At 40.4% G+C, this 67,787-nt stretch overlaps 1 protein-coding gene across 1 annotated transcript; it reads left to right on the forward strand.

Moving 5' to 3' along the window:
• Nucleotides 1-42,094: 42,094 nt before the first annotated feature.
• Nucleotides 42,095-60,564, forward strand: LOC122689788 (heat shock transcription factor, Y-linked-like). The gene is made up of 2 exons (XM_043896520.1): nt 42,095-42,607; nt 59,878-60,564. Exons 1-2 carry the CDS (start codon nt 42,095-42,097, stop codon nt 60,562-60,564), a joined length of 1,200 nt encoding a protein of 399 aa, XP_043752455.1.
• The last annotated feature ends 7,223 nt before the right edge of the window (nt 60,565-67,787 follow it).

A 67,787-nucleotide genomic window follows, 5' to 3' on the forward strand; every position in this document is an offset into this window, starting at 1 on the left:
CCCACTTGGACATGGTGTATGATTTTTTAAATATGTTGTTGGATTATGTTTGCTAGTATTTTGTTAAGGATTTTTGCATCTAAATTCATCAGTGATATTGGCCTGTAGTTTTCTTTTTTTGTGGCATCTTTGTCTGGTTTTGGAATTAGGGTGATAATGGCCTCATAGAATGAGTTTGGAAGTTTACCTTCTTCTGCAATTTTCTGGAAGAGTTTGAGTAAGATAGGTGTTAGCTCTTCTCTCAATTTTTGGTAGAATTCAGGTGTGAAGCCATCTGGTCCTGGGGTTTTGTTTGCTGGAAGATTTCTGATTACAGTTTTGATTTCCTTGCTTGTGATGGGTCTGTTAAGATCTTCTATTTCTTCCTGGTTCAGTTTTGGAAAGTTATACTTTTCTAAGAATTTGTCCATTTCTTCCAAGTTGTCCATTTTATTGGCATAGAGCTGCTGGTGGTAGTCTCTTGTGATCCTTTGTATTTCAGTGTTGTCTGTTGTGATCTCTCCATTTTCATTTCTAATTTTGTTAATTTGGTTCTTCTCCATTTGTTTCTTAATGAGTCTTGCTAATGGTTTGTCAATTTTGTTTATTTTGTAAAAAAAACAGCTTTTAGCTTTGTTGATTTTTGCTATGGTCTCTTTAGTTTCTTTTGCATAGGGCTGTAGTTCTTACTTCCTATCTGTACCCCAAGTGGATAAGTTTGGTTGAGTGGGTTGTGTGGCCTTCGAATGAGAGGGAATGGAAGCTATGTTATTGTGGCCATAGCTGAGGCTTCTTTCTGTAATGGCAGAACCATGTCAGTTGGTTTCTTTTGCAGGTGTGTACGGGTTTAGTCTGACTTTGGGCAGCCTGTCTGCTAATGATTCAGTTTGTGTTTCTGTCTTGCTTGTTGTGTGGCGTGAGGCATCCACTCTGGGTAGTGCAGGCAATTGGGAAAAATTGGGTCTTAGATTCAGGTTCAGACCTTCATGGGGACTCACATCAAATAATATTCACTGGAGCCAGGTATTCTCTCGTGGTCCATGATCCTGGACTCAGTGCTGACACCCTAGAAGATCAGGCCCAACTTCTGGTCAAAGAAACAAGATCCCAGAGTAAGAGATTGAGAAGGGGGAGAAACACAATTGGTAAGAAAACAAAATCAAGAAAAATAACACAACCATTAGTTAGAATAGTGAAAAAGACAGAAACAAGAGAACTAATCAAATAAATCAAATTCCAAATAACATCAACAGAACAGACCACCACCTGAAAGATAAAGAAGACCAATCTGACAAAAATGATAAGAGCCTCCTCACAGAACAACATCAAATCACAGTTAATAGAGAAATATATATCTATTAAAGAAAGAGAAAAGCATCAACAAAAAGGCACAGAAAGTAGGAAAACAAGGTAAATTCAAAATGTATATATACAAAAGTAAAAATATGATTTAAACAGTCTTAAAAGACCAAATAAATAGGAATGATAACAAGAAAGACTACAACTGAGAAAAAGAGTGATTCGACAACAGAACACATCAAAACATTTTAATTATAATAAATGCTACCTAGGGACTCAGCTCTCAGTGTACTACTGGTCCTCAAGATAAACCACAACAAAGCTTGTGTCTCCAGGAAGCTCTCCTATGTTGAGGAGATCTAGACACTGGATATGCTATAGGGATGGCTCAGACTCTAATCTGGTTTAACTACTATGTGTTTTTAGAGCAGCCAGAGCCTGGGCATTTTCTCTTGTGGGAACTCCAACTGTCCTTATAGGTATTCCATAGATAAAGAGTCTGTGTAGTTGATCATGTGGATTTAATCTGTAGCTTGTTCAGCTGGTGCGAAAAGTTTCAATCCTCTTTCTTAGTGACGCTGCCCCTGGGTCTCAGATGCAATTTTATCACTACCTCTATATGTGGTCACTAAAGGAGTCTTCCCAAGACTCTTATGGAACACTTGTATCTGCCTTGGTGAGCACAGGCAGAGGTGGTACATCTACTTGGACAGCAGGATTCCTGGTGCTACCAGTTGTACAGAGGAGCCAGCAGCCATGGGCAAAATGGGATCCTTTTCTAGCCTCTGGAGGCATGAGTGTGAGTTGTAGTTCTGGCTAGTCTTTCTCTATCCCTGCTAGTAAGTCTGAGAATGTGGGAACAAGGGGGATACAATGGTGTCTTCACATGCTGTGTCTGACTCAGCACTAAGGTCCTGCTCACAAAACTTAACTGCTCATTTCTGCTCACAAAACTTAACTGTTTTCTCTGGGAAGTCAAATGTCAAAGACTGGCATGGGCATAATTTAACTGTTGTAGAAATAAATGGCAATTGCTCAGGAAACCACCGTTTAGTAGTTGATTACTTGAAAAAGATAGAGAAACAAACAACCAACCAAAACAAAACAAAACAAAACAAGGCTTGTATACTTGATAAAACTTAGTTGGTATTTCAACTATAGAAAAAGCATGGGAAATCAATAAAATCATGTACATCTGCTTCTTTGTCACTGATAATGGTTTGGAAAGTGTGGTTCACTACAAAATTTGGAAAATTCTAAAAGACACAGGAATACCAGTGCACCATACCTGTCTCCTGTGAAACGAGTATTCAGGTCAAGACATAACAATTACATTCGAACAAGGAAAAATGAACTGGTTCAAAATTAGAAAAGACATGCATCAATGCTATATTGTCACCCAGCTTATTTAACTTCTGTGCAGTGTACATCATGGAAACTAACATGCTGAATGAGTCTCAAGCTGGAAACAAATTTCTGTAAGAAATTTGAAGTAACCTTAGTTCTACAGATGACACAACCCAAATGGCAGAAAGGCAATAGGAACTAAAGAGTTTTGTGATGAAGGTGAAAGAAGAGTGAAAAAGCTATATTAAAACTCAATATTCAAGAAATAAAGTCATCCCATTTGGTCCCACATTTCAAGTCATATCGATGGAGATACAACAGAATCCGGGACAGCTTTAATTTTCTTGACTTCCAACATCACTGTGGGCAATGATTGAAGCCATGAACGTGAAAGACACTTGGCCTTTGGATGAAAAACTATGACCAATGTGGACACAAGTTAAAAAGCAGAGTCATTACTGGTAAAGATCCAAATAGTCAAAGCTATGGCTTTTTGAGGAGTCATTTATGGAGCTGAGAGATGGAAAACACAAGAACTGAGTGCCAAATCACTGAGGCTTTGTAACTGTGATGCTGGAGAAGACTCTTGAGAGTCCTGTGGGCAGGAGAGGTATCAAACAACTGAATCATGAAAGAAATCAACTGGGACTGTTCATGGAGGGACTGATGCTGAACGTGAAGAGTCAATAGTTTGGCCATCTGAGGCCAAGAGCCAAATCACTGGGAAAGACCCTGAAGCTGGGAAAATTTAGTGCAGAAGGAGAAGGGAACCAAAAAGGACAGTTCAGCTCAGTTCTGTTCAGTTGCTCAGTCATGTCCGACTCTTTATGACCCCATGGACTGCAACACACCAGGTCTCTCTGCCCTTCACCAACTTGCAGGATTTATTCAAACTCATGCCCACTGAGTCAGTGATGACATTAAACCATCTCATCCTCTGTCATCTCCCTCTCCTCCCACTTTGAATCTTTCCCAGCATCAGGGACTTTTCATATGAGTCAGTTCTTTGCATCAGGTGGCCAAAGTATTGGAGTTTCAGCTCCTACATCAGTGCTTCCAATGAATATTCAGGACTGATTTCCTTTAGGATGGACTGGTTGGATCTCCTTGCACTCCAAGGGACTCTCAGGAGTCTTCTCCAGCACCAGAGTTCAAAAGCACCAATTCTTCAGCACTCAGCTTTCTTTATAGTCCAACTCTCATGTCCATACATGACTACTGGAAAAACCATAGCCTTGACTAGATGAACATTTGTCGACAGGCGTCTTGAGGAAGAAGTTTGCTGTGAGAAAAACCAGAGCATTTCAAACAAAGGAAAGAGTCTAATCAAGAATCAGAAGCATGAAAGAGACTCACAGTTTCATTCAAATACAATTTTGGGAGACAGCATATAAGATGGGGGTGTCACCAGGCAGGACAGAGAAGGGCCAGGTTTATGGAACCTCACATGCCCTGCTCAGGCATTTAGATTTCAGCCTGTAGGTTAATGTTTGCACTGACCTTCATTGCTCATATAACTCACTTAATGGGTTTCCCTGGTGGCTCAGTAGTAAAAAATCGCCTGCATGCAGGAGTCACAGGAGACCCGCATTGATCCCTGGGCCAAAAAGTTCCCCTGGAGGAGGAAATGGAAACCCACTCCAGTATTCTTGCCTGTAGAATCCCATGCGAAGAGGAGCCTGGTGGGCTACAATCTATGGGGTCACAAAGAGTTTGACACAACTGAAGCGAGTTAGCATGCATGCACACATAACTCACTTAACAGAACATGTAATGGTGTCATAGACATTTTAAGATAGATACCAAGCAGGTTTCTGGTGTGTAACCACGTGTATCTAGTGAGAAAGCTTCATGTGAACGGAGCGAGGTCTGAGGTGGCCAAGCCACTGTGAAACCTTGATCCAGCTGCAGTGATGTGACTGTGGGTGATGTTTACACCATCTTCAGCTGTGCAAATGAAAATAGAGAAATGGTGTTGAGACTGAGATAAAACTCCTTTAACTCTACTCTCTCATTCATTTAGAGTCTAGATTTTTATAGACTGACTTTATATTGGGAAGTTATAAACTACACTTTAAATTTAGAAAGTGAGCTTATACTAACAAATAATTCCAGAAAAATAAATGACCCAATCAAAATATGGGTCAAAGAACTAAACAGACATTTCTCCAAAGAAGACATACAGATGGCTAACAAACACATGAAAAGATGCTCAACATCACTCATTATCAGAGAAATGCAAATCAAAACCACAATGAGGTACCATTGCACACCAGTCAGGATGGCTGCTATCCAAAAGCCTACAAGCAATGAATGCTGGAGAGGGTGTGGAACCTCTTACACTGTTGGTGGGAATGCAAACTAGCACAGCCGCTATGGAGAACAGTGTGGAGATTTCTTCAAAAAAATCTGGAAATAGAACTGCCATATGACCCAGCAATACCACTTCCAGGAATACATACCGAGGAAACCAAATCTGAAAGAGACACGTGCACCCCAATGTTCATCACAGCACTGTTTATAATAGCCAGGACATGGAAGCAACCTAGATACCCATCAGCAGACGAATGGATAAGGAAGCTGTGGTACATATACACCACGGAATATTACTCAGCCATTAAAAAGAATTCATTTGAATCAGTTCTAATGAGATGGATGAAACTGGAGCCCATTATACAGAGTGAAGTAAGCCACAAAGATAAAGACCAATACAGTATACTAACGCATATATATGGAATTTAGAAAGATGGTAACGATAACCCTATATGCAAGACAGAAAAAGAGACACAGATGTACAGAACAGACTTTTGGACTCTATGCGAGAAGGCGGGGGTGCGACTTTTTGAGAAAACAGCTTCGCAACATGCATATTATCTATGGTGAAACAGATCACCAGCCCAGGCTGGATGCATGAGACAAGTGCTCGGGACTGGTGCACTGGGAAGACCCAGAGGGATCGGGTAGAGAGGGAGGTGGGAGGGGGGATCGGGACAGGGAACAAATGTAAATCCATGGCTGATTCATGTCAATGTATGACAAAAACCACTACAATATTGTGAAGTAATTAGCCTCCAACTAATAAAAATAAATGAAAAAAAAGAAAACAAAAAACAAAAAAACAAAATACAGCTATTGGCTATTTGACTCATGGGAGTTCAGTTTTGCCTTCTATTTTAAACAGGGTTCCACTGCTGAGAAATTGAAAGCCCACTCTTAGTGTAACAGGGAGCCAGTTACGAGGTGGCCTCAGCAGGTGCATGACTCTGGGAAGGAACAGCCAGGGGTGAGTGTGTGACGGTGAACTTGGACATGCCCCCTTTCCCCTGGGCTGTTCTTGTGGTCACAGCTTAAGAACAGCACCACATGCGTGAGGACAGCTCCAGCACCATGCCTCACAGCTCGGGGATCCAGCCTTTCTGAGCCTCTGTCTCCACATCTGTGAAATGGCTTGTTTTCTGGGTTGTATTTATATTTAAGCAGCATCTCCTGCAGCCCATGAAGTGCAGTTTCACCACCATTAGTTCTTGGACAAGTGACCACAGTCATGCCAACCTCCAAAGCCCTCAGGGAGCACCTTCATGCTTGTCTAACCCATTAGTTAAGCCAACATCCAGCTTCATAGTCCCAGCAGAAGCTTTGAGATGCTCCACACAGTTAAAAGTAATCTTTTGTTTCACCTCAAGCCAGTCATTTCTTAGACAAAAATAGAGAGACAGAGAGAGAAATTCTTGATCTAGATGGGTTCTATTTCTCATCAACTCCAAACTTCTCTGTGCCAGTTTGGAAAGCCAGTCATGTGATTTTTTATTGAAATATAGTTGATTTACAATGTTGTGTTACTTTCTGCTATTGAGTGAACAGTGATTCAGTTACACTCATATATATTAGTTTTCATATTCTTTATGGTTTATTGCAGGATGTTGCATATAGTTCCCTGTGCTATAACAGTGGGACCTTGTTGTTTATCCATTCTGTATATAATAGTTTGCATCTGCTCATCTCGACCTCCCAACCCTTTCCTTCCCCACCCTCTCTCCCTTGGTAACTGCAAGTCTGTTCTCTGAGTCTGTCTCTGTTTTGTACATAGGTTCATTTGGGTTGTATTTTAGGTTCCACATATGTGATATCATGTGATGTTTACTTCTATCTTTCTGACTTACTTCACTTAGTAGGACAATCCCTGGGACCATCCATGCTGCTGCAAATGGCATTATTTCATTACCTTTATGGGTCAGTAATATATATATATGTATATGTAAAACATCTTAAGCATTCATCTGTGGATGGACACTTAGGTTGTTTCCATGTCTAGATTGTTGTAAATAGTGCTGCTGTGTACACGGGGGTGTATCTTTTCTAAGTAAAGTGTTTTCTGGGTACACACCAGGAGTGGGGTTGCTGGATCCATGTGGTAACTCTGTTTTCAGTTTGCTGAGGAACCTCCAGAGTGTTCTCCACTGGGGCTGCACCAACTTCCATTCCCACCCACAGGGCAGGAGGGGCCCCTCTCTCCGCCCCCTCACCAGCACTCATTCACGTGGTTGTGCACTCACACATAGTCACGTGTTGCTCTCCTTGGTGCCCAGGCGAGGCCTCTGCCCTTGTGTGTCTGCACGATGCACGTTTCAGACGCATGTGCAAACCACACGGCACCGGTTCCTGGCTTGGGCAGGAGGCCCTGCGTTTGTGAGCAGCCTCACTGGCCCTGGGGCACTCGCTATGGGCGCTGTAAGAGGGTGGATGGTGGGAGGACTTTCCCTCCATGCCTCCCACCCTGGACCCGCTGGGGACTCCCGGCTGTCAGTGCTCCTGCACTGCCCTCACTGCTCAGAAGCTGCTGATCCCCTCACCCTCACCGTACAGCAGGGACCATGGAACTCTCCATCCAGAAAGGAAAGGACACAGCGAGAATGAGAGGAAGACATGCTATGCACTGAGGAGAACGTTCCTGAAGATTCCAGATCACATGCTGTCACATCACAGCCCAGAGTGCGTCCTTAGACTCAGAGTGGTTTCTGTCGACAACTTTGAAGCATTCTTCAATCACTGGTTGACATACAGGCCTTGATGGTCTGGAATAAAACCTCTGAAATCCAGATGACCCTGATTTAGTCACTGAGAACACAGGCAGAGTTGAGTAGATGTTGTAAAAGGAAAAAAAAAAAGAAAAAACTCTCTTGAAGGAACAAAGCAAGAATAAAAGCCTGTTGGTTCTGTTTAAGAAAACTCCTTCTGAATGTTATCTTTGCATTTCGCTGTTAATCTGCTGAGTGTCTTTCCTCATTTCAGCAGGTTGTGGTCGCTTAGAAAGTTGCAAAACATGTCTCTTTCTAAACAGTCTCTTGAAATACGGCTTCTCACAGGTTCAGTTGAGACTATCCCACTTGGTGCAAGTGGGCGCTTTCTATCAGTTTTCCTTTTCACGGCAAGAAAGCTTGTAGAGACAGGGAGCCTGCTGTCACTGCAGCTCATTTCCCTGCAGGTTCGAACCCACAGCTAGGTTCCATCACCCTCTGCAGCTGCCTTCAGGGAGCTGACCCCTGCCTTCCAGCTCCATAGCATTAGCTATGCAAAATAAGTTGCTGGCAGATTTTGGCATTTCTGTACAAAAAAATATGAACACATTTTGTCTGTCCTTTATCACAAATTAAACTCTTGTGGGATAATTGAGGGCTTGCAAGATAGAATGCAATCCATCTGACTAGAAAACTGAGACCTGGCTGGGCTACCTCCCAGGAGAGTCACAGCACCCTCACACCCCACACTGAGCCCCTGCAGATATGGTTTGACCTTGCCCTCACAGGTCCACACAGCTCAGTTAACAGCAGCCATGAGGGACACTCAGAGCATGAGAGGGTTCCTGCCTACAGAGCTTGTGTCTGCAGGAAGACACTTTGAACAGAAAGGTCCCTCCTGGAGTCAGAGCTATACCACCCTGTGTGCAGGGCCGGGAGAAGCCTGAGGGATTCTCCAACTCTGTGCCCGGGATGTCGGTGGAACTGTCACTGGAATGAGATGCTGCCCCTGAACTCGAGGAAGCTAGAGACTCTGGAGGCTCCCCCTGGCCAAAATGCATGTATAAGAAGTAAAAGGAATCCAGATAGGAAAAGAAGAAGTGAAACTCTCACTGTTTGCAGATGACATGATCCTCTATATAGAAAACCCTAAAGACTCTACCAGAAAATTACTAGAGCTAATCAATGAATATAGTAAAGTTGCAGGATATAAAATTAACACACAGAAATCCCTTGCATTCCTATATACTAACAATGAAAAAACAGAAAGAGAACTTAAGGAAACAATACCATTCACCATTGCAACAAAAAGAATAAAATACTTAGGAGTATATCTACCTAAAGAAACAAAAGACCTATACATAGAAAACTATAAAACACTGATGAAAGAAATCAAAGAGGACACAAACAGATGGAGAAACATACCGTGTTCATGGATTGGAAGAATCAATATTGTCAAAATGGCTATTCTACCCAAAGCAGTCTATAGATTCAATGCAATCCCTATCAAGCTACCAACGGTATTTTTCACAGAACTAGACCAAAGAATTTCACAATTTGTATGGAAATAGAAAAAACCTCGAATAGCCAAAGTAATCTTGAAAAAGAAGAATGGAACTGGAGGAATCAACCTGCCTGACTTCAGACTCTACTACAAAGCCACAGTCATCAAGACAGTATGGTACTGGCACAAAGACAGAAATATAGATCAATGGAACAGAATAGAAAGCCCAGAGATAAATCCACGAACCTATGTACACCTTATCTTTGACAAAGGAGGCAAGGATATACAATGGAAAAAAGACAACCTCTTTAACAATTGGTGCTGGGAAAACTGGTCAACCACTTGTAAAAGAATGAAACTAGAACACTTTCTAACACCATACACAAAAATAAACTCAAAATGGATTAAAGATCTAAATGTAAGACCAGAAACTATAAAACTCCTAGAGGAGAACATAGGCAAAACACTCTCCGACATAAATCACAGCAAGATCCTCTATGACCCACCTCCCAGAATATTGGAAATAAAAGCAAAACTAAAGAAATGGGACCTAATGAAACTTAAAAGCTTTTGCACTACAAAGGAAACTATAAGTAAGGTGAAAAGACAGCCCTCAGATTGGGAGAAAATAATAGCAAATGAAGAAACAGACAAAGGATTAATCTCAAAAATATACAAGCAACTCCTGCAGCTCAATTCCAGAAAAATAAATGACCCAATCAAAAAATGGGCCAAAGAACTAAACAGACATTTCTCCAAAGAAGACATACAGATGGCTAACAAACACATGAAAAGATGCTCAACATCACTCATAATTAGAGAAATGCAAATCAAAACCACAATGAGGTACCATTACACGCCAGTCAGGATGGCTGCTATCCAAAAGTCTACAAGCAATAAATGCTGGAGAGGGTGTGGAGAAAAGGGAACCCTCTTACACTGTTGGTGGGAATGCAAACTAGTACAGCCGCTATGGAAAACAGTGTGGAGATTTCTTAAAAAACTGGAAATAGAACTGCCATATGACCCAGCAATCCCACTTCTGGGCATACACACTGAAGAAACCAGATCTGAAAGAGACACGTGCACCCCAATGTTCATCGCAGCACTGTTTATAATAGCCAGGACATGGAAGCAACCTCGATGCCCATCAGCAGATGAATGGATAAGGAAGCTGTGGTACATATACACCATGGAATATTACTCAGCCATTAAAAAGAATTCATTTGAATCAGTCCTAATGAGATGGATGAAACTGGAGCCCCTTATACAGAGTGAAGTAAGCCAGAAAGATAAAGAACATTACAGCATACTAACACATATATATGGAATTTAGAAAGGTGATAACGATAACCCTATATGCAAAACAGAAAAAGAGACACAGAAATACAGAACAGACTTTTCAACTCTGTGGGAGAAGGTGAGGGTGGGATATTTCAGAAGAACAGCATGTATACTATCTATGGTGAAACAGATCACCAGCCCAGGTGGGATGCATGAGACAAGTGCTCGGGCCTGGTGCACTGGGAAGACCCAGAGGAATCGGGTGGAGAGGGAGGTGGGAGGGGGGATCGGGATTGGGAATACATGAAAATCCATGGCTGATTCAAAGAATAAAAAAAATAAAATAAAATTAAATAAATAAATAAATAAATAAATAAATAAATAAATAAGGTCAGCATGACACCAAAAAAAAAAAAAACCTGCACACTACTCTAAAAGTCAGTTGGTCACCCTCTCACTTCCCACCAGCAAAGCCCCCAGCCCTGCGACAGACTAAGGCACCCAGACACCCAATCCCTTCACCCACAAGCATGTGGCCCATAGGGCAGAGCCAGGACCAGAGTCTGTCTTTCATTCACGCCCGCGAAGTCCAGGTGCCCGTGACAGTGCGTTTGTCACCTCTTGTGCACTGGGGAAACTGATCTCATTGCTCATCACTTCCCACAAAAATCTCCTTTGCAGACCTGAGTTCAATGAGCCCCAGTGAAGCCCCAGACACAAGAGGACACTGCAGCCCTGCACTTTAGCTCCTCTTCCTAGAAGCCCTGCAGGGTCAGATTTCTGGTGATTCACTGTGTGCATTCTGGTGTGTCCTCTGAAACCAGTGTCCAAACTGCCTCATCTGAATATGTCAGACCATCCAGTGGACCCTGGAGACTGACCCATCCACTGTGGGCAAGAAGTCTTTCTGTGATTCCTGCTAAGTGCCAGACATGGGCTGAATACTGGGCATGCAGATGTGAGCAAGGCAAAGGCTGCCCTCAAGTAGCCCAGCGTCTTCCAATTTACCAGTTGGCCAAGGGGGTAAAGGAGCACGGAGGGGAGCCCCTTGTCAAGCACCTCTGCTGGAGTTGGGCTGCCTGCACTCTTGGATCTGATGACTGGCAACATCAGTGTACATGGTAGTCGGTTAATGATGGCTCTTAAGTTTCCAAGCTAAGCAACAAATAGGCTCAAATGACCAAAGGTTATCACTGAGCATACCTGTGGGAAAAGGACATTTCTTTACTTTATGGGTGCAATAACAGTCCAGGTTGCCTTCAGGATTGGCTAAAGTGGGTGTGGATGATCTGGGCTGTGGTCTGGACCTTCAGACGCCACGTTCACCTGTCTGTAGGTGGGAGAGCTCCAACACGACTTGAGTCTATGCTCTTAACGACCTCCTGTCTATGCTGTGAACATGGGATCATGATGTCCAGGGCTAAGAGGTAAAATCTGATCTGTTACTGGAGAAAAGATCATCATTTGTGGAGCCTCAAACCTGGATGAAGTCAAGTGTCAGTTGTTCAGTTGTGCCTGACTTTGTGCAAGGTTATGAACTGTTGCCCACCAGGCTCCTCTGTCCATGGAATTCTCCAGGCAAGAATACTGGAGTGAGTTGCCATGCTCTCCTCCAGGGGATCTTCCAAACCCAGGGATCGAACCCATGTTTCTTAAGTCTCCTGCATTGCAGGCAGATTCTTTACCACTAGCACCACTTGGGAAGCCTCTATGTATGAGGCACATGGCATATTTTAGGGTTTTTGTTCGTATCACCATTTGGTTCCAGAACCACTCTTTAAGGGGAAGATGCCAATGACCAGCTAATAAAAGTAACCTGCAGAACTCCACTCAGCTAGCCAGTGTTGCTGCTAAGATGTCACTGCCCTTTATAACTAAGAAATATATGTACATGAGCAGCCACATAGCTGGACTGTGTCTGCTGTCAGTCCTGGCAATACCATATGCAATTCTGTACCTCAGTTACTCATCTGTGAAATGGGTATATAATACCTTCTTCACAAGGTTATTTTAAAGAGAAAAGGAGTCACCACATGTAAAACACATGGAACAATGCCTGACATGGTGATCATGGTGTAATTATGTCATTGTTGCTATTATTATTATTATTATCACACTGGTACTACCGAAGAGGGAATAGTCAGAGAAAGCATCATAGAGAAGATGCTGGAACTGAGCCTTGCAGGCAATACCGAGGTTTAAAGGAGACTAGGTAGGCAGGGCATCGATGGGGATGAGGGGTGAGCAGGCACAAAGATGTGAAACAACACAGCTCTCTTCCAAAGAACAAGGCGTTTGGGAGGTGTGTGTTGGGTGATAGGAGATTGTCTGAGCAGGTCTTTGATTTTGTGCCAAGGGTTTCAACTTTGTCATGTGGGGAATGGAGAGCGACTTGAGGGTATTAACCACAAGAAGCCAAGGTCAAAATTGTGTGGGAATCCTTGGGTGGAGGTGAGGAGGGCAGTGCTGAAAGTGTTACCATGGCGGTGGTGGCGGGAGATGCTTCAGCAGGTGCGGTTGAGGAGACCTGCTGAGGAATAAGATATGGCAGTTTGAGAGAGATGAGTGTGGAATTACTTCCCTTTAAAAGAAGTGGTCTGCTTGTGCTACATCCTTGAGTCCAAAAGGAAAAGCAGGGAGCTCTGTATCCCCCAAGTGTCAGGATCCATAGGGGATGAGCTCCTGGTCACCCCGGAACCCCACAATCAGCTGGCACCCCTACCTCAAAGATCCTGCACCAAGAATTGAAGCCTCGGTCCTCAGGATGCACACCCAACACTTGGCGAGTCACTCCTTCTTACATTCAGTGGACTGACCATGAGGTGCGAGGGGAAGTGACACAGACTGGTGGTCAGCAGGGGGTAGAAGCAGGCAGACCGAAGGGCACATTAGTTTCCCACCAGCCAGAGTCTTCCAGTCTGAGTCAAGATTTGATCAAGTTGAAAAAGACAGAAGATTTAAAGTATAGCGTGCCCTCATTGGGATTAAAATAAAAGTCTCATTTCTTTGCATTTTGTAATGTGTACATCCAAATAAATATCCTTCTCAGGAAGCTGCACAGCTTGTTCTGATGAGAGGACATTGCTCAAAAGAATTTAGGATATTCCTTGCAGTATGACTTTCTTGGACCTGGCTCCCAAGGAATCTGTAGTTCTTCCCTTAGTAATAGACTTGATTGTTGACAGCTATTGTAGTCACTAAACTTACCATAACTTTGTTACAAAATGCAGCTCTAAGTGATCTTTTGCACTTTTTAAAAATCAGAGCTAACATCTAAAAAAGGTAATTGGCAACTTTGAGGTTATTCAAGAGAACAGGCCGTAGCCTCTGAACCTCATAATTTCCCAAGGCATACATCCTGTCCATGAATATTTTGTCCTTCATTTATTCAGCAAATATCCACTGACCACTTACTGTGAATAAGACACTGTACATTTTCCTTTATGGAATACACAGTTGTATAAAATGGATTCCTAAACTTCACAAATAGTTGGAAAGATAAGACATGATTGTATCATTAGAACTCCAATCAGAACTTAATCACATTGGTTGAAATCCATCACAGAACTATCAGATCACAATAAAAGCAGATAATAAAAAGTGTTATCACAAGTGTGAGAGACAGGATAATGCATGAACTGTGGGAGTTGTCCTCATAAGAGCCATGACCCCACCCTGATCCAGATCCAGCTTGAACACCCACAGTGATGAATGCAACAGCCAGTGTGTTTCACTATTTCCTTGTAGTTTGCCTAACCTCACAAAACTGATAAAACTAAGCTCCTTCCTTCACATTCATACTTTGTATTCTGTGATTATGCTAAACAACTAAAAACTTCACCCAGGGTGATACATATGGGGCATAAACATTTTGCTATAGCTCAAAGGCAGAAGAGAAGCGAAAGGCAAAGGAGAAAAGGAAAGACATAGTCATCTGAGTGCAGAGTTCCAAAAACTAGCAAGGAGATGTAAGAAAACCTTCCTAGGAGTACAATGCAAAGAAATAGAGGAAAATAATAGAATGGGAAAGACCAGAGATCTTTGCATGAAAATTAGAGCTACCAAGGGAACAATTCATGCAAATATAGCCACAATAAAGGAAAGAAATATTATGGACATAAAAGAGGCAGAAAACATTAAGAAGAGGTGGCAAGAATACACAGAAGAACTATACAAAAAAGATCTTCATGACCCAGATAACCACGATGGTGTGATCACTCACCTATAGCCAGACATCCTGGAATGTGAAGTCCAGTGGGCCTTAGGAAGCATCACTAGGAACTACGCTAGTGGAGGTGACAGAATTCCAGCTGAGCTATGTCAAATCCTAAAAGATGATGCTATAAAAGTGCTGCACTCAATATGCCAGCAAATTTGGAAAACTCAGCAGTGGCCACAGGACTGGAAAAGGTCAGTTTTCACTCCAATCCCAAGACAATGCAGAAGAATGTTTAAAATACTACACAATTGCATGCATTTCACATGCTAGCAAGGTCATGCTCAAAATCCTCCAAGCTAGGCTTTAACAGTACCCGGACTGAGAATGTCCAGATATTCAAGCTGGATTTAGAAAAGGCAGGGGAATCAGAGATCAAATTGCCAACATCCATTGGATCATCGAAAAAGCAAGAGAATTCCAGAAAAAATATCTACTTCTGTTTTATTGACTATGCTCAAGCCTTTGACTGTGTGGATCACAACAAACTGTGGAAAATTCTTCAAGAGATGGGGATACCAGACCACCTGACCTGCCTCCTGAGAAATCTGAATGCAGGTCAAAAACCAACAGTTAGAACCAGGCACGGAACAATGGACTGGTTCCAAATTGGGAAAGGAGTACGTCAAGGCTGTATATTGTCACCTTGTTTATTTGACTTATATGTAGAGTGCATCATGAGAAATGCTGGGCTGGATGAAGCACAAGCTGGAATCAAGATTGCCAGGAGAGATACCAATAACCTCAGATATGCAGATAACAACACCCTTTTGGCAGAAAGCGAAGAGAAACTAAAGAGCCTCTTGATGACCCTAAAAGAGCAGAGTGAAAAGGCTGGCTTAAAACGCAGCTTTCAAAAAATGAAGATCATGGCATCTGGCCGCATCATTTCATGGTAAATAGATGGGGAAACAATGGAAGCAGTGACAGACTTTACTTTCTTGGGCTTCCAAATCACTGTGGATGGTGACTGCAGATATGAATTTAAAAGACGCTTGCTCCTTGGAAAGAAAGCTATGACCAACTTAGACAGCGCATTAGAAAGCAGAGACATTACTTTGCCGACAAAGTTGCACATAGTCAAAACTTTGATTTTTCCAATAGTCATATATGGATGTGAAAGTTGGACCACAAAGAAGGTTACACGCCAAAGAGCTGATGTTTTTGAACTGTGGTGTTGGAGAAGACCCTTGAGAGTCCCTTGGCCAGCATGGAGATCAAACCAGTCCATCCTAAAGGAAATCAGTCCTGAATATTCATTGGAAGGACAATGCTGAAGCTCCTAAACTTTGGCCACCTGATGTGAAGAGCCGACACATTAGAAAAGACTCCGGTGCTGTGAAAGATAGAAAGCGGGAGGAAAAGGGGTCGACACAAGGTGAGATGTTTGGATGGCATCACCGATTCAATGGACATGAGTTTGAGTAATCTCCAAGAGTTGGTGAAGGTTAGGGAACCCTGGTTTGCTGCAGTCCATGGGGTTGCAAATAGTTGGGCATGACTGAGCAACTGAACAGCACCAAAGGCAGATAGTTCCTAAAACCTAACACTTCTATGGATCAATTTCCCAAAGATCCTAGCTGACTTGGGGAACATACAGAGGCCCCTCCCACTTTATTATTGGGGTGGTTTCTCCTACTAAATATGCCTGTCATGTGCCTGAAGTGTGACATGTAATTTTTCAAGCAAGAGGTTACATGTGACTGTGAAAGTTTAATGTGACACTTTTCACCACCGTTTGTGAGCAGGTGAAACCACCACTGATTTCTCTGAAGCCCTCTTAGTGATGCTCCTTACCCGGCTGCATGGGGCATCTGGTCGCTTTCAAGTGACCCCATGAACCTGAATTGAAGTAAAACTCAGTGCTGCGAAGCATGGCAGGGGAACCCCCAAATCCCACACTCAACACCAGCTTTAACAAGGTTTCAAAGTCAAACACAACAATATCCATCTGCAGTGTTGACAAGGAAGTCACATTTTTGGAAACAAATATTTTCATTCTCTGCAGTAGTTCTGTGAAGCTTGGCTACCACCCTGCTTAATATCACCTCAACATATGAACCTTGTGCATCAATCATACATAATTTATGAACTGGCAAATAAAGAGATCCGGCTGCTGCACCCAGCAGGGTCGTGGCCCATCTTCTGTGCTGGCCAGAGCCTTCCTCCCCTCACCCAGCAGGCTGCTGGCCTTTGGACCATTCATCCGTGTTCAAGAGATATTTGGGCAGTGGTACTCAGACTGCCTGAGTCTCTGTTGTTTATATACCATGAGTTTAGCTCTTGGTCGGAATTATATGTCACACAAATTCCTCTGAGGACACAGATGACAGCAATGAGGACAAGCACTGTCTCTATGCTTTCCTTTTAGTCTGATGACTTTTTTCCTTTCCAGTCTGTGTCATTTTTCATCACTTTATACTCATCTGTAATTGTCGCATCTCTCCATCCAGTCAAGAAGGTATAAACTCACACTCTAAAATGAATGGAGCTGGAAATCAGAGACCAAAAAAAAAAAAAAAAAAAGTATTTTCTGTTTGCAAGTCTGTGATGTACTTCAAAGCTTTTCTGTTTGGAATTTGAATTTCTGCCCATCTGGCAGCAGGATCTTTATTGACCAGAACTACCTTATGGGTTGGTTGTGAATTTGCTAGCTTCAGTGTGGTTATTTTCACACTCGGAAACAATATAAACTTGGAACTCAGCTATTTTTTTAACTTGAGCCCAAATAGTCTCTGTCAGCTACCCGGAGTTTTTAAAAGAACAAATATTTTTATGGCAGTTATGTCTTTGTGAACAAAGGCTGAGCAAACAGAACCGGTTTTGTGAAATTTCAGTTTGAGCAAAGTGGCAACAGTTGAGACACACTTAACCTATCAAGGACATAAGAAATCTCTGGGAGGGGCAAGGAGACTCAAAATATTAATAAATACATTTGTGCCTGGACCTGTGTGTTCACATGCTGCTGCTCACTTGAGTCTAGGCATGTGTGTATGAGTGTGTCCATAGGTGAACACATGGAATATCAGTGTTTAATGAATGACCTGATTGACAGAGGCATTTACAGTGGAACATGCCCTGTGTCCTAGGATTAACAGAAAATGGATGACAGGGAAGGGATGCTAAGAGGGAGCAGACAGGTGGTCCTGCTTCTCCATCGTCCCCTTCCTGCCCTTCCCCGCCTTCCACGTCAGGCTGGGAACAGCGCCGCCTTCTGGGCAGAGGTGTGGAGCAACTCCCTTCCCCAGGGTCCATGTTTGTATCTTATGGGGAGGCTGCAGTCGATCACAGCATCCTAATGTTTGTGCAGACAGGCTTTCTCCGACTCCCGGAGCCAGTGAGGTGAGGCAGCATCTATGCAGCACCCAGCCCTGCACCTGACAGGCACCCAGAGTGGTGGTGTCATCATTTTTGCTGCTCCTCTTATTAAGATTAGACCTTAGCCACCCTGTATTTCACAGTTGGGGCCCAGGTGAGAAACACCCCTTGGTTGGAACCACAAGTAGCTGGTGGCTGAGCTGACCCAGACAGGGCTGGGGACCACATCCTAACTCCTGGGTCCATGTGCAGACCTCGGAATGGTACACATTCTTCTGGGGACTGTTTCTGTGCCTAGCTGCCTTCCTCCACCAGCTTCTGAGCTCCCTGGTGACAAATACTTCTGTCTTCTTCTGGCCGTACCCCCAGAACCTGGCCCTGCTCCCTGAACATGGTAGAGTCTCAATATATGTTTGTCAGGTTGAATCACATGCAAAGTTAGAAGAAACTGAAAATAGGAGCTGTTGGAAGGATAGCAGTTAAACAGAGTGGTGTCAGATTCTGACCATCTAGAGAGATTTGGGCCACAGTAGTCTGTGCAGGGACAGGTGGAAGGGAGGGACTGCAGGCAGCAGTGAGGAACACAAGAAAGCTTCCTACTGTTCATTTTTTTTCTTTTTTTTTTCCATTTATTTTCATTAGTTGGAGGCTAATTACAATATTGTAGTGGTTTTTGTCATGCATTGACCTGAATCAGCCATGGATTTACATGTATTCCCCATCACGATCCCCACTCCCACCTCCCTCTCTAGCTGATCCCTCTGGGTCTTCCCAGTGCACCAGCCCCAAGCACTTGTCTCATGCATCCAACCTGGGCTGGTGATCTGTTTCACTATAGATAATATACATGTTTCGATGCTGTTCTCTCGAAACATCCCACCCTCGCCTTCACCCACAGAGTCCAAAAGTCTGTTCTGTACATCTGTGTCTCATTTTCTGTTTTGCTTATAGGGTTATCGTTACCATCTTTCTAAATTCCATATATATGCGTTAGTACACTGTATTGTTCTTTATCTTTCTGGCTTACTTCACTCTGTATAATGGGCTCCAGTTTCATCCATCTCATTAGAACTGATTCAAATGAATTCTTTTTAATGGCTGAGTAATATTCCATTGTGTATATGTACCACAGCTTCCTTATCCATTCGTCTGCTGATGGGCATCTCGGTTGCTTCCATGTCCTGGCTATTATAAACAGTGCTGTGATGAACATTGGGGTGCATGTGTCTCTTTCAGATCTGGTTTCCTCAGTGTGTATGCCCAGAAGTGGGATTGCTGGGTCAAATGGCAGTTCTATTTCCATTTTTTTAAGAAATCTCCACACTGTTCTCCATAGCGGCTGTACTAGTTTGCATTCCCACCAACAGTGTAAGAGGGTTCCCTTTTCTCCACACCCTCTTCAGAATTTATTGCTTGGAGGCTTTTGGATAGCAGCCATCCTGACTGGCGTGTGATGGTACCTCATTGTGGTTTTGATTTGCATTTCTCTGATAATGAGTGATGCTGAGGATCTTTTCATGTGTTTGTTAGCCATCTCTATGTCTTCTTCAAAACAATGCATTTAATCAGGTAGCTCTTGGCTGGATACAAGTGAGATCATTTGGAAGAAGAGGAAGAAAAGTAAGGAAAACCAACTTAAAGCTTCACTGGTGAAGACCTCTGAAAGCTCTTTAGTAAAAGTGTCCTTAATTGTTTAAAATGAGTTTAGTGGGCTCCACTTTAGGTGTTGCAAGCTCCCTAAAGTCATTTGTGTGGGCCTCCTGGGTTTAGGGTGTTTCTTCTCTTCTTACAGAAATCCTTGGCAACACTAGCCCAGGTGTGGACAAAGGATCACAAAGCCCAAATATCTTACTCTGAATTGGGAATCTCCTGCTTTTTCTCCATTTCTTGTGAGTTTGTTTTGAGTTACGTGTTTTCCTAAATTATATGCCAATTTTCAGGAGAAATTTTAGAGATTTCATCATAGAAATCTCTAAACAATGAGTGATCTTAAAATTCACACAGAGCAGTGGGTTGAGGCCACCTGAGCCAGAGGAGGGTGCGTGATGGCATGAGAGGAGGAGGACCCAGCACTTCGACCAGGACACCCAGGGATCCAGGGTGCAGGGCCTCCCAGAAGAGGTCTGGGTTGTTGGATAGGATTAGTTTATAATCAATCCATTAAAATTATACATACAGGCTGCTTTTTAACTTTGGTGTCCACTCACAATGCAGAAGGCCCAGGTTTGATTCCTGGGTTAGGAAGATCTGCTGGAGAAGGGATAGGCTACACACTGCAATACTCTTGGGCTTCTCATGTGGCTCAGTTGCTAAAGAACACGCCTGCAATGCTGGAGACCTGGGCTCGATCCCTGAGTTGGGAAGATCCCCTGGAGAAAAGAAAGCTACCCACTCCAGTGTTCTGGCCTGGAGAATTTCGTGGACTCTGTAGTTTCAAGGGGCCTCAAAGAGTTGGACATGACTGAGCAACTTTCAGTTTAGATGTAGTTTTTATTTGTATTGTTTCTGTTTGGCTATTCTAAAGAATGTGACCTGACATGTACTTGGTCATGTCCAACTTTTGACTGTAGCAGGTTCCGCTGTCCATGAGATTCTCCAGGCAAGAAACCTGGAGTGGGTTGCCATTTCCTCCTCTAGGGGATCTTCCAATCCAGGGGTTAAACCCAGGTCTCTTGCATCTCCTGCATTGGCAGGCAAATTCTTTATGACTGTGCTACATGGGAAGCCCATTCTAAAAAAAAAAAAAAAACTATATTAAAATGACAGGAAAGAAGACATGGTTGTGTTGTGGCTCTCAGAAAAAAGAGAGTACAATTCAGATCCTGTAAGTAAGGATAGCTACCCTCAGTGCTTAGAGAAAAGGGTTGGGTGCAGAGGGGTTGCTGAGTATCAGGAAGGAAACCATGACCTGAATAAAACACAGGACCCAGAGGGTGGTCTTAGGGGATCCTTCATTAGCTGACTTTAAATTTGCTGCCTTGATACATTAAGCCAAGTATATGCTTAGGAAGTCATCCTTCACGAGCTGCTAATCCACTCAGCAAATGTTTTGTTCATGACACTGACTCCCAGATTCAGAACAGGCTCTGGGATGACTCAGATCCCCGGCCCGAAGATTTGTGTGTGTGTGTGTGTGTGTGTGTGTGTGTTTCTGTCTGTCTGTCTGTATGTCTGTATGTCTGTATGTTTGTCTGTGTGTGTGTCTGGGGAGTAGTGGAAACTTGCTAGGAGAAATTATGTTGTTTGTGTGTGTGTGTGTGTGTGTGTGTGTGTGTGCGTGTGCGCGTGTATAGTAATGGAAACTTGATCGGAGCAGTTACGTTTTCTGAAAGTGGAATTCATCGTGACAGTTGCTGCTGTTGGTACCGAGGGCACATTTTGAGGCACAAATCGGAAAGGACACAGGAGGAGAATCTGCAGCCACTCAGTGAAAAGCGAGCTCCTTTGTTTGCATCTGGGTGTCACTGCTCGGTAACATCGTACCAGTTCATTCACGTGTTACATTCATTCACAGTTACATTCACCTGTATTGTTTATAGGGTATATCTGTAACAAATAAAGTTGCTACAGATATTCCTATAAAATAGAGCTAATTAATAAATAATGTGAACCCAAGCAACAATGTGATTGAAGTGGACCATGCACGAGACAGGCAGTTTGCAGTCCACACACATGAACTGCACAGGCAGTTGCCTATCATCAACCCATTCAAGATTGAAGAAGGTAGATCAGGAGGAGCCAAGATGGCGGAGCTGTAGGACGGGGAGACCACTTTCTCTCCTACAAATTCATCAAAAGAATAACTGAACGCAAAGCAAACTTCACAAAACAACTTCTGATAGCTAGCTGAGGTCATCAGGCACCCAGAAAAGCAGCCCTTTGTCTTTGAAAGGAGGTAGGACAAAATATAAAAGATAAAAAGTGAGACAAAAGAGCTAAGGATGGAGATCCGTCCCGGGAAGGGAGTCTTAGGCGGCATTGCTTGGGGTAGGGTCCGGCCTGAGTGCCCTGAGGACAATCGGAGGGAGCTTCTGTGAGTTGCCAACTTGAACTGTGGGAGACCAAAAGAGAGATAGAAAATTAACCGGCCAGAACACACCACCAGCCGTTCGCAGAACAAAGAGACCGAGAAAGTCCAGAGAAGAGCTCGCAGGCTGCGGACTGGCCTAGCCCAGCCGGAGGCAGGAGGCAGGGGGGAGGGGAAGGTCGCGGCGAGACACAGGGCGCAGGCACCCGACCGGTGCGGGCGGGGACTGGGGCTGGGGATGCAGAGGGCAGAAAGTGCACGCACCCAACTGGCGCCAGCGGAAACTGAAACTGGGTCCGTGGAAGGGAGTGGGTGCGCCACACCTGGGTAGAGTGCGCCCACCAAGCCCCTGGCTGCCTGGACCGCTCTGATGGGGAAGGCACAGAGAGCAGGCGCAGCTTTTCGTTCCGTGCTTTTGTGGAACACCCGAGGGCTGGAACCACATGCATTGCAGGGCGCGCTCCATATAGAGCAGCTGGGAGCCTGAGCAGCGCAGATGGAGAAAGCAGCGTCAGCCCCTCCCGGCAGCGCCAGCCCGTCCCCGCCGCGCCAGCCCATCCCCACAGCGTCAGCCCCTCCCCGCAGCGCCAGCCCCTCCCCGCAGCGCCAGCCCCTCCCCACAGCGCCAGCCCGTCCCCAGAGCGCCAGCCCCTCCCCGCAGTGCCAGCCCCTCCTTGTAGCACCAGCCCCTCCCCACAGAGCGACGGAACTAGCTACCTGAATAAGAATCCACCTCCTCCCGCCTGTGACAGGGCGGAAATGAGGCTCTGAAGAGACCGGCAAACAGAAAGCAAATAAACAAAGGGAACCGCTTCAGAAGGGACTGGTGCAACAGATTAAAATCCCTCTAGAAAACACCAACTACACCGTAAGGGGCCTGTAGATACCGAGAAGTGTAAGCTGGAACGAGGAGCTATCTGAAACTGAGCCGAACCCACACTGACCGCAACAGCTCCAGAGAAACTCCTAGATATATTTTTACTTTCTTTTTTCTTTTTTATTTTTTCTCTTTTATTTTCCTTTAAAATTTCCTATTACTCCCCCATTACTCCTTAACTTTCATTTTCATAGATTTTTATGATTTTTTTTTAATTAGGGAAAAAAAGATTTTTTTTTCTCTTTCTTTTTTTTTCTTTTTCTTTTTTTTTTCTTTCTTCTTCTTTTTTTTCTATCCTTTTTCTCTTCTATTTTCTATTTTTCTTTTTCTCTTATTTCTTTTAAAGTCCTCTAGTACTCCTCTACTACTCCTTAATTTTCATTTTCAATACACTATATCCTTACAAAAAAAAAAAAAAAAGAAGAAGAGAAGCCCGATTTTTAAACCGAAGATTATTCTCTCCCAATCTTGACTCTCTGTTTTCTACCTCAGAACACCTTTGTTTCCTCCTTTCCCCTTCTCTTCCCAATCCAATTCTGTGAATCTTTGTAGGTGACTGGCCTACGGAGAACACTCTGGGAACAGACAGCTGCGTAGATCTGTCTCTCTCCTCTTGAGTCCCCGTTTTTCTCCTCCTGCTCATCTCTATCTCCCTCCTCCCTCTCCTCTTCTTCATGTAACTCTGTGAACCTCTCTGGGTGTCCCTAACGGGGGAGAATCTTTTCGCCATTAACCTAGAAGTTTTATTATCAGTGCTGTATAGTTGGAGAAGTCCTGAGACTACAGGAAGAATAAAACTGAAATCCAGAGGCAGGAGACTTAAGCCCAAAACCTGAGAACACCAGAAAACTCCTGCCTACATGGAACTTTAAGTAATAAGTGACCGTCCAAAAGCCTCCATACCTACACTGAAACCAACCACCACCCAAGAGCCAATAAGTTTTAGAGCAAGACATACCACACAAATTCTCCAGCAACGCAGGAACATAGCCCTGAACATCAACATACAGGCTGCCCAAGGTCACACCTAACACATAGACCCATCTCAAAACTCATTACTGGACACTCCATTGCTCTCCAAAGAGAAGAAATCAAGTTCCACGCACCAGAATACTGACGCAAGCTTCCCTAACCAGGAAACCTTGACAAGCCAATCGTCTAACCCCACCCACTGGGTAAATCCTCCACAATAAAAAGGAACCACAGACCTCCAGAATACAGAAAGCCCACTCCAGACACAGCAATCTAAACAAGATGAAAAGGCAGAGAAATACCCAACAAGTAAAGGAACATGAAAAATGCCCACCAAGTCAAACAAAAGAGGAGGAGATAGGGAATCTACCTGAAAAAGAATTTAGAATAATGATAATAAAAATGATCCAAAATCTTGAAAACAAAATGGAGTTACAGATAAATAGCCTGGAGACAAAGATTGAAAAGATACAAGAAATGTTTAATAAAGACCTAGAAGAAATAAAAAAGAGTCAATTAAAAATGAATAATGCAATGAATGAGATCAAAAACACTCTGGAGGGAACCAAGAGTAGAATAACAGAAGCAGAAGATAGGATAAGTGAGTTAGAAGATAAAATGGTGGAAATAAATGAAGCAGAGAGGAAAAAAGAAAAAAGGATCAAAAGAAATGAGGACAACCTCAGGGACCTCTGGGAAAATGTGAAATGCCCCAACATTCGAATCATAGGAGTTCCAGAAGAAGAAGACAAAAAGAAAGGCCATGAGAAAATACTCGAGGAGATAATAGCTGAAAACTTCCCTAAAATGGGGAAGGAAATAGCCACCCAAGTCCAAGAAACCCAGAGAGTCCCAAACAGGATAAACCCAAGGCGAAACACCCCAAGACACATATTAATCAAATTAACAAAGATCAAACACAAAGAACAAATACTAAAAGCAGCAAGGGAGAAACAACAAATAACACAAGAAGGGATTCCCATAAGGATAACAGCTGATCTATCAATAGAAACCCTCCAGGCCAGAAGGGAATGGCAGGACGTACTGAAAGTAATGAAAGAGAATAACCTACAACCTAGATTACTGTATCCAGCAAGGATCTCATTCAGATATGAAGGAGAATTCAAAAGCTTTACAGATAAGCAAAAGCTCAGAGAATTCAGCACCACCAAACCAGCTCTTCAACAAATGTTAAAGGATCTTCTCTAGACAGGAAACACAGAAAGGTTGTATAAACGTGAACCCAAAACAACAAAGTAAATGGCAACGGGACCACACCTATCAATAATTACCCTAAATGTAAATGGGTTGAATGCCCCAATCAAAAGACAAAGACTGGCTGAATGGATTCAAAAACAAGATCGCTATCTATGCTGTCTACAAGAGACCCACCTCAAAACAAGAGACACATACAGACTAAAAGTGAAGGGCTGGAAAAAAATATCTCATGCAAACGGAGACCAAAAGAAAGCAGGAGTCGCAATACTCATATAAGATAAAATAGACTTTCAAATAAAGGATGTGAAAAGAGACAAAGAAGGACACTACATAATGATCAAAGGATCAATCCAAGAAGAAGATATAACAATTATAAATATATATGCACCCAACATAGGAGCACCGCAATATGTACGGCAAACACTAACGAGTATGAAAGAGGAAATTACTAGTAACACAATAATAGTGGGAGACTTTAATACCCCACTCACAACTATGGATAGATCAACTAAACAGAAAATTAACAAGGAAACACAAACCTTAAATGACACAATGGACCAGCTAGACCTAATTGATATCTATAGGACATTTCACCCCAAAACAATCAACTTCACCTTTTTCTCAAGTGCACACGGAACCTTCTCCAGAATAGATCACATCCTGGGCCATAAATCTGGTCTTGGAAAATTCAAAAAAATTGAAATCATTCCAGTCATCTTTTCTGACCACAGTGCAGTAAGATTAGATCTCAATTACAGGAAAAAAATTGTTAAAAATTCAAACACCTGGAGGCTAAATAACACGCTTCTGAATAACCAACAAATCATAGAAATCAAAAAAGAAATCAAAATATGTATAGAAATGAATGAAAATGAAAACACAACAACCCAAAACCTATGGGACACTGTAAAAGCAGTGCTAAGGGGAAGGTTCATAGCATTACTGGCTTACATCAAGAAACAAGAAAAAAGCCAAATAAATAACCTAACTCTACACCTAAAGCAATTAGAGAAGGAAGAAATGAAGAACCCCAGGGTTAGCAGAAGGAAAGAAATCTTAAAAATCAGGGCAGAAATAAATGCAAAAGAAACTAAAGAGACCATAGCAAAAATCAACAAAGCTAAAAGCTGGTTTTTTTTACAAAATAAACAAAATTGACAAACCATTAGCAAGACTCATTAAGAAACAAACGGAGAAGAACCAAACCTACAAAATTAGAAATGAAAATGGAGAGATCACAACAGACAACACTGAAATACAAAGGATCATAAGAGACTACTACCAGCAGCTCTATGCCAATAAAATGGACAACTTGGAAGAAATGGACAAATTCTTAGAAAAGTATAACTTTCCAAAACTGAACCAGGAAGAAATAGAAGATCTTAGGAGACCCATCACAAGCAAGGAAATCGAAACTGTAATCAGAAATCTTCCAGCACACAAAAGCCCAGGACCAGACGGCATCACAGCTGAATTCTACCAAAAATTGAGAGAAGAGCTAACACCTATCTTACTCAAACTCTTCCAGAAAATTGCAGAAGAAGGTAAACTTCCAAATTCATTCTATGAGGCCACCATCACCCTAATTCCAAAACCAGACAAAGATGCCACAAAAAAAGAAAACTACAGGCCAATATCACTGATGAACATAGATGCAAAAATCCTTAACAAAATTCTAGCAAACAGAATCCAACAACATATTAAAAAAATCATACATCATGACCAAGTGGGCTTTATCCCAGGAATGCAAGGTTTCTTTAATATCCGCAAATCAATCAATGTAATACACCACATTAACAAATTGAAAGATAAAAACCATATGATTATCTCAATAGATGCAGAGAAAGCCTTTGACAAAATTCAACACTCATTTATGATTAAAACTTTCCAAAATGCAGGAATAGAAGGAACATACCTCAACATAATAAAAGCTATATATGACAAACCCACAGCAAGCATCACCCTCAATGGTGAAAAATTGAAAGCATTTCCCCTGAAATCAGGAACAAGACAAGGGTGCCCACTCTCACCACTACTGTTCAACATAGTGTTGGAAGTTTTGGCCACAGCAATCAGAGCAGAAAAAGAAGTAAAAGGAATCCAGGTAGGAAAAGAAGTGAAACTCTCACTGTTTGCAGATGACATGATCCTCTACATAGAAAACCCTAAAGACTCTACCAGAAAATTGCTAGAGCTAATAAACGAATATAGTAAAGTTGCAGGATATAAAATTAACACACAGAAATCCCTTGCATTCCTATATACTAACAATGAAAAAACAGAAAGAGAAATTAAGGAAACAATACCATTCACCATTGCAAAGAAAAGAATAAAATATTTAGGAGTATATCTACCTAAAGAAACAAAAGACCTATATATAGAAAACTATAAAACACTGATGAAAGAAATCAAAGAGGACACAAACAGATGGAGAAACATACCGTGTTCATGGATTGGAAGAATCAATATTGTCAAAGTGGCTATTCTACCCAAAGCAATCTATAGATTCAATGCAATCCCTATCAAGCTACCAACGGTATTTTTCACAGAACTAGACCAAAGAATTTCACAATTTGTATGGAAATACAAAAAACCTCGAATAGCCAAAGTAATCTTGAGAAAGAAGAAAGGAACTGGAGGAATCAACCTGCCTGACTTCAGACTCTACTACAAAGCCACAGTCATCAAGACAGTATGGTACTGGCACAAAGACAGAAATATAGATCAATGGAACAGAATAGAAAGCCCAGAGATAAATCCACGAACCTATGGACACCTTATCTTTGACAAAGGAGGCAAGGATATACAATGGAAAAAAGACAACCTCTTTAACAAGTGGTGCTGGGAAAACTGGTCAACCACTTGTAAAAGAATGAAACTAGAACACTTTCTAACACCATACACAAAAATAAACTCAAAATGGATTAAAGATCTAAATGTAAGACCAGAAACTATAAAACTCCTAGAGGAGAACATAGGCAAAACACTCTCTGACATAAATCACAGCAAGATCCTCTATGACCCAGTTCCCAGAATATTGGAAATAAAAGCAAAACTAAACAAATGGGACCTAATGAAACTTAAAAGCTTTTGCATAACAAAGGAAACTATAAGTAAGGTGAAAAGACAGCCCTCAGATTGGGAGAAAATAATAGCAAATGAAGAAACAGACAAAGGATTAATCTCAAAAATATACAAGCAACACTTGAAACTCAATTCCAGAAAAATAAATGACCCAATCAAAAAATGGGCCAAAGAACTAAACAGACATTTCTCCAAAGAAGACATACATGTGTCTAACAAACACATGAAAAAATGCTCAACATCATTCATTATTAGAGAAAGGCAAATCAAAACCACAATGAGGTATTATTACACGCCAGTCAGGATGGCTGCTATCCAAAAGTCTACAAGCAATAAATGCTGGAGAGGGTGTGGAGAAAAGGGAACCCTCTTACACTGTTGGTGGGAATGCAAACTAGTACAGCCGCTATGGAAAACAGTGTGGAGATTCCTTAAAAAACTGGAAGTAGAATTACCATATGACCCAGCAATCCCACTTCTGGGCATACACACCTAGGAAACCAGATCTGAAAGAGACACGTGCACCCCAATGTTCATCGCAGCACTGTTTATAATAGCCAGGACATGGAAGCAACCTAGATGCCCATCAGCAGACGAATGGATAAGGAAGCTGTGGTACATATACACCATGGAATATTACTCAGCCATTAAAACGAATTCATTTGAATCAGTTCTAATGAGATGGATGAAACTGGAGCCCCTTATACAGAGTGAAGTAAGCCAGAAAGATAAAGAACATTACAGCATACTAACACATATATATGGAATTTAGAAAGATGGTAACGATAACCCTATATGCAAAACAGAAAAAGAGACACAGAAATACAGAACAGACTTTTGAACTCTGTGGGAGAATGTGAGGGTGGGATATTTCAAACGAACAGCATGTATACTATCTATGGTGAAACAGATCACCAGCCCAGGCTGGATGCATGAGACAAGTGCTCAGGCCTGGTGCACTGGGAAGACCCAGAAGAATCGGGTGGAGAGAGAGGTGGGAGGGGGGATCGGGATGGGGAATACGTATAAATCTATGGCTGATTCATATCAATGTATGACAAACCCCCCCCCCCAAAAAAAAGAAATACATTGAATCAATGAAAAATAAAAAGATTGAATAAGGTAGATCAAAGCAACACCAAGAGAAATACGTGCCTGTACAGATCATAAAAGCAAGCAAAACAAACAAACAAATAAAAAACCCCGCATATACCTTTTTAAATTTATAGCATATACCTCCATCCGCCTTTAGTCCTAGGCTGATGAGACGATATGCTCTGGCATCCCAGTCTCCACTCAGTGTGGTAATGCCCTGGTCCCAGTGTCTGCCCTCCCCGGACCACCCTCCCATCACATGTGATTCATGGCCCCTTCTCTGGAGAGGTTTTCCAATTCCATTGTCGAGGGCACCAGAGTGCGTGTGAACGATGGTTCTGGACCTTTTTCTGCAGTGCCCTTCTGGTTTCTCGTGGCCATGAGTGTGTACCTTCCAGGTGAAGGCTGCCCTCTCAGCCTGGGTCCTGGAGGAGGACCAGCATGGCTATAGCTGACCAGTTCCCCAGGATGTAACAGCCGCAAGGGATGAACTCCTGTTGTATTAAAGCACCGAGCTTTGGGGGTTTTGCGTTTGAAACCACAAGCTTATTTAGTGAAAAGCTGGCTATACCGCCTTTTTAACACAGCAATTGCAATGCCATTAATGAGCTTAACCAGCACAGCCTTACCTGTGTGTGAAGGTACATGTTAGAGGATTTCTGTGACAGCGTTTTTAGCAACAACGACACAAACAAAAGGAATCAGTGTGAATATCCATCAGTAGGGAGTGGACCAAAGGCATATGAGGTGTCCACATAACAGAATACTACACATCTGTTTAAACTGAAGGTTTACCACTTGGGGAAATTATTTCCATCATCGTGGTATTGCAGCATCTACCATTCTGCAGCTTGATGTTTTCATGTAACACGGTACCGTAAGTCCCCTACATATGAACCTTCAAGTTGCAAGCTTTCAAAGATGCACATGTGTGTTCCATCAGCGTCAGGTGTGAGTGACCCTGCAGCTCGTCCTCCATCTCCCATTGCTCACCAGCCTTCAGATCCACTATCTCCCACTGCTCCCCTCTCTCCTCCAGTGAGTCATTCTTGCCTGTTCACAGATGCCAGCTCCTGTGTGCCAGCTGTTGTGCTGGACTACTGTACTCTTCATGATACTGTCCTGTGAGAATAAAGGTATTTTCTTTATTTTTTGTTTTTTAATGTATTGTTTGTGTGAAAAGAATTATAAACCTACTACAACACAGTATTATGTAGCCAACTGTGTCGGCTAGCTTTGTTGGACCTACAAACAAACTGAACTTATGGACATGCTCTCAGAGTGTAACTTGTTCATATGTAGGGGCTTACGGCATTTTCCATACTTGCCTGTGTGCACAGGTGTCCCCTACACATCTCATGAACACTGCAGTCTTCCACTGGGTGGATAGATTGTGTTCACAGCGTCCCTCCCCTCCCCACGGCTAGCCTAGCAGCTGTTGCTGCTAGCTGCTAGCCTAGCAGATGACGTGGTGGTAAAGAGCAGTCTCCATGCCTCCATGTGTTCATGCACAGGGTCCACTCTGAGACGGGGAACAGTGGTGGGACCCTCTGGTCGTGGGTCAGGCATCGTCAGGTTTCACAACTGTGGCTGAGTTGTCCTCCCATGGACCACAACACACCAGGCTTCCCTGTCCTTCACCAACCCCGGAGTTTACTTAAACTCATGTCCATTGAGTCGGTGATGCCATCCAATCATCTCATCCTCTGCCATCCCCTTCTCCTCCCGCCTTCAATCTTTCCCAGCATCAGGGTATTTTCCAACGTGTCAGTTCTTCACATCAGGTGGCCAAAGTGTTGGAGTTTCCGCTTCAACATAAGTCCTTGCAATGAATATTTGGGACCCTGATGCAGGGAGTGGTTGGGGGCAGGAGGAGAAGGGGCCAACAGAGGATGCGATGGTTGAATGGCATCACGGACTCGATGGGCATGAGTTTGGGTCAACTCCGGGAGTTGGTGATGGACAGGGAGGCCTGGCGTGCTGTGATACATGGGGTCACAAAGAGTCAGACACGACTGCTTGATTGAACTGAACTGAACTGAATTGTCTCTTATTACAGAAAGAATAACACAAGATGAGCCAGATTATGGCATAGCCTTTCAGCAAAAGAACCTAAATTGTTCAGCCAGAAAGTGATTAACAAATCTTGGGTTGCCCAAATAGTTCATTTACTCTCTTGGGAGTGCCCATTGTTTGGCCACTTTAATGAAGATGCTGTAAATATTATTTTGACAAAAAACTAAAACAGAAACAAAAACAAAAAACGTGGAACAAGATGCAAGTCCTGAAGCCATTTAACGTGGCATTTACTGTAGATTTATAAAATATTTTATTTGAGGAGCATAATTCCTACTAATATGTAAGTTTTTAAAACTATGAATGGAGGGGGCTTATTTGATGATATTAACTGTATGATTAAATGTTAGGGAATGTTTGACAGGAGGATTCGTACATGCTGTCTCTCATGAGTCCTTTGTCCCTCTTCAAGTGGAACAGCATGCTGCTCCCAGGGACTGAGGTCATTGTGTGAGGCAAGCATGAGGCAAGCATAGTAAACATTCTCCTTAGGACAATATGTATATATATATATATATACACACACACACACACACACACAAATATATAGATGAGATGAAAACTTTTAGATAAGCTCTATTAGAAATAATTGTATTTTTGATAGAATGATCTATTGTCTCTAATCTGGAGCCGTCTCTTTGGATTGGAGTGACTTAGGTTTCTGGAGTTGTGCTGAACTAAGTAGTAGAAGTTTGTTGAATGGCTGGGTCATTTCCAAATGAAGTAGGATTTTGAAGTGTTAAAATTGCTGAACATTGGCTTACTCTTAAAAGGGGTTTCTCTTGCAGAAGAGCTGAAGAGATTTTGAGCTGTTAAAGAATATAAATATATATTTATATAGGAATGGATATATATATATAATATAATATGATTTGAGAAATATGTTCAACAGTCTATAAAATGCTAACATACAAGACTTTTCATGGTTGCTATAGAAAAGTAAAATATATGCTTTTAATAGAAAGATATAAGAAATGGCAAATAAAATGATGAATACAAAAATATTTTTTTTGTTAAAACATTTATTATAGAATAAAGTGGTATTTACATAAGCTTTACTAGACTAGTTTTTCATTGTTGTTCTAGCTACAGCAAATGTTCTTTCTCCAAATTAAACCAAATTGGAAACAAGAGAAAAATTCTGGGAAAACAATATTTAACAGAATTAACTTTGTTCAGCAGATACATTCAGACTGCAAATATATTAGAAAATGCAGTTGAAATGCTTGGGTGGATCACAGTGAAAACCACAAAGTATGATATGTTTATTTGAAATAAACATTGCATTTGTTTATTGTGCTATCATACTTTGTTTTGGCCTTTTAACTTTTAAAGATATTTAGTGCTGGAATTTTAAAAAGGCTTATGACAAATGAAGGAAAATTTTATGGCAAATTGATGTAACTCATTGTCCTGAACTTTCTTCCTTCTTACATGTCTCGATCAATACAAATTCTTCTTTTCTAGGGGCAACACCTCTCTAAGGTAAGACTACACAACATGTTATAACCCACCTATCAACTTACTTCACGATAATGAGAACACCTAATTCTATAAAAACAGACATTGACTCTCCCTATATTTCTAAGCAGTTCAAACAATTTTTACATTCATTCTCTATTAAACAGATTGCAGACATTCCTTATAGTCCACAAACACAAGACATGATTGGACAAACACATTACACACTGTAACTGCAAATAAAAAATTAAATAAGAGAAAATACACAGGAACACTTTTGTCTTCCTTGTCCAGAGCAAACTTTACTAGATTCTGGTGTAGTGTAGTCTTTAAGCCTATAACTATTGTTGGTGTGACTTTATTTCTGTTCCCAATCTGTAGGATGCTTAAAGCAGGACAAAAACGGCACACACACACACACACACACACACACAAAAAGACACCATTTTCCCGAATGGATTATTTGTTCCTAAGAATATCAGAAATGTGGAATGTTTGCCTTCTTTTCAGGTCTGTCTTGGAAGTGTAGTCATCCTCTTTAACACACTAAACAGTGAGATTCAACAGTTGCTAAGCTGCATTTCTTTTTCAAGGACAAGGTCAAATATATTTGGATGTGAGCAACATTTCATTTGTCAAGTTGTTCTGCAACTTGTTGGACCTTTTCAATAATTTCACTTAGGAAAAAATATTTGAATGCTTACTCCTAATCCTTTGCCCCAAATAACACAAACCACAGCCAAATACCAGTCCCAAACAGATTTCTGAATGATTTTTTTCTTTTGGACTGAAATATTTCCTAAGAATGTTTTCATCATTATCGCTTTCCTCTCTTTTTATAACTATTGTTAATATAGCCTTATTTGTTTTAAAGTTTTTAAACTTACCACCAAAAGATGTTTTGACAAAAGGAAAAAACAAAAAAACAAACACACAAAAAAAGAAGTTTTGAAACATTATAGGACACCTCCTTTCCTTTGCCCATTTGATATCAAGACAGGTTAACTAATCAATGGAAATCTAAAAAACTAATCTTACAGGGAAAGGATATGCTTCTATTTCTCCAGATGGATCCAACGAGCTCACATGACTTCCTCTTCAGAAGATTCAACCTAAGGGGGCCCCCAGCATTCAGACTAGAGATGAAACAGCAAAAAACCCAGGAAGAAAGAATTCCAATATAAGCCATGGCGACATTAAAAATTTCCAAAAAACGCTGCACTCGACGTCATCGACCTTATGATCTCCCTACTTGGGGACAGATAAAAACCCTTACTAATCAAACTGAAAACCTGATTTTTCAACAGGGAATGCCTCGGAATCCTAAAAATATTTTTCTTCGCTATGCTTGCTTTGCTTGCTTTTGCTTCCCCCGCTCAGGCTGACTTGATTGATCACACTTACTGGGCTTATATACCTAAACCCCCTTTTTTATTGTAGGTTGTAAAATGGACAGATATAAGACCAATCATATCCACTAATGAGTCAACACATATGCCTCCTCCTTAGAACTTGGAGGGGCCCTCTCATCCTGAAGAAAAAGAAAAACTAATTAATATCTTTCTAGGTTATGAAATCCTTTCTTTGTGTATGGGCACAACAAAATTATGCATAAACGTTAGCCGACAAACTTAGGCCTTCCCCTGCCTCCAAAAGAGGACTTTCTGATGCTTCTTGGATTACTTATTGCCCTTTCTTTGTCCATGAATCATGTTTATACTACTAAAACTTTAGGAAAAGAATTAAAGAAAAAACAAAGAACACTATGCAAAGGGTTTACTAATAAGAACTTTAAATATATACTTGTTCATTGGGACAAATGTCAGGCCAAACCAGGAAAATTAATGTTTATAGCTAATCATACAATTGTCAATTGGGGACCCCATAGTATGTGGTTATTGAACTGCTCAGATGATATTAACAATACTATGTATGATCATATTACTCAAGTAACATGGAAGGTTACTAATACTACAATGGAACATTACCATGACAGAGGACTTCTTGGCTAGCTTGATGATGGAATGGCCCCCACCTCGTCCTCGAATCATCCTTGATAAACAGGATGGGACATCTAAACAATGGGACATCTGAAAACTTGCTGCAAACACCAAAGGACTTGGGACTTGGACCAGACATTCCACAGGGACCAATCATAGCTATAGCAATTATTTCTTTCACTATAATCAATCATATTTTATACAAGCCTATGTTCCACTTCCTTTTGTTGTAGCTATAGGAAATTTACAATTCAATAAGACTTTACATTCTGTAACTTGCATAAATTGTAAATTATATACTTGTCTTAACTCCTCTATTTCCTTAAAAAATGACTCCCTTTTGATTCTTCGATCTCGACATAATCTGTGGTTACCAATAAATCCCCAATGGCCCTGGGAAGAAGGTCCCAAGGCTCGACTTGCTTCCCAGTTATTTACTAACTTGCTCTAGCGATGTAAACGATTCATTGGATGGCTGATTCTTGGCATTATAGGGTTAATAACTATTTGCACCATTGCTGCCATCACTAGTGTTACTTTACAAACCTCAATTCAAACACATAATTTTATCCAAAATTGGACTAAAGATGCTCATATTATGTGGGCCACTCAGGCTCAAATAGATGAGGATATTCAAAAAGAAATACAGGAACTGAGAACAGCCATCAAATGGGTTGGAGATCAATGAACAAATGTCCAAAAACAGATGATGCTAAAATGTGATTGAAATTCTACTCAATTTCCTGTTACTCCTGTTCATTTCTATAATAGTGGCTACAACTGGAAACAAATCAAGTTTCATTTTTAAAACATATATGATAATGCCTTTCTGAATGTACAGTTATTACAAAAAAGAAATATTTGACACCTTTTCTAATAATCTGCCCTCTTCCATTGATATGGAAACTTTAGCTAAACAATTAGCTGATCAATTATCTGGGCTAGACCCACGTAGATGGTTTCAAAGTCTTACTCATAGCATTGGATCTGAAACCATAATTTTGGTGATTGTCTTAACAATTATATTTGTTGTCTACCGTTGCCTTCATGCAAAGATTGTCAAAACTAAACAAACTCTGATGGTCAGAACTCTTCTTACAAATATTATAAATAAATAAGGGGGAATTGTCAAGGAATGTTTGACGGGAGGATTCCTACATGCTGTCTCTCATGAGTCCTTTGTCCCTCTTCAAGCAGAACAGCACGCCGCTCCCAGGGACTGAGGTCATTGTGTGAGGCAAGCATGAATCTCCTTTAGTAAACGTTCTCCTTAGGACAAAACAGCTTAATCTCCTTCCCCTTTCTTGAGATATGGATTGTCTCCTGACCTTGTGACTAACATTACCCCTTGTTCCCTTGGTAACGGTTGCTGTACATTTGGTTTTCTGATCTCTATCATTCCCGAAAGAAGTTTCTTATACTGAAGCCTATATATACTCATAGAAAAATCATTAAAGTACCTTTGCTCCATCAGAGCTTAGGTCCCTGGGTCGTTTCTGTCTCTCTCTCTCTCTCTCTCTCTCTCTCTCTCTTTCTCTCTCTCTCTCTTTCTGGCTGACTCTCTGGAGCGTGGAGACCCGTCGGGCTCACTTTTCTGTCCGGGCTTCTAAGACCCCTTCGAGAGGGCGCCTGGTGCCTTCGTGAGTGATGTAAGTCCTGTGTCAAGGACTTTATTGGTCCTCTGCGTAAACCAAGGGATATCAGCCTCTTTCTCTCTTTCACTTTCTTATCCTCGACTCCATACCACAAGGTTCTGGTCCATTAAAGGACCTCAAGAGTTAAAGGAATCAATTTTTATAGTTTAGCTTTGTTTTTCTGAGTTACCTGGGTTTAAAAAGTTACTAAATAATTTTCTCTTTTGGTTTCAGTTGCAGCTCTATGATAATCCAAATTTTGAACAAGTTTATCCCCGAATTTGGCAAAAATGAAAGAAGAGTTGGGAATAAAAATGTCTCTACACTATCTTCATTATTTCAAGATTATAAGAAGCATTTTAAGCAAGAGGTAATGTGGATGATCATAACTCTGACTTTCATCTTGAAACTAGAGGAGAGGACGTATTTTCAGCCTGCACAAGTTTAACTACACCATTCCTATGAAAGCCTTCTACCATCCAGATAGTTGCTGATACAATTGCTCCAACTCAAAATATTTTCTCTTCTCCATCATCAAAATCAGTTAGACCACAGAAGCATATTGTGATAGATCAACCTGCAACTGTTGTTGTTGTTTTTAATTGAAGGATGATTGCTTTACAGAATTTTGCTATATTCTGTCAGACCTCAAAATGAATCAACCATAGATATACATATATTTCCTCCCCTTTGAAACTCCCTCCCATCTCCCTCCCTATCCCACACTCTAGGTTGAGCATTTTTCATGGGACTTCACATAGCAGCTACACTAAATCAAATGGCCCAAATGAGAATTTTGCCGCTATGTCTACATCTGTTTCTCAGTACCACATCTTATCTCCATTACAGAACAGTAATTTTGGACTGACGGTGGAGACTTCTAACTTTCCAGATTTGTACAGTAATATGGCAGCCCATGACAGTGCTTTTCCCAAACTACAACATGCAGGCAATTCATGTTTCCCAGTGCCAAAGATCCCTGATACATCTGCTGCCTCTCTTTCAAGGTCAACTCATCAACCATCTTCATTATTTGAAAATCATCCTAATACAACTGATCTAACCAATCAGGTGTCAGATTATGCAGGATAATGAAGATTAGAATTAATGTTGGGAGAGATCAACAAATTCCTACAATTCTCTTATTTGAAGACTAAAGTGACATGTTCATCTTCATAGTGTCAATTTCTATTTTGAAATAATTGAGAGTAAAATGAGAGTATTATTTCAGCACCTGGCTATTGTACTGTGCTTTAATATAAACTCTTCTATTCAAGGAATCATTCAATATGCATCCTATGTAAATTACACCTAATGAATTGTTTAAAAAATATAAAATTAGAACAAAGTGAAAAGATGAAATGTAAATAAAATGATTTTGAAATCATCCAGGCTAAATTGACTGGGTGTCTAAGTTAGGATGGTATGGGAGAAGGAACAGATACAAATCAAATTTAGAAAAGGCAAATGAAGAGTATGTACTTTGCTGCTTCCTCAGTTTTATTATATCATGTCAGTTATCAGGAGGAAAGCTAAGAGGTTAGACAGCAGGTTGTCTTCATTAAACAAAAATTTGTTTCATACTTGAAAATACTGAGATGTACTCAGTAACCATGATCACCATCATACCATCCCTGGAATACCAACAATAACATGACCTAGTCAAAGATTGCACCACAGTCAGCAAAAGATAGGTATTTTACCAGCGAGATTATAAAGGGTCATTTTTGTTCTGCTCTCCTTATATAATGTCTTCATTTCAGCCCACCAAGACACCACCCTATATTTCCTAATGTATATTTTGATGTTGCTTTCCTGTCCCTAAAAGAAAGACTTAAATCCTTGTGGTGAATGCAGCATCTCATCATGGTTAACCAGTTCTTGGAAGACATGGCATCTGTTCCCCTTAGTAGCTTCATTATCTATCTGTTTCACTGAACTTCTAGAGCTACAATCAGGCTAAATATTTTCAGTCATGCTAAGCCACATTTCACAATGTTTCATAAACTCTCGTATGGAATTGGAAAGAACCTGTTTGCCTACCTACCAAGTTATTCACATGTATCAGATTCTTCTATGTATCGTGTCTACCCAAGTTTCCTTAGTATCTTGCACATCAGTTAAGACTTAGTGCCTGCCAAATGATGTATTTTACATACTTACTGAATTAGCAATAAAGAGATGTAATAACCAATCAAAAGCTATATGCATTACTCAACAACATCCCATAGCTTCCACTATTACCATAATTGACCTTTCTTATTTACTGAGAATTTAGTAAGGTGATGTCTCTTCTTGTTAATGCAATGTCTAGGTGTGTCATAGATCACACACATCAAGAAGCAAGTGACATTTAATTTGATGACTGCAGTCACCATTCTTAGTGATTTTGGAGCCAAAGCAAATTAAGCTTGTGACAGTTTCCACACATTTACCCCTTCTATTTGCTGAGTAATGATGTTACCAGATGCCCTGATCTCTGTTTTTATGAATGTTGAGTTTTCAGCAAGATTTTTCACTCTTCTCTTTCACCCTCATCATGAGGCTCTTTATTTCCTCTCCACTTTCTTTTTTTTCTGTCTTACCATCTGTATATCTGAGATTGTTGATGTTTCTCCCAACAACCTTGATGTCAGCTTGTGATTTATTCACCTGGTATTTTCATAGTATTCTCCACATATGTTTCACATAAGCAGAGATATGAACTGGTTTGTCACTCTCCTTTCCCAGTTATGAAATGGTTAGTTGTTCCATGTCTGGTTCCATTTCTTGCATCTTGACTCATGTAAGAGTGGTTTCAAATTTTACCTCCTCAAGAATTTTCCATGTGCCCCCCTCCCCCTTTTTCTTTTCAGTTTTCTCCTTCTGGACGTCTGGTTTCTCCATTTGGTTTTCTCCACCTGGTTTCTCATCGTGGGGCATTGATCATTGTCCCGGATGTCTCAGAGTTTATGTGTGTCTTTCTTTTTCTTTCTTTCTTTTTGCACACTCCACTGTGTTTCATCTATTTCCTCGTTTCTACCTCCAGCTAATTAATTCTTTCTCTGTCTCATTTACTCTACTGTTGGTTCCTTCCAGAGTGCTGTTAATCTCAGTTACTGCATTGATTATTACTGCTTGACTCTTCTTTATTTCTTCTAGATCCCTGGTAAACATGTTTATTTCTTCTCAGTGTGGGCCTCCAGTGTATTTACTGGTGACTCCTCTTAGCTTTGAAGATTTTGGTCATCTTTATTCTCATTATTCTGAATTCGTTTCAGGAAGACTTCCTATCTCCTCTTCTTTTGTTTGTTTTGGTGGCTTTTTATCATGTACCTTCACCAGCTGAATGTTTCTTTCCCTTTTCGTTTTCTTTAGGTTGCGTGGTTTGGGTCCCCTTTCTGAAGGCTTATAAAGGGTTATGGTTCCACTTCATTGTGGAACCTGACCTTTGTGGGTGGGATTGGACCAGTGACTTGTCAAGGTTTAAGGCTTAGGGGAATTTGTGTGTGTGCACTGCCAGGCGGATCTGGATCTCTTCTCTCTGGAGTGCAGTGAATTTTCCAGGATTGTGCTTTGGGGTGTTTGTGGGTTTGGCATGGTTTCAGGCAGCCACTTTCATAATATTCACTGTTGTGTTTCTGTTTTGCTGAAGAATAGGTGTGAGGTCTCTTGTACTGGACTTGCTGCCTCAAGCCTGGAGCCTGCTTTCCATGTAGGCATGGAAACTCTGGGGTGTGTGCCTGTCCTTTAATGTTCCCTGAGGTCAAGGGTTCTATGGTGATCTAAAGTTCTGGAATCAACATCCTGGCCTCTGGTTTCTGTCCCCAAGTTACAGTAGCATCAAAAATCCACATCCACACAATACAGAAGTTAAAATCCCTAGGTTAATGGTGACACAACTCTCCTCATCCAGAAACAGTCAAAGGCATTCACAGAGTTACATAGAGCAGAGAAAAAGGCGGAGGAAGATAGAGTTGCCTAGGGGGAGAAAAGGGAGAGTCAAAAGGGGAGAGAGCAATCAACTCAGGAAACAAATCCCTAAGTGAAAGCAGATCCTAAAGATTTTGTTCCTAAAGTTACCATGTTGATGACCATTTTAAGAAAGCAGAAGTAAACAACCAAGAATAAAATTTAGACTCGTTTAAGTAGTGTAAAAAAAGAGGCCAAAATCATTCTCATATATATATATATATATATATATAATGTTTAAAAAATAGATTTATGTTTATTTTTTAGAAAGGTAATAATAGTCAATAGAAATAAAAGTTTAGGGAATAATAAAGAACTAAAAGTTTTAAAATTTAAAGAAATCATAATTATAGAAATAGATCTCAGAATTTCTAAGAAGTTGTTTTATCCTTTATGGTGTCAGTACATTGTCAGATAGTCTCTTGAAGCTTGTACGTGTGAATGGCTACTGTTTCCCCTCAAGTGAACAGTCTCGGCATTAACTACAGACTGTTATTCCATTGAACCTGTCACCACAGGGTTGGTTTACACTTCTTTGCTAATATTTTCTTCTTCTATTTGAAAGCATCTCCCATGTCTGGTTTTCAACATGAACACAGGTGTGGGAGCCTCTTATTCATTTTCACTTGCTCAGTCATTTGGTGGTGAGGAGCAGGACACTGAAAACAGAAATTGAACCTGCAACTGAGATTTTCTGTCACATTTAAGATCAACCTCTAAGTCCAACACTGTATTTCTTTTCTTGTTCTAAGCAGTCTCTTCTTTAGATTGAAAAGTATGAAAGAAAGAGAGAGACATAGGGGATCGTAGACCTCCTCATGTTCCAAGAGTAATTTTAATCAGAGAAGTTAGAAAAGGCAGAAACAAAGGAAAATAATCAAGCAATATAAAATAATAAGGATTTAGCCATTAAGCAAAGTCAAGGATCTTTAGTTCCTCCTCAAGGGCCACAGATAATATTCTGAGCAATATCCTGTGCACAGTTTTAGAGATGCTAAAGCCCCAACCAGGCTGAAATTTAAGTACATAGACCACATAGTCGATGGAACCAGCCAGTCAATGATGTTGTCTCCCAATATCCTCAGTAACAGTCCATAGTAGAATGTCCTAAAGCTGATCACACACCCCATGGCCTACCCTGACTCTGTCGTTAAATCTTTCCCCTGAAAGCATTTGGGGAGTGTGGGTCTTTTAATCACCAGCTGCTAGGACGCCTTATTTGGTCCTACAATAAACATTACACTTGCTTTCACTGCAAGGCACAGTCAGTTGATTGACTTCATTGCACAGAAGTGAGCAGACCCAAGTTTGGTTTGGTAACAGTACTGAATGCTAAGAATGTGTGTATAGAAGAGTGATGAATCACTTTTGTTTCAGGAACCAAGTAGATTTATTGATGTGAGTTTTCTGTGTAAATATTCTTTAGGAATGAGATTTTGCAGGTTTCACATTTTTGGTTACTATTTATGTAAGCAGCCTGTATTTAAGTTGATACAGAAGTAGACACTGGTTGAACATTACCCTTCAATTGCTAGGAGACCAGTGACTTTGTGATGTCACAGCTACCCTTCAATTGCTAGGAGACCAGTGACTTTGTGATGTCACAGCTTTTTGACTTTGAGAACCACTGTGATGGTCTAGAAAGTTTATCTCTGTAGGCCAGCCAGGCAGCATTTGAAGTTGCGGAGTGTAAAATCAGACAGATAAGAAAAGTATCTGAGGAAATATTTCTTTGAGATGGCACATTTTTCTTCAGAATTTCAAGATGTGCTTCCTAGAGATGAATCAACTGGTTCAGAAACCACCATTAGATCCCCTTTGTGTGATTACACACATACTGAGGACTCAGTTTTGAGATCTATCATTGAAGAAGCAGCCTTTCAGGCTTTGTTTGAGGAAGTAGTGTTAAAAATGCCACGTTACACATTTTCTGTCTCTGAAACAGATGAATTGAACGATTTTCTTTCACTCAATTTTCCTCAAAAACTTTGGAAGATAGTTGAAAGTGATCAGTTTAAATCTATTTGGTGGGATGAGAGTGGCACTTCTATAGTGATCAATGAAGAAGTCTTCAAGAAAGAAGTCTTAGAAAGAAAGGCCCCTTTCAGAATATTTGAAACTCATAGTGTGAAAAGTATAGTTCGACAGCTTAACCTTTATGGGTTTAGAAAAAAGCAACAAACTTTTCAAAGATCTGCTTCACTAGCTGACTTTCTGGAAGAAGAAAACAATGTCTCTGTTTTGAGCAAGGTATTCCAAACTTTTCACTTATTATTGGCAATATGTAAGATTAAATCATGTAACCTAGAAAGCATGTTCACATATGTAGCTAAAACTGAATTTAAAATTGAGATAACAAACTGTTGAAAAGCTTTGTTTTTTGAAGTTGAGAACAGCTAGACGTTAAAATATTTGATATTTAACAAACATTCCTAGCAACTTGAACCCGGATACAAGTCCTGAAGCTAATTAAAGTGGGATTGACTATATATGTTTACAACATATTTTTACTTGGTATTTACTGTATATGTTTACAACATATTTTTACTTGAGGATCATAATTGCTTCTAACATGTAAGGTTTTTTTTTTTTTTATAGTGCTTATGCTTTCATGGTTTTTTAAATTATATTTTAAATTTTAATTGGAGGCTAATTACATTAGAATATTGTAGTGGTTTTGCCATACATGACACGAATCAGCCATGAATGTACATGTGTTCCCCATCCTGAACCCCTCTCCCACCTCCCTCCCCATCCCATCTGTCTGGGTCATTCCAGTGCCCCAGCAATGAGCACCGTGCTCATGCATTGAACCTAGACTGGCGATCTGTTTCTCATATGTTAATATACATATTTTGATGCTATTCTCTCAATTCTTCCCACCCTTGCCTTCTCCCACAGAGTCGAAAGGACTGTTCTTTACGTGTGTGTCTCTTTTGCTGTCTCACATATAAGGTTATCGTTACCATCTTTCTAAATTGCACATATATGCTTTGGTATACTGTATTGGTGTTTTTCTTTCTGGCTTAATTCACTCTAAGGCTCCAGTTTCATCCACCTCATTAGAACTGATTCAAATGTATTCTTTATAATGGCTGAGTAATATTCCATTGTGTACATGTACCACTGTTTTCTTATCCATTCGTCTGCTGATGGAAATCTAGGTTGCTTCCATGCCCTGGCTATTTTAAACAGTCCTGTCATGAACGTTTGCGAACAAGTGTCTCTTTCGGTTCAGGTTTCCTCGGTGTGTATGCCCAGCAGTGGGATTGCTGGGTCATATAGCAGTTCTATTTCCAGTTTTTAAAGGAATCTCCACACTGTTCTCCAGAGTGGCTGTACTAGTTTGCATTTCCACCAACAGTGTGAGAGGGTACCCTTTTCTACACAGCCTCTCCAGCATTTATTGTTTGTAGACTTTTGGATAGTAGTCATTCTGATTGACGTAAGATGGTACCTCATTGTGGTTTTGATTTGCATTTCTCTGATAAAGTGTGATGTTGAGCATCTTTTCACATGTTTGTTAGCCATCTGCATGTCTTCTTTGGAGAAATGTCTGTTTAGTTCTTTATCCTGTTTTTTGATTGGGTCGTTTATGTATTTGGAATTGAGCTGCAAGCGTTGCTTGCAGATTTTTGAGATTAATTCTTTGTCAGCTGCTTCATTTGCCATTATTTTCTCCCATTCTGAAGGCTGTCTTTTCACCTTGCTTATAGTTTCCTTCGTTGTGCAAAAGCTTTTAAGTTTAATTAGGTCCTATTTGTTTATTTTTGCTTTATTTTCCATTACTATTGGAGGTGGGTCATAGAGGGTCCTGCTGTGATTTATGTTGGAGAGTGATTTTCTAGCAGTTTTATAGGTTCTGGTCTTATGTTTAAATCTTTCATACATTTTGAGTTTATTTTTTGTGTATGGTGTTAGAAAGTGTTTTAGTTTCATTCTTTACAAGTGGTTGATCAGTTTTGCCAGCACCACTTATTAAGGAGGTTGTCTTTTCTCCATTGATTATCCTGCCTCCTTTGTCAAAGATAAGGTGTCCATAAGTGCGTGGATTTATCTCTGGGTTTTCCATTATGTTCCATTGTTCTATATTTGTGTCTTTGTGCCAGTACCATACTGTCTTGATGACTGCAGCTTTGTAGTGTAACCTGAAGTCAGGCAGGTTGATTCCTCCAATTCCATTTCTTTCTCAAGATTGCTTTGACTATTCGAGGTTTTTTGTGTTTCCATACAAATTGTGAAATTATTTGTTCCAGTTCTGTGACAAATACCATTGGTAGCTTGATAGGGATTGCATTGAATCTATAGATATCTTTGGGTAGTAAACTCATTTTCACTATATTGGTTCTTCGAATCCATGAACATGGTATATTTTGCCATCTGTTTGTGTCCTCTATGATTTCTTTCATCAGTGGTTAATAGTTTTTATATATATATATGTCTTTTGTTTCCCCAGGTAGATGTATTTCTAAGTATTTGTTCTTTTCGTTGTAATGGTGGATGGAATTGTTTCCTTAAATTCTCTTTCTGTTTTCTCATTGTTAGTGTATAGGAATGCAAGGGATTTCTGTGTGATAATTATGTATCCTGCAACTTTACTATATTCATTGATTAGATCTGGTAATTTTCTGGTGGAGTCTTTAGGGTTTTCTATGTAGAGGATCATGCCATCTGCACACAGAGTTTTCCTTCTTCTTTTCAAATCTGGAATCCTTTTATTTCTTTTTATGCTCTGATTGCTATAGCCAAAACTTACAAAACTATGTTGTATAGTAGTGGCCAGAGTGGGCGCCCATGTCTTGTTCCTTTAGGAACATTTCCTTTAGGGGAAATGCGTTCAATTTTTCACCATTGAGGATAATGTTTGCTGTGGTTTTGTCATATATAGCTTTTATTATGTTGAGGTATGTTCCTCCTATTCCTGCTTTCTGGAGGGTTTTTTTTTTTTATCATAAATGGATGTTGAATTTTGTCAAGGGATTTCTCTGCAGCTATTGAGATAATCATATGGTTTTTATTTTTCAGTTTGTTAATGTGGTGTATTGCATTGATTAATTTGTGAGTATTAAAGAATAATTTCATCCCTGGTATAAAGCCCAGTTAGTCATGATGTATTATTTTTTAACATGTTGCTGGATTCTGTTTGATAAGATTTTGTTAAACATTTTTGCATCTATGTTCCTCAGTCATATTGGTCTGTAGTTTTCTTTTTTTGTGGCATCTTTGTCTGGTATTGGTATTAGGGTGCTGGTGGCCTAATAGAATGAGTTTGGAGGTTTACATTCCTCTGCAATTTTCTGGAAGAGTTTGAGTAGTATAGGTGTTAGCTCTTCTCTAAAATTTTTCAGCTGTGAAGCCATCTGGTCCTGGGCTTTTGTTTACTGAAGGATTTCTCACTATGATTTTTATTTCCATGCTTGTGATGGGTCTGTTACATTTTCCATTTCTTCCTCATTCAGTTTTGGAAAGTTGTACTTTTCTAAGAATTTGTCCATTTCTTCAAGTTGTCCATTTTATTGGCATATAGTTGCTGACAGTAATTTCTTATGGTCCTTCAATAATGTATATTCTGTTGTGATTTCTCCATTTTCATTTTTAATGTTTTAAAATTTGATTCTTCTCCCTTTTTAACTTGATGAGTCTGGCCAGTGGTTTGTCAATTTTATTTATCTCCTCAAAGAACCAGCTTTCAGCTTTGTTGATTTTTGCTATAGTCTGTTTTGTTTCTTTTGCATTTATTTCTGCTCTATTTTATTATTCCTTTCCTTCTACTTACTCTGGAGTTCTTCATTTCCTCTGTTTCTTGTTACTTTAGGTGTAGAGTTAGGTTATTGATCTGACTTTTTCCCCCTTTCTTGAGGTAAGCCTGTATTGCTATGAACCTTCCCCTAAGCACTGCTTTTACAGTGTCCCATAGGTTTGGGGTTGTTGTGTTTTCATTTTCATTCGTTTCTGTGCATACTTTAATTTCTTTTTTATTTCTTCTGTGATTTGTTGGTTAATCAGAAGCGTGTTGTTCAGCCTCCATATGTTGGAATTTTTAATATTTTTTCTCCTGTAATTGACATTTAATTGTACTGCATTGTGGTCTGGAGATGCTTGGAATGATCTCAATTTTTTTGAAATGTCTTACAGATATCAATTAAGTCTAACTGGTCCATTGTATCATTTAAAGTTTGTCTTTCCTTGTTAATTTTCTGTTTAGCTGACATATCCATATGTGTGAGTGGGATGTCAAGGTCTCCCACTATTATTGTGTTATTGTTAATTTCCCCTTTCATACTTGTTAGCATTTGCCTTACATATTGTGGTGCCCCTTTGTTGGGTGCATATATATTTATAATTTTTATGTCTTCTTCTTGGATTGGTGCTTTGATCATTATGTAGTGTCCTTCTTTGTCTCTTTTCACAGCCTTTATTTTAAAGGCTATTTTATTTGATATGAGTATTGCTACTCCTGCTTTCTTTTCGTCTGTATTTTCATGGAATATCTTTTTCCAACCCTTCACTTTCAGTCTGTATGTGTCCCCTGTTTTGAGGTGGATCTCTTGTAGACATGATATATAAGGGTCTTGTTTTTGTATCCATTCAGCCAGTCTTTGTCTTTTGGTTGGGGCATTCAACCCATTTACATTGAAGGTAATTATTGATAAGTAAGATACCATTGCCATTTACTTTGTCATTTTGGGTTTGAGTTTAGATATCCTCTCTGTGTTTCCTGTCTAGAGAGGATCCTTTAGCATTTGTTGGAGAGCTGGTTTGACGGTGCTGAATTCTCTCAGCTTTTGCTTGTCTGTAAAGCTTTTGATTTCTCCTTCATATTTGAGTGAGATCCTTGCTGGGTATAATAATCTGGGTTTTAGGTTTTTCTCTTTCATTACTTTCAGTGTGTCTTGCCATTCCATTCTGGCCTGAAGAGTTTCTATTAAAAGATCAGCTGCTATCCTTATGGGAATCCAAATGTCTCTTATTTGTTGTTTCTCCCTTGCTGCTTTTATTTTTTCCACTTATTTTTATTAGTTGGAGGCTAATTACCTTACAGTATTGTAGTGGTTTTTGCCATTCATTGACATGAATCAGCCACGGATTTACATGAGTTCCCCATCCCAATCCCCCCTCCTGCCTCCCTCTCCATCCCATCCCTCTGGGTGTTCCCAGTGCACCAGCTCTGAGCAGTTGTCTCATGCATCCAACCTGGGCTGGTGAGCTGTTTCACTTTTGATAGTATACTTGTTTCAATGTTATTCTCTCAGAACATTCCACCCTCGCCTTCTCCCACAGAGTCCAAAATTTTGTTCTGTACATCTGTGTCTCTTTTTCTGTTTTGGATATAGGGTTATCATTACCATCTTTTAAAATTCCAAATATATGCATGAGAATACTGTATTGGTCTTTATCTTCCTGGCTTACTTCACTCTGTATAATGGATGCCAGTTTCATTCATCTCATTTAAACTGATTCAAATGAATTCTTTTTAATGGCTGAGTAATATTCCATGGTGTATATGTACCACAGCTTCCTTATCCATTCGTCTGCTGATGGGCATCTAGGTTGCTTCCATGTCCTTGCTATTATAAACTGTGCTAGGATGAACATAGGGGTACACGTGTCTCTTTCAGATCTGGTTTCCTTAGTGTGTATGCCCAGGAGTGGAATTGCTGGGTCATATGGACGTTCTATTTCCAGGTTTTTAAGGAGTCTCCATACTCTTCTCCATAGTGGCTGTACTAGTTTGCATTCCCACCAACAGTTTAAGCGGGTTCCTTTTACTCCACACCCTCTCCAGCATTTATTGCTTGTAGACTTTTGGATAGCAGCGATTCTGACTGGTGTGTAATTTTACATCATTGTGGTTTTGATTTGCATTTCTCTGATAATGAGTGATATTGAGCATCTTTTCATGTGTATGTTAGACATCTATATGTCTTCTTTGGAAAAATGTCTGTTTAGATCTTTGGCCCATATTTTGATTGGGTCATTTATTTTTCTGGAATTGAGCTTCAGGAGTTGCTTGTATATTTTTGAGATGAATCCTTTGTCTGTTTCTTCATTTGCTATTATTTTCTCCCAATGTGAAGGCTGTGTTTTCACCTTGCTTATAGTTTCCTTTGTTGTGCAAGCACTTTTAAATTTAATTAGGTCCCATTTGTTTATTTTTGCTTTTATTTCCAATATTCTGGGAGGTGGGTCATAGAGGATCTTTCTGTGATTTATGTCGGAGAGTGTTTTTCCTATGTTCTCCTCTAGGAGCTTTATAGTTTCTGGTCTTACATTTAGATCTTTAATCCATTTTGTGTTTATTTTTGTGTATGGTGTTAAAAAGTGTCCTAGTTTCATTGTTTTACAAATGGTTGACCAGTTTTCATAGCACCACTTGTTAAAGAGGTTGTCTTCTTTCCGTTGTATATTCTTGCCTCCTTTCTCAAAGATAAGGTGTCCACAGGTACGTGGACTTATCTCTGGGCTTTCTATTTTGTTCCATTGATCTATATTTCTGTCTTTGTGCCAGTACCATAGTGTCTTGATGACTGTGGCTTTGTAGTAGAGCCTGAAGTCAGGCAGGTTGATTCCTCCAGTTCCATTCTTCTTTCTCAAGATTGCTTTGGCTATTTGAGGTTTTTTGTATTTCCATACAAATTGTGAAATTTTTTGTTCTAGTTCTGTGAAGAATACCATTGGTAGCTTGATAGGGATTGCATTGAATCTATAGATTGCTTTGGCTAGTATAGTCATTTTGACAATATTGCTTCTTCCAATCCATGAACATGGTATATTTCTCCATCTATTTGTGTCCTCTTTGATTTCTTTCATCAGTGTTTTATAGTTTTCTATGTATAGGTCTTTTGTTTCTTTTGGTAGATATACTCCTAAATGTTTTATTCTTTTTGTTGTAATTGTGAATGCTATTATTTCCTTAATTTCTCTTTCTGTTTTCTCATTGTTAGTGTATAGGAATGCAAAGGGTTTCTGTGTGTTAATTTTATTCCTGCAACTTTACTATATTCATTGATTATCTCCAGTAATTCTGGGAGAGTCTTTAGGGTTTTCTATGTAGAGGATCATGTCATCTGCAAACAGTGAGAGTTTCACTTCTTCTTTTCCTTTCTGGATTCGTTTGATTTCTTTTTCTGCTCTGATTGCTGTGGGCAAAAGTTCCAAATCTATGTTGAATAGTAGTGGTGAGATTGGGCACACTTGTCTTGTTCCTGGTTTTAGGGGAAATGCCTTCAAATGCTTTCAATTTTTCAACATTGAGGATAATGTTTGCTGTGGGTTTGTCATGTATAGCTTTTATTATGTTTCAGTATGTTCCTTCTCGGAGAAGGCAATGGCACCCGACTCCAGTACTCTTACCTGGAAAATCCCATGGATGGAGGAGCCTGGTAGGCTGCAGTCCATGGGGTCACGAGGAGTCAGACATGACTGAGCGACTTCACTTTCACTTTTCACCTTTATGCATTGGAGAAGGAAATGGCAACCCACTCCAGTGTTCTTGCCTGGAGAATCCCAGGGATGGGGTCACACAGAGTCAGACACGACTGAAGTGACTTAGCAGTAGCAGCATGTTCCTTCTATTCCTGCTTTCTGGAGAGTTTTTGTTTTTGTTTTTTTTTTATCATAAATGGATGTTGAATTTTGTCAAAGGCTTTTTCTGCATCTATTGAGATAATCATATGGATTTTATCTTTCAATTTGTTAATATGGTGTATGACATTGATTGATTTGTGGATATTAAAGACTCCTTGCATTCCTGGGATAAAGCCTACTTGGTGATGATGTATGATCTTTTTCATATGTTGTTGGATTCTGTTTGCTAGAATTTTGTGAAGGATTTTTGCATCTATGTTCATCAGTGATATTGGCCTGTAGTTTTCCTTTTTTCATGGCATCTTTGTCTCGTTTTAGATTAGGGTGATGGTGGCCTCATAGAATGAGTTTGGAAGTTTACCTTCTGCAGTTTTCTGGAAGACTTTGAGTAAGATAGGTGTTAGCTCTTCTCTCAATTTTTGGTAGAATTCAGCTGTGATGCCATCTGGTCCTGGGCTTTTGTGTGCTGGAAGATTTCTGATTACAATTTCGATTTCCATGCTTGTGATGTGTCTGTTAAGATCTTCTGTTTCTTCCTGGTTCAGTTTTGGGAAGTTATACTTTTCTAGGAATTTGTCCATTTCTTCCAAGTTTTCCATTTTATTGGCATAGAGCTGCTGTTAGCAAATTCTTATGGTCCTTTGTATTTCAGTGTTGTCTGTTGTGATCTCTCTATTTTCATTTCTAATTTTGTAGGTTTGGTTCTTCTCCCTTTGTTTCTTAATGAGTCTTGTTAACAGTTTGTTAATTTTGTATATCTCCTCAAAGACCCAGCTTTTAGCTTTGTTTATTTTTGCTATGGTCTCTCTCTCTCTCTCTTTTTTTTTTTTTTTTTGCTTTTATTTCTATCCTAATTTTTAATATTTCCTTCCTTCTACTAACCCTGGGGTTCTTCATTTCTTCCTTCTCTTGTTGCTTTAGGTGTAGAGCTAGGTTATTTATTTTACTTTTTTCTTGTTTCTTGAGGTAAGCCTGTAATGCTATGAACCTTCCCCTAAGCACTGCTTTTACAGTGTCCCATAGGTTTGGGGTTGTTGTGTTTTCATTTTCACTCGTTTCTATGCATATTTTGATTTCTTTTTTTATTTCTTCTATAATTTGTTGGTTATTCATAAGCCTGTTATTTAGCCTCCATATGTTTGAATTTTTAATAGTTTTTTTTTTTCCCTGTAATTGCGATCTAGTCTCACTGCATTGTGGTTAGAACAGATGACTGGAATGATTTCAATTTTTTTGAATTTTCCAAGACCAGATTTATGGCCCAGGATGTGATGTATTCTGGAGAAGGTTCCGTGTGCACTTGAGAAAAAGGTGAAATTGATTGTTTTGGGTGCAATGTCCTATCGATATCAATGAGGTCTAGCTGGTCCATTGTGTCATTTAAAGTTTGTGTTTCCTTGTTAATTTTCTATTTAGTATATCTATCCATAGGTGTGAGTGGGGTTTTAAAGTCTCCCACTATTACTGTGTTATTGTTAATTTCCCCTTTCATACTCATTAGCATTTGCCTTACATATTGTGGTCCTCCTATGTTGGGTGCATATATATTTATAATTGTTATATCTTCTTCTTGAATTTATCCTTTGATGATTATGTAGTGTCCTTCTTTGTCTCTTTTCACAGCCTTTATTTATTATTTATTTAATTTTTTTCTGATTTATTTTTATTCGTTGGAGGCTAATTACTTTACAATATTGCAGTGTTTTTTGCCATATATTGACATGAATCAGCCATGGATTTATATGTGTTCCCCATTCCGATCCCCCCTCCCGCTTCCCTCTACATCCCATCCCTCTGGGTCTTCCCAGTGCACCAGACCTGAGCACCCGTCTCATGCATCCAACCTGGGCTGGTGATCTGTTTCAGCCTTGATAGTATACTTTTTTCAATGCTGTTCTCTCTAAACATCCCACCCTCACCTTCTCCCACAGAGTCTAAAAGTCTGTTCTATACATCTGTGTCTCTTTTTCTGTTTCATTATCATCTTCTAAAATTCCATAATATGCATTAGTGTACTGCATTGGTCTTTATCTTTCTGGCTTAATTCACTCTGTATAATGGGCTCCAGTTTCATCCATCTCATTAGAACTGATTCAAATGAATTCTTTTTAATGGCTGAGTAATATTCCATAGTGTATATGTACCACAGCTTCCTTATTCATTCGTCTACTGATGGGCATCTAGGTTGTTTCCATGTCCTTGCTATTATAAACAGTGCTGCAATGAACACAGTGATACATGTGTCTCTTTCATATCTGGTTTCCTTGGTGTGTATGCTCAGGAGTGGGATTGCTGGGTCATATGACAGTTCTATTTCCAGTTTTTTAAGAAATCTCCACTCTGTTTTCCATAGTAGCTCACAGTCTTTATTTTAAAATCTATTTTATCTGATATGAGTATTGTGACTCCTGCTTTTGTTTGGTCTCCATTTGCGTGAAATAATTTTTCCTATCCCTTCACTTTCAGTCTGCATGTGTCCCTTGTTTTGAGGTGAGTCTCTTGTAGACAGCATATATAGGGGTCTTGTTTTCGTATCCATTCAGCCAGTCTTTGTCTTTTGGTTGGGGCATTCAACCCATTTACATTGAAGGTAATTATTGATAGGTATGGTCCCGTTGCCATTTACTTTGTTGTTTTGGGTTCGCTTTTATACAAGCTTTCTGTGTTTCCTGTCTAGAGAAAATCCTTTAGCATTTGTTGAAGAGCTTGTTTGGTGGTGCTGAATTCTCTCAGCTTTTGCTTATCTGTAAAGCTTTTGAATTCTCCTTCCTATATGAATGAGATCCTTGCTGGGTACAGTAATCTGGTTTGTAGATTATTCTCTTTCACTACTTTAAGTATGTCCTGCCATTCCCTTCTGGCCTGAAGAGTTTTATTGATAGGTCAACTGTTATCCTTATGGGAATCCCTTTGTGTGTTATTTGTTGTTTCTCCCTAGCTGCTTTTAATATTTGTTCTTTGTGTTTGATCTTTGTTAATTTGATTAATAAGTGTCTTGAGGTGTTTCACCTTGGGTTTATCATGTTTGGGACTCTCTGGGTTTCTAGGACTTGTGTAACTATTTCGTTCCCCATTTTAGAGAAGCTTTCAGCTATTATCTCCTCAAGTATTTTCTCATGGCCTTTCTTTTTGTCTTCTTCTTCAGGGACTCCTATGATTCGTATGTTGGGGCATTTCACATTGTCCCAGAGTTCCCTGAGGTTGTCCTCATTTCTTTTGATTCTTTTTTCTTTTTTGCTCTCTGCTTCATTTATTTCCACCACTTTATCTTCTACCTCACTTATCCTATCTTCTGCCTCCGTTATTCTACTGTTGGTTCCCTCCAGAGTGTTTTGGATCTCATTTATTGCATTATTCATTATATACTGGCTCTTTTTTATTTCTTCTAGGTCCTTGTTAAACATTTCTTGTATCTTCTCAATCCTAGTCTCCAGCATATTTATCTGTAACTCCATTTTGTTTTCAAGATTTTGGATCATTGTTATTATCATTATTCTAAATTCTTTTTCAGGTAGATTCCCTATCTCCACCTCTTTTATTTGGCTTGGTGGACATTTTTCATGTTCCTTTACTTGTTGGGTATTTCTCTGCCTTTTCATCAGTTTAGATTGCTGTGTTTGGAGTGGCCTTTCTGTGTTCTGGTGTTCTGTGGTTCCTTTTTATTGTGGAGGTTTCTCCCGGTGGGTGGGGTTGGATGATTGGCTTGTGAAGGTTTCTTGGTTAGGGAACATTGTGTCGGTGTTCTCGTGCATGGAGCTGGATTTCTTCTCTCTGGAGTGCAATGGAGTGTCCAGTAGTGAGTTTTGAGATGTGTCTATGTGTTTGGTGTGACGTTGGGTAGCCTGTATGTTGACGCTCAGGGCTATGTTCCTGCATTGCTGGAGAATTTGCATGGTATGTCTTGCTCTGGAACTTATTGGCTCTTGGGTGGTGGTTGGTTTCAGTGTAGGTATGGAGGCTTTTGGGTGATCTCTTATTACTTAATGTTCCCTGTAGTCAGGAGGTCTTTGGTGTTCTCAGGTTTGGGACTTAAATGTCCTTCCTCTGGATTTCAATCTTACTCTTCCAGTAGCCTCAAGGCTTCTCCAACTATACAGCACTGATAATAAAACTTCCTGGTTAATGGTGGAAAGATTCTCCACAGTGAGGGACACCCAGAGAGGTTCACAGAGTTACATGAAGAAGACGAGAGGGAGGAAGGGGATAGAGATGAACAGGAGGAGAAAGGGGGGACTCAAGAGGAGAGAGAGAGATATCTATGCAGTACTCTCTTCCCTAAGTGCTCTCCATAGCCCAGAACACCCACAGAGATTCACAGAATTGGATTGAGAAGAAAAGGGGAGGGATGAAATAGAGGTGATCTGGGGGAGAAAAAGGAGAGTCAAAAGGGGGAGAGAGTCATTTTCACACTCCTGAGTAAAAATGGGTACTGAAAATTGGATTCTTAATGTCCAAAATTGATATCAAATACTGACAAAGATTAAAAATCTAGAGTAGAGGTTAGACTCTTAAAAATACAATATTCAAAACAAAAACACAAAAATTTAAGAAATATATATGAAGGTCGCTTTAAAAATAGGGTCTTCTTTTTATTTTCAAGGCTAGAGTGAAATGAAAATGAAAGTTAAGGAGTAATAGAGGACTCGAAAAGAAAATAAAAGAAGAAAGGAAAAAAGAAAAAAAATTAATTAAAAAATAGTAAAAATGTATGAAACTGAAAATTAAGGAGTAATGGAGGAGTAATAGAGGATTTTGAAACAATAACAGAATAAAAATTAAGCAGTAATAGAGGAGTAATAGGGAATTTTAAAATAAAATAAAAGAAAAAATTAAAAAAAACTTAAAAAAATTTTAATTAAAAAAATAGTAAAAATATATCTAGGAATTTCTCTGGAGCTGTTGCATGCAGAGTGGGTTCGATTCAGTTTCAGACAGCTCCTTGTTCCAGCTTACACTTCTCGATATCTATAGGCCCCTTCTGGTTTAGTTGGTGTTGGCCACAGTGATTTAATCTGTTGCACAAGTCACTTCTGAAGTGGTTCCCTTTGTTTATTTCGCTTCTGTTTGCAGGTCTCTTCTGTGTCTAACTTCCACCCTGACACAAGCAGGCGGAGGTTGTCTCTTGTTTAGGCTCACTTGTTCAGTCGTGTCGTGGGAAAGGAGGGGCACTGCAGAGAAATGTCACTGGCCTGTGTGGGGAGCAGTCGCAGTATTCCAGCCACACTGGGTTTGTCCCCACTCTTGGTGCATGTGCTTTCCCCATCTACACTGCTCAGGCTCCAGGCTGCTCTATAGGGAGTGGGCCCTGAGTTGCGTGCGGTTCCAGTTTTTGGGTACCCCACAAAAGCACAGACTCGGTTGGGCCTTCGTTTTGTGCCTTCCCCAGCCCGAGCAGCTCAGGAGGCCAGGAGCTTAATGAGTGCACTCTCCCTGGGTGCAGTGCACCTTATCCCCTCAGTGGTCCCAGCCTCAGTTTCCACGTGTGCCGGTCCGGTGCACCTTGTATCTGCTCTGGGGAGCTGGTGTCTAGCCGCGACCCTCCCGGTGGATGTCAACCATCCAGAATCTCAGGAAGTCTTTGGTTAGAAACTGGAAGCCTGTTTGCAGTTTGGTAGGGGATGCCATTTCTGGGGCCGAGTTTGCCTCTTTCCCCTCCTTCCTGCCTCCTGCCTCCGGCGGGGGGTTGGCTAGTCCACAGCTGGCTAGCTCTTCTCTGGAATTGTTCACTCTTTCTTTTGTTCTGCGAATGGCCGGCAGTGTGTTCCGTTAGCGTGCTTTTCGCTGGTTAATTTTCTCTCTCTCTCTTGCTATCCCACAGTTTAAGTTGCTATCTCACGTTAGCTCCCTCCAATTGCCCTCAGGGCGTTCAGGCCCGGTCCTTACCCTAAGCAATACCGCCCGCTCCTCTCCGATCAGCCTCCACTTGCTGGTGGCGGATGTGAGCGTCTGGGGTACTTTTCTGCTGGGAGTTGCTTTTAGGCATGTAATCTGTGGGTTTTATTTATTTCTCCTCCCAGTTAGGTTGCCCTCTGAGATTTGAAAACTTCCCCCAGACCCACCAGTGGGAGGGTTTCCTGGTGTTTGGAAACCTCCTCTATTACAACTCCCTTCCCGGGATGGTTCTCTGTCCCTAGCTCTTTTGTCTCACTTTTTATCTTTTATACTTTGTCCTACCTCCTTTGGAAGACAATGGGCTGCTTTTCTGGGCACCTGATATCCTCTGCTAGTGATCAGAAGTTGTTTTGTGCAGTTTGCTCAGTGTTCCAATGTTCTTTTGATGAATTTGTAGGGGAGAAATTGGTCTCACCATCCCATTCCTCTGCCATCTTAGTTCCTCCCCTCTCCCTTGCTGCTTTTAACATTTGCTCTCTCTGTTTGATTTTGTTAATTTGCTTAATATGTGTCTTGGGGTGTTTTGCCTTGGGTTTATCCTGTTTGGGGCTCTCTGGGTTTCTTGGACTTGGGTGGCTATTTCCTTCCCCATTTTAGGGAAGTTTTCAACTATTATCTCCTCAAGTATTTTCTCATGGCATTTAGTTTTGTCTTCTTCTTCTGGTAGTCCTATGATTCAAATGTTGGTGTGTTTAACATTGTCCCAGAGGTCTCTGAGGGTGATTTTATTTCTTTTAATTTTTTTTTTTTATTTTTTCCAGTCTGCTTCATTTATTTCTACCATTCTATCTTCTACCTCACTTATCCTATTTACTGCCCCTGTTATTCTACTGTTGGTTCCCTCCAGAGTGTTTTTGATATCATTTATTGCATTATTCCTTATTGATTGACTCTTTTTTATGTCTTCTAGGTCCTTGTTAAACATTTCTTGCATCTTCTCAAACCTTTTCTCCAGGCTGTTTATCTGTAACTCCGTTTTGTTCTCAAGATTTTGGATCACTTTTACTATCAGTATTCTGAATTCTCTTTCAGGTAGATTCCCTATCTCCTCTTCTTTTGTTTGGTTTGTTGGACATTTATCATGTTCCTTTACCTGCTGATTATTTCTCTGCCTTTCCATCTTGTTTACATTGCTGTGTTTGGGGTGGCCTTTCTCTATTCTGACACTTTGTGGTTCCTCTTTATTGTGGCTCTTTCTCGCTGTGGATGGGGTTGGTCAGGTGGCTTGTCAAGGTTTCCTGGTTAGGGAGGCTTACTTCGGTGTTTTAATGGGTGGAGCTGGATTTCTTCTCTCTGGAGTGCAATGAGGTGTCCAGTAGTGAATTTTGAGATGTCTATGGGTTTGGTGTGACTTTGGGCAGTCTGTATATTGAAGCTCAGGGCTACGTTCCTGCATTGCTGGTATGTCTCGTTCTGGAACTTGCTGGCCTTGTGTGGTGCTTGGTTTCAGTGTAGGTATGGAGTCTTTTGGATGAGCTTTTATCATTTAATGTTCCCTGGAGTCAGGAGTTATTTGGTGTTGTCAGGTTTGGGACTTAAGCCTCCTCCCTCTGGTTTTCAGTCTTATTCTTACAGTTGCCGCAAGACTTCTCCACCTATACAGCACTGATGATAAAACATCTAGGTTAATGATGAAAAGCTTCTCCACAGTGAGGGACACCCGGAGAGGTTCACAGAATAACATGGAGATGAGAAGAGGGAAAAGGGAGATAGAGGTAGATAGGGAGATAGAGATAGAGGAAGAAGAGATAGAGATAGAGATAAAGGACTCAAAAGGGGAGAGAGAAAGCTATCCAGTAATCAATTCTCTATGTACTCTCCACAGTCTGGGCACCTCAGAGGGGTTAACAGTTACACAGCGACGAGAAGAGGGAGGAAGGAGACAGAGGTGACCAGGAAGAGAAAAGGGGGTGTCAAAAGGAGAGAGACAGATCCGGCCAGTAATCAGTTACCTAAGTGTTCTCCACAGCCTGGAACACACAAAATGATTCACATAGTTTGATAGAGATGCGAAGGGTGAGGCAGGAGATAGAGGTGACCTGGTGGAGAAAAAGGAGAGTTAAAAGGGGAAGAGAGCAATCAAGGCTGTAACCACACTCCCAAGTTAAAATGGGTACTGAAGATTGGGTTCTTAAAGGCACAAAATTGATAATAAATACCAAAAAGCAAAGATTAAAAATCTAGAATAGAGGTTAGACTCTCAAAAATGAGATATTAAAAAAAGTCACAAAAATTAAAATATATATATATATGAAGTTAGCTTTAAAAATAGGGTCTTTTTTGGCAAGGTAATAGTAAGTTATAAAAATGAAAATTAGGGAGTAATAGAGGACTCTAATGACTTAAATAATGGTAATAGTAAAAATATATCTAGGAATTTCTCTGGAGCTGTTGCAGGCAGTGTGGGGTCAGTTCAGTTTCAGATAGTTCCTTGATCTGATTTATACTTCTCAAGACCTATAGGCCCCTTCCAATGCAGTCGGTGCTAACTACAGGGTTTTAATCTGTTGCACCTGTCACTTCCAGAGCAGTTCCCTCTGTTTATTTTAGTTTCTTCTATTTGCTGGTCTCTTCAGTGTCTAATTTCCACCCTGACACAAGGGGGCAAAAGTGGTCACTATTTAGGCTCACTTGTTCAGTCATGCTGTGGGGAGGGAGGAACACTGTAAAGAAATATCACTGGCATGGGAAATGCTCGAAGACTCGGCCGCACTGGGTTTGCCCCAGCTCAGGGTGCGTGCACTTTCCCAGTTTATACTTCTCAGGATCTATGTTGCTTCTGCTAGTGCACTGTCTGAAGCAGGCCCTGGGTTGTGTGCACTTCCCACCTCTAAGCCACTCAGGTAAGGTTCTCGGGTACTCCACAAAGGCGTGGACTCAGTTGGGCCTGTGTTTTGTGCCCTTCCCAGGTCCCAGCATCTCAGACGACCAGGTGCTTGTAGTAGTCTCCCCAGTTGGGGAGTGCATCTTACCACCTCCCCGGTCCCAGCCGCTTGGTTTCTTGGGTGGCAGTGGGCGTGCCTGTCTCAGGTGTGCTGTGTGTCTCTTCTGGGGAACTGATCTCTGGCTGTGACCCTGCCGGCTGATGTCAACCATCCAGAATCCCAAGAAGTCTTGGTTAGCAGCTGGGTGCCTGCTTGCAGTTTGGTAGAGGATGCCTCCCTGGGCCCGATATTGCCCCTTTCCGGCTCTAGCTGCCCCTGCTTGCTTCCCCATCTCCAGGGGTGATGGGATGGTCTGCAGCCGGCTAGTTCTCCTCTGGTATTTGCTCAGTCCTTTGTTCTGTGAGCGGGCCTCGCCATGCCTTAGGTTAGGGCTTTTCATGGGATAGTTCTCTCTGACTCTCTCTCTCTCTCTGGCTATCCCACAGTTGTGGTTGCTATCTGATGTTAGTTCCCTCAGATGCCTCGGGCAGTTCAGGCCCTGTCCTTACCCTAAGCAATGCAGCCTGCACCTCCCTGTTCAGCCCACACTTGCTGGTGGTGGATGCGAGCACTGGGAGTTGCTGATAGGCACGTAATCTGTGGGTTTTATTTATTTATTTATTTTTCTCCTAGTTATGTACCCCTCTGAGATTCCAACACTCTCCACAGACCCACTGGTGAGAGTGTTTCCTAATGTTTGGGAACTTCTCCTCTTTTAAGACTCCCTTCCTGGGACAGATCTCCATCCCTACGTCTTTTGTGTCTCTTTTTATCTTTTATATTTTGTCCTACCTCCTTTCAAAGACAATGGGCTGCCATTCTGGGGGCTTGATGTCCTCTGCCAGCATTCAGAAGATGTTTTGTGGAATTTGCTCAGCTTTCAAATGTTCTTTCAAAGAATTTGTGGGGGAAAAAGTAGTCTCCCTGTCTTATTCTTCTGCCATCTTCAGAACGCCTCTCTCTAACACGTAATATGTTAAAACTACTAATGGAGGTATTTTATTTGATGCTATTTCATTTGTATCATTAAAAGAGTAAATGCTTATAGTTTAGTTTTGCTTGTGAGTTTTACTTTGATTTATAAAGAAACTAAATAATTCTCTCCTTTGATTTTAGATACAAATCTATCATAATCCAAATTTCAAAAGAGGCTATCCCCAACTTTTAGTAAGAATGAAAAGAAGAGCTGGGATTAAAAATGTCTCTCCAATATCTTCATTAGTTCGAGATTACAAGAAGAAGCATGTTAAAGCACGGGGCAACATAGATGATTGTAACTCTAATTTTCTTCCTGAAACTAGTGGGGAGAGTGCATTTTCAGCCTCGAGAAGCTTAAGTGTGCCTTTCATATGGAAGCCTTATACCAGGCAGACAGTCGCTAATAGAAGTGCTCTATCTCCGTGTGATTTTCCTTCCCCATCATCAATATCAGTTAGACAAACAGAACAGATTGTGATAGATCAACCTGCTGTTTTAAATCAGTTGAGCATTTTAAATTGGCACTCACATAGCAGCTACACTCAAGCAAATGGCCTCATTGACAACGTTACTACTACAATTACTTCTATTTCTCAGAACCACATCATATCTCCATTACAGAGTAGTTATTTTGGACTGATGGTAGAGCCTTCTAAATTTCCAGTTAGGTACAGTGATATGTCAGCCTATGACAGTCCTTTTCCTAACCTGCAACAGAGTGGCAATTCATGGTCCCCAGTGCCAAGGATCTGTGATATATCTGCCTCCTCTCTTTCAAAGTCAACTCATCAAAAATCTTCATTATATGAAAACCATCCTAATTAAAACTGATCTATCAAATATGTGCCAGATTATACAACATAATGAAGATTAAAATTTATGGTGGGAGACGTCAACAAATTCCTACAATTCTCATATTTGAACAATAAAGTTACATGTTCATCTTCATAGTTTCATTTTCTATTTTGAAACGAGTAAACGGGGCCTTATTTCATTGTCTGGCTATATTAATGTGTTGTTTTATACACTCTTTAGTTCAAGGAAGCATTGTTTATGCATCCTAGGTAAATGATAGCTAATCAGTTGTTTCTGAGCAAGAAAATGAGAATAAAGGGAAAAGAGGTAAAGACTGCAAAACTGATTTCTGAAATCATCCCTGCTGAAGTGAATGGGTGTCTACATTATGATGGTATGGGAGAAGGAAGGGATACAAATAAAATAAAAAAATGCAAATACACAGTACATACCTTGGAGTATTCTGAGTTACATAATACTCTATGAGTTACTGGATAGAGTCTTAAGAGGTTAGACAGATTGTCCTCATTATAGAAATTCATTTCACCTATGAAAATATAGATGTTGTAGCATATCCAAAATCATGATCACCATCATACCATCACTGGGATACCAAAGATAACATGACCTAGTCAATGATTGGCCCATGGTCAGCACAAGATTGGCACTTTACAAGATAGGTATTTTACCTTATAATACAAGGCATTATATAGGATCATTTTTGCTCTGCTCTCCTTAAGGCATGCCTTTATTTCCTCCCACCAAGATCCCACCCTATATTTCCTAGTGCATATTTAGATGTTGCTTATCTCTTCCCACAGAGACAGAATAAATTCCTTGTGGTGATTGCAGCACCTCAGTATGGTTAACAAATTCTATGAAGACATGATATCTGTTTCCTTTATTGTTTCATTATCTTTCTGTTACACTAGGCTGCTGGAGTTACAATCACACAAACTACTTTCAGTCATGCTAAGCCCCACCTCACAACTTTGCCTCAACTCTTTCTTAGTGTTGGAAGGAACCTCTGTTTGCCCTCCTATCAAGGTAAGCACAGATAACAGGTCTTCAACGTGTTTTACCCTCTTTTCTTTATGTATCTTTCACATCAGCTAAAACGTAGTGCCTGAAAATGACACATTTAAAGTACTTACTGAATTATTAATAAAGAAATGTAATAACCAATCAAATGCTATATACATTACTCAACAACATCCCATAAGCTGCACTAGCATCATAATTGACCTTTCCTATTTGCTGAACATTTTTTCCAAGTTGATAAATATTTATTATATTTACATGAATATCACATGTGGTAATTCAAATTATAAAATGATTGCTGCTCTCATGAAGTTTACAGTCTATATGAACCCATTCTAAGCATGTTGCTTCAGGCCCCAGTTCCCTAAAATTCAGTAGTAGTTATAGAGATATCTATTTTAAAAAAAGGGAATCATTCAATTTAATCATCTAGAAAAGTCATGGAATAAGCAGGAATCAAAATAAATGGTAATCCTTAATATATTTCACAATGAAATACTCTGAGCAGACTGTGCTTGTTGGACTATCCAGATTGTCATGAACACTACCTAGAAATCTTGGCAATCTCAAATTTGTGGCCATTCCTTTAGACAGCGGTGGCAACATCAAGTCATGTCCCTGTTTTATTATGCTAATCCGCATAGGACAGCACAATGTTAAGTTCACCGTTCTCATTCCTGCAGCCAACAGACAGTGAAATCTGTGGAATATTTGCATAGATAAGGGAGTTTTCCACACAGCACACTCTTTTTCTTTCACTGAAAACTTTCATTAAATGTAGGTGAGAATACCATGCTTTAGAGAGGTAAGCATTTTACAGCAACTGTAAGAGCTATTGAAATTGGTGTCCTTAGTTATCACTTCAAGCACAAAGTCCAATGGCCTTGTTTTAGATTTCAGGCATCTTAGTATGTAGTCAAATTTGCTTGTATTGAGAAATATCACCTTAAATGTGATTATATCTTCTATTTCATTACCATATACTGATTATTCCTTCTCACTCCCTTTTAACTTCTTTTCATGTTCTGGTTTGAGTGGCATGTCCTTCTCAAAAAGAACAGGATTAATCTACTTAGTCCTCTGTGATAACTTGGAAATGGCATGGATAAGGACATCCAATATATCGTGTTTAAAAACTACTGTTTTTGTTCCCTCCTGAAAACATTATTAAATTGTACCTCAGTTGCCCTACCAAAGGAAGCCTGGTTGCATGATACATTACTTTGGTGATCAATTTCCATATGGCTTTAGCATATCAGTACCTTTAATTGTCAAAAGCTTTTAGAGAATATAGCTCAGTACATTAGGTAAACATTGTACATGAATTCAGTTTAATTTCCTTTAATTTTTTAATTTATTTTATAATTGGTGCCTAAAATAGTAAAAGTGAAATTGAAAATTTAAGTGAGGTAAATTCAGAAGATTGGAGCAAAAAGTAGAAAAATTGATAGGAGAAGGTCAGAGGATGGAATCAGATGCTTAAAGTGTAACAAGTAAATGTGTAACTGCAGGGCCTGAAGAGGTCAATATGTCTTCAGTATTGTTACCCTACAACACTATTTTCATTTTAGCAAATCACAGAATAGTCTTACAAACAAAATATTCTAAGATCCCCTGGAGTGCAGAACAAAGGTATATCTTTTAAAACATTCTGATTTAAAATGTCACTAGAGTGAAATCATTCAACTACAAAATAACTTCCAACATTAAGCCTACAAACAAGTTACAGAGAACTTCTGTGCAGTTCACAGGTGTCCTTCAGTGAGTCCTTGGGTTTTCTTTTCCTTTTGTTAATTGTGTTTCGAGCATATAAGATGGTGACTGTGCTTGTGTGTGTCCATCAGAGTAAGAACATGTTTGTGAGTGTATGTCTGGGTTTTCTTTTTGACTTTTATGTTAGAGATTTTGGCTGAAGAGATGGTTAATTCAAAAATACAAGAGGCACAAATTAAAATGCCCATTCAAAAGTCTACTTTCTCTTTTCAAAGTGCAAGACAAACGGGTGAGTTTCAAAGGTTGAAAGCATTTCGATAATAACCAAGCTACTCCATCCAAACATAGTTGAAAACTGTGGTACTCTCCCAATCAGCCCAGCAAAAGTTAAGTGGGACCTTAGAGGTCTATTATGTCTGGCAATAACAAAACACCCACCTTCTAATATGGCAGTACCAGAGAAGGCTTAGTAGATGCCTGGGGTTTCAACCAAGTCCTTCCTGTAAGAGGATACTACCTTCCTTCTTAGCCAGGAATGTACTGTGAAGAATTAATGGGGAGCGTGGAGGCTGCACACTCACCAATAATGAAGAACACTCTTAGGAATCAAATGACACTAAGGATGAAATCTGGAATTCTGTTCCCACATGGTGGGAGTTGCCTTCCCCCTTCCCAAGTGTATCAGACAGACAGTTAAAATAGAAGGAATAACATATAACATGGTCCACATTCTTCTTACCTAATAGCTTAAATGTCCAAGCCCCGCCACACTGCTAAGATGCTGACTATACAGGACTTCTGGGCTTCAACTCTGTGTGGCAACCATCAAATCAAAATGTTATGAATATTTGAGATGTATTGATAGTGCAAATCTGTAAAGCCAGAAGTCTTGAGATCTGATTCAAGAGGAAAACTGTGTACTCCCTGTCTTCAGTTTTATGGGGCTTTCACATGCATTCACTCACTTCCACAATCCTCAACCTTCATCTGAAGACACACGCTGTGACTTTAAGAGGAGAGGAATGGTCTGTTCATAGAGAAGGCAAGTGGCAAAGTCAAAATGGATCCAGTCGCCTACCGGCTTCCATGCTCAGTAACGTAACCCTTTGTAAGCATTCCTAAGGGTGACTAGGATGCACAAATCAAAGATGCTGCTCATTGGATTACAGAGTTTGACTGAGAAGCTATAAATTTGTTGACCTCTCACCCCATTTCTAAGATCACATACCATGCATGTTAATACATCAGAAGATGGGCAGCTCTAGCAGACATTCGGAGACAGTGCCTGCTTCTGTCTAAGACCAAGGTTGTTTGTCCAAAGGGCATGTGGGCTAAGGTTTCCATCTGAGGATACCACATGACTCCACAGGAGTTCTTCTCTGGAACGTTCTCAAAAGGCATTGCGAGAAGTAAATTTTGAGGGCAGAAAAGAAGGAAACTGACCAGAGGTGTGTTCTTAATAATTGTCCTTAATCTCAGTTATTATCCCAGGTGCAATGACAGAGTTAACATGCTATCTGAACCATCTCTCAAGCATTGCCAATACCACTTTTTTGATGCTTTTCAGTCAATCAGTCTTGTCTGACTCTTTGCGACTCCATGTACAGCAAGAACCCCGGGCTTTGCTGCCCTTCAAATTGCCCACAGTTTCCTCAAACTCAGTGATGCTTTGCAGCCATCTTGTGCTCTGTCGTTCCCTTCTCTTCCTGCCCTCAATCTTTCCCAACATCAGTTTCTTTCCAGTGATTTTGCTCTTGGCCTCAGGTGGACAATATACTGGCTCTTCAAGTTCAGCCTCAGTCCTTTCATGAATAGTCAAAGTTGATTTCCTTCATGCTTTACTAGTTGAATCCCATGCTCACCACAGAACTGTTACACATCTTCTCCAGACCCACTGTGGCAAAGCATCAGTATTTTGGTGCTCAGTTGTTGTGGTCCTGCTCTCTCCTCCATACGTTTTACCTGAAAATTAACTTTAACTGTTTGGATCTTTTTCAGTAACCTCTCTGCCTTTTAATATGCTGTCTAGATTGGTCATAGGTTTTTGACCAAGGGGCAAGTGACTTTTAGTTTCATGGCTGCAGTCACTTCGGCAGTGTTATCAGAGGTGAAGAAAGTAAAACCTGTCACTTATTCAATTGTATCCCATCGTTATATCTCAAAATGGTGGGACCAAATTCAATGATCTGATTTTTTTGTTTGTTCTTTTTTTTTGTTTTTATACTGAGTTTTAATCCAGCTTTTCCACTCTCCCCTTTCACCCTCATCAGAAGGCTCTTTAGTTCGTAGTGTTTTTCAGCCATTTGTGTGGTGTCATCTTATAATTCAGTTCAGTCGCTCAGTCATGTCCAATTCTTTGCAACCCCATGAATGGCAGCACGCCAGGCCTCCCTGTCCATCACCAACTCCTGGAGTTTACTCAAACTCAAGTCCATCGAGTCAGTGATGCCATCCAGCCATCTCATCCTCTGTCGTCTCCTTCTCCTCCTGACCCCAATCCCTCCCAGGATCAGGGTCTTTTCCAATGAGTCAACTCTTTGCATGAGGTAGCCAAAGTATTGGAGTTTCAGCTTCAGCATCAGTCCTTCCAATGAACACCCAGGACTGATCTCCTTTAGGATGCAGTGGTTGAGGTTATTCATATTTCTTACACAGTAATTTTATTTCCAGCTTCAGATTCTTTCAGCAAGTTACTTTCCATGATGTATTCTGCACAGCAGTCAAAAAAACTAGGTGACAGTACATCGCCTTAATGTATTTCCTTCTCAATTTTGAACCAGTTCATTTTTCCTTGTCCAATTGCAACTGTTGTGTCTTGACCTGTATGCACATTTCCCAGGAAACAGGTATGGTGGTGTGGTATTCTTGTCTCTTTAAGAATTTCCCACAATTTGTTGTGATATGCACAGTCTAGAGGCTTCCCTTGTGACTCAGATGGTAAAACATCTGCCTGCAATGAGGAAGATCCAGATTCCCAGGGAATGGAACATCCCCTGGAGAAAGAAATGGTAGGCTGCAGTCCATGGGGTCACAAAAAGTCAGACTTGAATGAATGACCTCACTTTCACACACAGTCTAAGGTGTTAGCAGAGACAATAAAGCAGATGTAGATGACCTTATGAAATCCCCTTGCTTTTTCTGTGATCCAAACACCAATTAAGGTTTACCTATTAAAACTAAATGACTAAATACACATTCCTTTTTTTGTATTATTTTTATTTCTCTCTTTTTCAAGCTATCATCTACCAACTGTTACATTCCTGGGCACTTGCCATCTTCTTATACAAGAATTAAATTATGCCCATGCCAGTTTCTGACCTTTGACACCCACTTAAAACAGTTAAGTTTCCAGAGTAGAAATAAGGAATCTGTGCTCTGGGAAAATGTCAGGACCGTTTGACAAATAGCTAGATATTTTCAGGAACTGACTTTTGAGTCCAATTCCTGTATCATCTCTTATCTGGAAAAGAAATACGCTTCTTCAAGCTGATGAAAATTCCTCATCAGCATAAATTTCAGGAAAAATAAATGTGCTTGTCTGCCTGTTCAAAGTCAAAGATGTACCAGTTATGTGTGTATGTGTGTAAGCTCCAATCAAACAGATTAATTCATGTCAACTAAAGTTTATTGTTTTACTGGCATGCAGCAAGGAATTACAGAGCTTGCTTAGAAAGAAAATCAGAAGGTACATTTTGGCAGAAAAGTAAGAGGATGTTGAGTGCAACTCTCTTCATGGAGGCATCACAATAATACTTCTATAAAGGCAGAAGTTTCTCCAGAGCACCAGATGAATATTAGCAGAAGACCTTGCTCAGAGAGGACTACGTGGAATCTAGACATAACTGGGAACAACTGAGGGAAGATGGTAGAAGGAAGATGAGAGGAATAGGACCAATCTTGTGTCTTGCTGTGGGAGACTGAGAAGCATGGAATAGTTTGAGGACTCAGGCAAGTCGTCTCACTATGCCTTAAATTTCTTTCTATTAAAAAGAAACAAAGTGATGAAGCTGATGAAATATAGTTTGTATAGAGTGAGAATCAAACAGAGAATGTGTGGTGTGGTCCTACATGCCCGAAACTGCAATGCAGGTCAACCAGTGTGCATAGGGCCTGGAAGATGAAACATGGTGTTAGAAAGCCGACCTGGGAGGAAACTGCTTATAACTATATGGACATGGAATGATGGATCTGGGACAACAAAGTGTGTAGAAAGGAATGCCTTTTGAGAAAGCCCACACTGACTAAGAAGCAGGACCTTAGGGCTCAGTCACACGGAGGAGATGGTGACACCTTTGAATCCCCCCTCTTCCCACATGCTAAGACCTACTATCAGGCAATAGAGAAAGACTAGCCAGACTACCACTCACGCTGCTGCCACCACAGGCTAGAAAATGATCTCATTAGGGCCATAACTTTTCTGCCCATGGCTGATGGGTCCTCTGCAAAACTGACACCACCAGGGCTCCTACAGTCCAAGAAGCTGTACCACTTCCTCCAGT

Source organism: Cervus elaphus, chromosome X, assembly GCF_910594005.1.
Source record: "Cervus elaphus chromosome X, mCerEla1.1, whole genome shotgun sequence".
Classification (NCBI taxonomy): domain Eukaryota; kingdom Metazoa; phylum Chordata; class Mammalia; order Artiodactyla; family Cervidae; genus Cervus; species Cervus elaphus.

What these genes read in the sequence shown, in the direction of transcription:
- LOC122689788 (XM_043896520.1), top strand. Translation starts at nt 42,095, where the DNA reads ATGGCACATTTTTCTTCAGAATTTCAAGATGTGCTTCCTAGAGATGAA. An exon ending in ATGTCTCTGTTTTGAGCAAG is followed by an intron (nt 42,608 to 59,877) that starts GTATTCCAAACT and finishes CTTTGATTTTAG; the next exon opens with ATACAAATCTATCATAATCC.